The sequence below is a fragment of the Sebastes umbrosus genome, chromosome 2, assembly GCF_015220745.1.
Source record: "Sebastes umbrosus isolate fSebUmb1 chromosome 2, fSebUmb1.pri, whole genome shotgun sequence".
Classification (NCBI taxonomy): Eukaryota; Metazoa; Chordata; class Actinopteri; order Perciformes; family Sebastidae; genus Sebastes; species Sebastes umbrosus.
In genome coordinates, this window is record NC_051270.1 from 3875641 (window position 1) to 3946085 (window position 70445).

Here is a 70445-nt window from a genome sequence, read left to right on the forward strand (position 1 = left end):
GAAGAAAATTAGGTGTTCATGTGCACAGTGGACAGATGTCAGGAGAGGAGGGCATAATTAAGAAGCTCATTAGTGGCCCTGTTGATATTAAATAGGACAATATCTTAGGGGTTGACCACTTGGCATGTTGTTCGGTTTGCATGCATTGAAAGTCAATTACACAGTAATGTCTCATATCAGGGCTGAACCAAAAATCAATATCACAAATAAACCTTCAGTAGGCAAAAAATGTTTAGCATCATTGGGCAATAATTCCATAATAACCTTTTAGTATATTGTGATTCAAGTGTTCTGAGAGAAAACTAGACTTCTGCACCTCCTCATGGCTCTGTTTTCAGGCTTTAAAAAATCAGTTAAAAAATAGGTTTAGGAAAAAGATTGACTTGGTTAGGCTTAGGTAACAAACTACTTTGTTAGATTTAGGAAAAGATCATGGTTTGGCTTAAAATCACTCCTGAAGTGTCGTAACTTAAGTAAGGTAGCTACGTGATAAATAAATCAACTTTGTCTTCTGGTCTCACACGGGACACAAACACGAACTCCTGGATTAAAAGTCCTGTGTTTTTTGACCCACTCATCCACCCCGACCTCCTCCCTACGCGGCATTTGCTGCTCTCTATACTTCCCGGTTCACAATTACTTGGATTACATATGAATTGATTTTGTGCTGACCATCATTATAAAGGACATTAGAATCAATTACTATCAAGGAAATATGAAGCAAATAGTCTAACGGCGTGTCCACACCGCCCACATGAGCTAGCGCCTGACGGCTGCCTCGCTGAACTGCTGCGTGATTTACTCGTCGGTTGTTCACACCGGCTGCGTTTCTGCTGCTGTCAGCTCTTTCTTTCTACATAGAGTTTGCCTTTCATAATGGCCATTTCATTTAATTATAAATGTCATTTATATTTATTTTAGACAGAGAATTGTAATTTGTAAATAATAGTAATAATCCACAATTAATACCCCGTACTTTATTCATTCATGAAGCCGTTTACATCACTGCATGTTCTACAACACTGTCCTGCAAATATTTCAGAATAAAAGCCTCATGTTAATAAATGAAGGAATTATGTCCACAGAAAAAAAAACGCTTGAGGACTTTTATTTTGAAACGTAAACTGGAAGTGTTGATTTAAAAATACATCTTTACTTTTTTTCATGTCTGTGACATATTCTACAGATGTCTAGACCTTGAAACTGTAGTAATGTTGCTGATACGATGTCAATATACTGTCAATAGATCACTTTCACTGTCTGTTGTTGCTGCCACGCGCTCCTAACGTTACCTGTGTTGACACGCCGAAACACATCAGGTCAAAATTGTCTTTAACAAAATATAAAGTGAATATCCTAAAGAAACAACATATATGGTAAAGAATGATCAAAATACCAAATAAGCATAAATATCAATCTAGCAAGGCTTATCATGGCTCATATTATGAATTTGATGCTTCGCGGGGGTCCATGACTGAAACATAGCATCTCCAATAACCTCAGTGCTAACAGTGGGATTTAATTTTCCCACACACTTGTCTACAAGGTGTGCATTAGACAACACTTAATTTGACCCGTGACATAAGCACACACTGACTGACAGGGATTAGTAGTTTGTATTTGAGATTATACCTGAAATTCATAATGTCAGTTTTGGTTTTTATCTGTTTTTTTTAACCAGTCCTATTTCATAGTAGATCTGACAAAAGCCAGAGCGGTAAAAAATAGACTATTCATAAGTGCAGCGGGATTCAGGAGAGGGCTTCATTTTCTAAATAGATTCAGTCATCTGTCACTGTTAGATCACATAATCAAATCTCCAAACAGCACCGAGCATGTACAGCAGAAAATAAAGAAACGGGGGATATTAGATGATAATTAGCCACAGTTTTGTTCTCTCGGCAGATGCGGTTGAGTTTACTACAGGGGGTTACATGCTGGAGCCGGGTGGGGAGGGGTGGCAGGGTGGCATACCAAGTCCAGTCATTAATCCTGTCGGCTTCTTGAAATCTCACATCACAGCCAGGGCCGCGGCCGTCAGCCAATCCCCTCCGCTGCTGCAATTGGTGACATTACACTGAAATATTAAACACTTGTGCGCATCGTGCTTTTTTAAATGCGCCGAAGCATATTTTGTGTAGTGCTTAGGAATATTAAAGCATAATTTATATTTCAGGAGTTTGACACCTTGACATTTTGGCACCTCTGTTTTGAATTTCAGCATGCGGTTTGACATGTTTGTATTAATAACATTGTGATCTCGGAGGGCCATGGCCTCGGGCTACTTGAACAAGACTACTAAAGAAAGGGATTTCAAAAGGAATCGTAGAGCAGCCTAGGGACTCGTCAAAATCAGCCCTGATACTGTTGCCCTGATAAAAATCCATTACCCACAAACGTGAGGGGGGATGGTGGTGGTGGTGGTGTGTGTGTGTGTGTGTGTGTGAGAGAGAGAGAGAGAGAGAGAGAGAGAGAGAGAGAGAGAGAGAGAGAGAGAGAGATACTGAGAGAGATACTGAGGCCTGTGAGTTTTCTCAGGCAGTGCAGTACATTAGAACGTCGTTCAGTGTTTCATTGGGCGTTATTGGACCGTTTGTGGCGAACACGGCCCGGTGTGATCTCCTCACTGCGTCACGATCAAACCTGATCTCCTAAAACAAATATCTATTTTTCAGTCCAAGCTCAGTTTGCGTTGGTTCACTGAATCCTCTAGAAATGCATATTATATTTATTATAATAACGTAGAACTAATAATTTATTGTAATGATGAATAATATCGACCTTGTTGTGTCTTCGTATTGACAGAATAAGAAACCGAGAAGATAAGAAAATAGATTTGTGGTCTTTTTATTTACTTATAGCCTAATAACATCGGACACTCTCTGTCCACACACCGTTAAATATGCACTTCTTTTATGCCATGTACCCAAACCACGTATCTATCAGCTGTGCGCTCAAGTTTAGAGACTAGAGACGTAACCACTTTAAAGATGGGTGAGTAGTACTTGCTGTCATCCAACGTTTGTGTTTTTATACCCCCGCGACAACGTAGTCGGGGGTATATAGCGCTCTGCGTGTCCGTCCTTCTGTCTGTCCTCGTTTCTGGAGCAGAACTCGGAACTATTTATCTTAGGAACTTCAAATTTGGTGTGATGGTTGACAGTGTGGTGTAGTTGTGCCTTTTGGGGGTTAGAAGTCCAGGGTGCCCAACATTTTTGAAATTCTGGCCAAAAAATTACATTTTTTCAACTTAAAGTTCTTCTCCGGAGTACAACTCAGAAACTTTTGGGGGTTAGAAGTCCAGGGTGCTCTAAATTTTTGGTAATAGCAAGCTAGATTGTGCTCAATAGATGCTCACTTTTGCCTTGTTTAAACAGAAAACACAAGTTTTATAATGCGATATTTACTGGAAATGACATACAATACAGCCAACAGTAGCCTCCCTCCAGTCTGCTGTCACCTTATTTAGGTGTGTGTAGTGAAACGAGAAGGTGTCGTATCAGATAACTCCTCATTTCAACTTCACCAATCAGCCTCAGTTCCTCATCCGTTAGAATAAAGAATAAATAGAAACGAGGCGTCTAAAAAGTTCAGCTCAAACACGCAGCGCTTCATCACTCGCGGTCAGTTAGTTCATTCCAATAGAAAACAATTCTGTTTGAAGGGTGTAATATGTAAACTACATGCATCCCAATACATTATACCTTTCTGTGTTGTACACATTATAGTCTCTCTAGATTTTTTTAAAGCCTGAAAACAGAGCCATGAGGAGGTGCAGAAGTCTAGCTGTTGTGGTTAGCCCCGCCCCATGACAAACATACAGTATGTAACGTTAGCAAGTGCATATCAGCTACCAGCTTAAGCAGAATATATTGTCCTTTATTTGGTTGTTGAGGTAGTTGATGCAGTGTTTGTCAAACAATATTGGTTGTTGAGAAACCAAATTGATGAAATGTTCCCCCATTTTGCAAGCTATAGCTATGACCTGGAGGTATGACATCAGTTGGAACAAAGGGTGTCATTGTTAAGAACTGGGTTAACACGTGGACTCAAATGCAGCAAACAACAAGAAGGTAAATAAAGAACAAAGGAATTTATTATAAAATAATGTTCCTTTAAAGGGGGCTGGCGTTTGGGGTGTCCGGCTTGACAGGGCTTGTGTCTACGAGAGGATGTGGGGGGCCGAAGGGGCACGAGGAAGGGGCTCCGGAAATCCTCCCGAGGGTAAGGTGAATTGAATTGTGATCCGGGGAGGGGGAATGGCGTCGGAGAGTGAGCAGGCAGGTAAGTAGTAGGGAGCATGGAGCGGAGGCAGCTGGCAGGTAGGCAGACCTGAACAGAGGAGAGCAGTGTTACACAGGATCCAGAAAACTGGCAAAGTCAAAGAAAAAAAGGTACACAAGGTAATTTGGCCTGAAAACGTCTACAACCACTGAGGGCAACGGAACGATCTGGCGACGTCTGGGAGGAAAACCAGAGTTTATATACTGCAGGTAGGTGTCTTGATAGGATGATTGAGGTCAGGTGTGCCAGCAGCAAGGAGGAGGAGGAGGAGGAGGAGGAGGAGGGAAACACAAAATCAAAATACATTGAAGTACAACTCAGTAAAGACATATCACTGGCCTAATACTTTCTACATGTGCAGGTAAGTAAACAATCGTGTTGCTCTTTGGTTCCACTTATTAAAGTTTTTCTGCCTCCAGAGCAGCTCCGCCTCAGACTAAAAACCTCAGTCTTCATTCTGTTATTAACCCAGACATCCTTTTACTTTACCATCATCTGCTCATTATTATCCGTTTACTGGCAGTGGCTGTGTAGGCAGCACAGGTCCTGTAAAAAAGGACTTGATCTGAAAGATGAAACATTAGAATTAATATGCAGTTAGTACGAGACAGAATGTAACACAACACACAGGAGCAGAGGGGAGCGCCAGTCAAACGTTATTGGGTTATCGCCCTGCAGTTGTGGAGACGTGCACTCTATACGTCAATTAAATATTATCAAATATTGCTCTGCCAGACACCTCTGGGGTGACATTTATCACCCAGACATGTGATACTTCCTCAGTCCAGTGTTCATATTGGACTGAGGAATGCATATTGGTATGATTTTTGGATTACCTGAAACTCATTCACCTTATAGTTACGAGTGAAACAGGTCTTCAGTATTAGGTTTTAATCTGTATATTACTCATCATAATCGTTTTATTCACAGTTAATCGGTGTGCAATACGATCGCGGGCGGTTCCGACTGACTTTACTGTCTTTCAGAGGCTCTAGTAGGTTCAGTTTTATTGCTAGAGTGAAGCTACAGATATCATATGAAACTAGAAAACCTAAAATATCCATGTTGGGAAGCAAGCTAAATAACGCTCCAAATTTGGGCTAAATGTTATCGAGGAAAAACTGGGGTCCCTTGACCTCTCACCTCAAGATATGTGAATGTAAATGGGTTCTATGGGTACCCACGAGTCTCCCCTTTACAGACATGCCCACTTTATGATAATCACATGCAGTTTTGGGCAAAACATTTTTTTTACTTTTTTACTTTTTTTTTTGTTTTCGCCTATTCTAAAATGATGTATCTGAAATATTTCTGCATACTGGGGTCCCTAACTAGTTTTGAATTACATAAATTGGGTCTCACTGTAAAGCTGAGACTCTTGTGGATCCAATGAGTCCAGCTGTATTCATGTGTGATCATGTTAGTCCCCATAGGAGACATTTCATTGTAGTGAGACCATTTTTTTTAAACATGACCTCACTGTATAAAATGACCTGTGGTGACCTCTAGGATAATCACAGCCTCCTGAAACTTTACAGACACAAACTAGAGACCTAGGGCATTCAGAGGATGGATGGCTTTCTTAGCTAGATTGACAATAAGGGGGTTTCTGAGTAGTTTACACAACAGAAGTGCTCGCCATCTAATCGCCCCCAAAAAATGCAATTCTTGCAGAAATCTCAAAATGTCAAAAGTTTTTGATCCCAAATCACAGCATGGCTTTTTCTATGGTGTTCCTCAAGGTCTTGGTGTCTTAATGTGGTATTTTGGAGGGATTATTGATCATTTTGATCAATGCTCGAGTGGTAAGAAAAAGGTTAAATTTAGCACCAAATCTGTGTAACAAATGGTATCAACCCAAAAAAAGTGCTGCAACAACTTATGAGACATAATAGAGCATGGGAATGACCATCATATACTTCTATCATAATGTTCTAAACCCTTATGCACAATGAATTTTAAATAATTAAATAAATAATACATGTTTATACAAATGTATGACTAGAACAACTTGACACACAGTGCCGAGCAGCATCTTAAATTAATCTTCAGCTTTCAGATGATGTACACCACTTCTATGTGACATCTACTGTTGACCTGCTATCTCCCCTTAAAGACCCCCTGTACCCACCTAAAAAAGAGACAAAAAAGGGTCACTCACATGCCCATAATGTACATGAAAAGTGTCCACGCTGATGGCAAAGAGTCCTTTTCTAAAGTGATTTTAATGTAATGGGTGACAGAATCCAATCCTCATTCTGTGCAAAAATGTACTTTAAAGTTCAGCTGAAGTTAATATGCTGCTGTTTGTGTTAGCCAAATCAAGTGGATGTCTTCCAAAGTTAGTGTTTTCAGTGCAGAATTCCCTCTTTGTGTTTCCTCTGATGGTGTGACCTTGATGAGCAGCAGAGGCAGAGTAACAGAAAGCGGGACTTTTGTCCTCAACAGACTGGAGAGCAGAATGAAGGCCCTGAAGAATAATAAGAAGTGTACGCCAGCGCACACTGCTGTCAGTTAGCACGACAGATAAGAGAGCTAAGTTTCTCGTTGTAACGAGAACATTTTTTACAGAGATCCTTTTCATGACATACCAAAGTCATTTCCATGTTATAATGACATTTTTCTTATTACTGCATTATGCAGCTGCACAGCAATCACGCTAAAAATGTCTTCACTACCGCTCACAGTAGTGTCCAACATGCATTCAAATACAGAATAAAGAGAGACTTTTTAACTAAATGTGTAAGGAAAAGTTAATGGGTTTTAAAAGGTGACACATGGAGCAACTACGGTCTTCCTGTTCAACCTGTCTTACAAAGTAAAACAAAATTAGGGCCGTCACAAAGTCGTTTTAACGCCACTAATTTCATTAACACATTAACTTGTGATATCGATCTTTCGGAGGCTCAGTTTTAAAGCCAGAGTGAAGATTAGCGCGGTCTGGCGCTGTGCCCGGAAGCCGACTTCAGACTATCCTGTGTTTATCTTTTTAGTGGTTTAATAGTTCTGAAATTGTCGAGAGGATTTCGGTTTCTTTTCGTATTTGGGTTTTCTGTGATATTTCTTGTTGTCTTTGTTTAGTGTTTCCTGAGGCCTGGACAAGGAAGCAGGATTTAAGAGTTAGCGAGGTAACTTCAGGGTTAACCCTTCAGGGTTTTCCGTCCTACGACGGTGGTTCATTTCTTACCGGGGTAGATCACCATGGTAACTGATGCTGAACAGTTCCAGATAAGAGATCAACTCGTATAAAAGCACCGCCTACCGACCAATCAGAGCTCGGTGCGGTGATTGTATGATTATATAATTTGTGATTAATCGCGATCAACTATGAACAATCATGCGATTGATCACTTTTAAATATTTTAATGGATTGACAGCCCCAGTTTAAATAAAGTCTAAGGTTAATATAGGACTGCAATCTGAGTTAAGAGTTAGGGTTAGATCAAAAATACCTTCACGTTCTAGTTTTTCTCTCACTACTTCAAGTGTCTAAAAAATCTCACTCACCTATAACACGAACATGATTATATTTTTTAAAATCACATTGCATTGATGTTCTTGTCGTCCTGTTGATCATGTGCGCTGCGGTCCTTCCTGCTGACTGGCTGCCCTCTGAATGTGAAACCACAGGGGTCTCAGACAGTCATGACCATCTGCACTGTTCTCCATCGCTGCACAGAGCGGCCCGCTCCACCTGATTGTCTCGTGGTTATCTCGGTCTCAGCGCTGCACTGAATTGTTAATGATTTACAAATCTCCCACATGAGACAGTAAATGGTTGGACTGTGTCGAACATATATCTACTGACCGCACTGTCCGCCCACACGGTGAGTCACAGCGCTGGCCCTTAGGTCACCGCTGTTTGAAGTGCTGAGCGAGATGATAATGTGTTCTAACGAAGCTTTACTTCTGACTCAAAATAACACACTCCCAACAAAAAAAAAAAAGTTTTTCCTCTGCAAAAGATTTCCTCTCTTCTTGAGGCAGCACCTTTTACCCAGTCAGGCTGCTCCAAGAATCCAGCCTTACAGCCAGGACACAGGCTCTGGATATTGAAAACATAGATTGGTTTAATTGAATTTCCAGTGTCCTCCGGTCCGAGTCACCAGAGTAGAGATAATTCCCTTATCCACATCAATGCAGGCCCTCTGCTGGGCTCAGTGAAAGGGGCTGTGGACCTGCTGTTTGCTGGCAGGATCTGCCACAATCACTTACACAAGCCTTGTTAAATACCCCCGCGATTTCCTGACTCCGCTCAACCCACACTGATGGTGAACTAAGTTAAAGGAACCAAACAACCGCCGCTGAGACAAATAACCCCGGATCATTGTAGTGCAATTTGGTGTCTTAAAATGGCATTAAGCTGGCTGAAGTAATGCCACGAGATGCTGGACTTGATGTGGGCTGTGCTGCAGCGAGCCGGGGGTCTGATGAGGAGGGCTGAGCATGGTCCCCCCACCACAGTAAACACCATATAACCAGCTGGCTCCTTCTTTCATCCTGCGCACTCACCCAAGTGTCCATTCTGGACCCAGGCTGACGCCAACACACACACACACACACACACACACACAAAAATAGAGGCCGACTTGTGAAAGATGTTGTTGGAATACAGATTTATGATTTTATTTATTGTCTTTTACGTACAGTAAACTCTACAGTAAACACACAAACTACCTTTTTACCACTCTGAACTCAGCAAATAAAACAAAACACATAGGCTGTATCCGAAACCTCGTGCTATACTAGTATTATTACACGGCTGTGATGAATACTCAATTCTGATTGGTAAATCACAGCGTTCTGCGTTCTGTAATGTCTCTATAACAGACCGTTGCTATGTATAGCGGACTGTTGCTATGTATAACAGACCGTTGCTATGTATAGCAGACTGTTGCTATGTATAACAGACCGTTGCTATGTATAGCAGACCGTTGCTATGTATAGCAGACCGTTGCTATGTATAGCAGACCGTTGCTATGTATAACAGACCGTTACTATGGGCGCAGCTCTGATATCGGACTCTGGAGGACCGTTTTTGTGTCAAATTATTGATTTCCTAAGTAAGTAGCCGTGTAATAAGCAGGATAATGTACAGCTAGCGGGTCATTGTTCGTCATTTGTTTGTCATTGAATCAGCAGCATCGCCCTGTCGGGGATTCTTTCACAACAATGACCCGCTCGCTGTATATTATCCCTTACTGATTTGGCCAAAATGTAGCATGCAGTATGCGAACAAAAGCAAAACCTACAGTATGACAAAAATACCCGGATGTCATACTAATTTGGAAAAAATCTCTAGTATGCATCGGACCAGTCTACCTCGCCTACTGTATCCCACAATGCAAAGCGCTGGAACGGAACAGGCTACGGTTACAACAACAACAGCAGACAAAAACAGCTTGTTTTTTACATTTTTCGTAGCTTTTTCATCACTAAATTCACTTCTGAGAATGTTTGAGGAGAGAAATTAACTGTGTAGAACTTGAATATTGGCAGTTTTACGATATTAGATGGCAAATCAAACATTTTCGGAGTTTAGAAGCTCCACAAACTGCTGTGACAGCTAGCTAGCGCCTGCCGGGGTCGCTACCTCTCCAGCCGGGCGGTCACGCTCACAGACCGCTATGAGCTGGCTGGAGCTCTCTAGAGACCGGTCTGTAGACGAGAGGCTTTTATTTCCTTGTTGACGGAGGGTTTGTTTAAATATCACAACACAAATGTCCATTATAAATTAACGGGAACCTGTGAAGGCGTCCGTTAGCTAGCCAGTGAAACACGCGCGGCCGTCCCCGCCTATGTCAACAAAGAAAGGAGAAGCTCGGATTTGTTTGGTTATCACTTACAGCTCTTTTTCATTTTCAGTTTAATGGCGCTCTACGGGCTCAGAGGAATCAAACAATACTTGTTAGTCGGATCAGTTTGTTGGTTTAATAAAAAGTAACACCGCTTATCTTTTAAGCCACAACGTATTCTTCAATCATATCTGTTTAAATATATTAATAAATATATAAACAATTAAAATCACTCATCTTCAACCGCTTATCCGGGGTCGGGTCGCGGGGGCAGCAGCTCCAGCAGGAGAACCCGGGAACTTCCCTTTCTCAGGCCACATTCACCAGCTCTGCCTGGGGGACCCCGAGGCGTTCCCAGGCCAGTGTGGAGATATAATCTCTCCAACTAGTCCTGGGTCTTCCTCGTGGCCTCCTCCCAGCTGGTCGTGCCTGGAACACCTCCCAAGGGAGGCGCCCAGGGGGGCATCCTTACTAGATGCCCGAACCACCTCAGCCGGCTCCTTTCAACGCAAAGGAGCAGCAGCTCTACTCCGAGTCCCTCACGGATGACTGAGCTTCTCACCCTATCTCTAAGGGAGACGCCAGCCACCCTCCTGAAAAAAAACATTTCGGCCGCTTGTACCCGCGATCTACTTCTTTCAGTCATGACCCAGCCCTCATGACCATAGGTGAGAGTAGGAACAAAGATTGACCGGTAGATGGAGAGCTTTGCCTTCCGGCTCAGCTCTCTTTTCGTCACAACGGTGCGGTAAAGCGAATGCAATACCGCCCCCGCTGCTCCGATTCTCAGGCCAATTTCACGTTCCATCGTCCCCTCACTCGCGAACAAGACCCCGAGGTACTTGACCTCCTTCACTTGGGACTCATTCCCTACCCGGAGTAACAATTCATATATTTTAGATAAATATCCACCGTCATATATTCATATGACGGTGGATATTGATGGTAGACATATATGTATATTCAGAGTGTCTACAATAACTTGATTGAAAATGCATTTTCTTTTCTTTGACTAGTAGGAAGAGATAACATTTAAATTCCTTCGGTATTCAGTTTGTGGTTTTCCACGCTTTGATTCAAGCCATCTTTGATGTGAACTTGTCCATAAATAGACCTTTCAGAGTAAAACCTACCTAAGAAAAAAGAAATGTCAGTAATTGAATTCTTTGAGCGGCGTCTGTTTGAAATTAAATGAAAGTTTTAGAAGTTTTCTAAGAGTTCACTGTTGAAAGCCGACTGTTCTGTGGTTATTTACTGTATGTCACAGTTCTTTCAAGCAAGACCAATCGAGGCTCTTTGTGTGTCCAACGTTTTTAAAAAGTGTCATGTCTCACAAAGTTTCTATGAAGCGGCGCCTCTCATTGGATATGCCATCGTCTCTGATGTGTACGATGATTTCTCTCTTTTGTTGGCTGCTGTATAGAGACAGGTTTAAGTGCCTTGGCGGAACTCCTATTCACTCCTATGTTCAGCACTCTCCCATGGCCTCTTCTCCATTTCCAGTGCCCAGAAAAAAAGATGTCATTGTGAACCCTGACCCCACCCTGATCCGCATCCACTCTCCATCAGGAAGCCAAACACATGCCTGAACAATTAACTCCTGCACTGCCATCAATTTAGCCCAGAGGGAAGAAAAGATTGAGTCACCCAGGTTCAGGCAAAAAAAGAGATGGGTAAAAACACGAGGATAAAAGGGTTTTCTTCAGAAAGAGAGAGAAAAAAAACATGTTTTTTAGTCCCTGAAAAGTAACTGTCACTGGAGTGACAAGGAGACACTATTAAGAGCCTCCGTTCATTCAGCCGGTTTGTCTGAACTGTTCAACAGACAATTACGGGGAGTCATGAGGGTTATGTTTATCTTGAGACCAGGCCGGTGAGGAGCTGCCTTAAAAGCCATGGTGAATTTAAGAGGCAAGTACATCTGCTTCATAAACTTGTGATGTTGTGTCTCAGTATTGATTCCTGTCCAACACAGCCGCTGATGGTCAGCAGGAGGCTGATGGCAACGTGACCCGCTGTCTGCTCAGGTCACACTGAAGCAGCTCCTGCTCTCTACTGGGGATTGGATGCATTCAGCTCATATTGGCCTTGTATTGAAAACAAGACGTCGCCAGGTATAACCATACATCTGATGCGAAAGATGTAAATAATGCAGGTTCATTATTATTGTGGGACTGATGCACATATTTGCCAACCCTCCCGATTTTCCAAGGAGACTCTCGTTTTTCATCGCCCCCTCCCGGGTTTCCTCCCGAGGTCACAATTCTCCCGTATTTCTCCCGGTTTATGGCAACGCTTTTTTTTCCTTTTCGTTATCTCAGCGTGTTTCTGGAACTGAACAGTGTGTATAATCCCTACTGTTTCCACCCGGAAGACAATAGAGCTACACCAACTGTCGTTTCCCGGCGGGAGTGAGCGGTCTATGCTCGCGACGCAGCGCAGTTTGAGCTTAATGTTTAAGTTGCGCTCGCCACAGCGTGCAGCGCCCGAAGTTGGGCTTAACTCGATGCAGCGAAAAGCCGTCGTTTCAGAGCGCAGTGGTGTCGATGTCGCGTTGTGTCTGAAAGGACCTTCAGTGAGTGAGAGACGGAGAGAGAAATGGAGAGAACTAAGAGAAAGAAACACTCAAGCAGGAGCAAAAATAAATAAAAACGGATGAATATTAGTTTAATTCATTTAAATAATTTCACTCGTTTAGACATGCTGCAGTATTTCCTTATCCTCACATGCATTTGTTTTTGTTGTTTTTTCTTGAATACAACAAACTTAGGTCAGGCTAGCTTTGGCTGATGAGAGCTGGAGGCGGGAGGCCGGGGACGGAGGTGTTTGCAGGTGTAGCTTGATTGAAACATTTCTCAACAATTCATTGCGAGCAGATACTGCTGTTGGTCCACATTTCACCGCCCTTGCCAAAATGGACGCACCGTTGCTGTAGATTCTGCGTTTTTTCACATTAAACTCTGTGAAATTACAGTTGAGTTCGACCAAAGCACACTGGGTGATTGTTGGAAAGAGTAACGACAGCGGTTTAGGTGACTTTTACTTTGTTTCTGTCCAGTTTGAATGAAGTGTTTTATGATGCTCCGCTACGTACAGCTGATCTCAATATAAACAAAAATACACGTGGATGATGGCGCAAACTGAACGGAGAGGGGGGGCATTCGTACTCGGGAACCTTGGCGGAGGTCTGCGCTCTCCGAGTGCCATTCTAGTTTATCAAGCATTCAACAATTTTTAACTTTTATTTTTGTAAAGAAAGCTAATAATGATGCTCACCACATTGGTCCGTCTGATACCTACAGCCCACAGCTTCTCCAGCTCCTCCGTCTGTCTCTCTTTCATTTGCTTTCTCTGTTTCTTCTCATATTCCCCTCCAACCCTCCACCCCCAACCCTCTGTTCCCCCTTGACCCCCATCGCCCCCCAACCTGCCAATTAATGCCAATCAGGCCAGCGGTGGGCTGATGTGGTAGGAGGGTTTGGGACTGGGACCACCTGGCTATCGCTCACAGCTGGCCTCTCCTCCCTACCTGTCAGGCCTCTCACAACACCCTGTGTTGTACACCACAGAGGAGCGAGAAGGCTGCACCGCCAAACCTGTGTCCGCTATGGTTTATTAATGCTGGGACACACTCTTTCACTCTCTGTTTGTGTGTGTGTGTAGACATTTTTGAGAAGATCTTCAGGGCCAGTCAACTTTTCACAGGTGGTGAATGTAGGTTAGGACTTGAATGTTAAAGTCAGGTTACAACTGGATTAGTTGAAATTAGGGCTGTCAGAGTTTGTTTAAACTAATTTGTTTAACGCATTAAAGCTTCAGTAGGCAACAATTGTTTGGCATCATTGGGCAAAAATTCCATAATAACCTTTCAGCATATTGTAATTCAAGTGTTCTGAGAGAAAACTAGACTTCTGCACCTCCTCAAAATACTCCTGCTGGTTCACAAAGCATTAAATGGTTAAGGGCCAAAATATATTTCTGATCTTCTGCTATGTTATGAACCATCCAGACCTCTCAGGTCATCTGGATCAGGTCTGCTTAGTGTCCCCAGAGTCACAACTAAACATGCAGAAGAAGCAGCGTTCAGTTTTTATGCACCAAATATTTGGAACAAGCTCCCAGAAACCTGCAGGACCAACTCCAACTCTGAGTTCTTTTAAATCAAAGCTTAAAACTTTCCTGTTTGCTGCTGCCTTTAATTAGAGCTTTTACTCTTTTGTGTTTTATTCTATTTTAGCTTCTATCCTAGCTTTTATTTTTAGTTTGCTTTTATTTTCTAATCTTTAATGTTTTTATAACTGTTTTAATTATGTCTTAATGTTCTTTTGCACTTTGTCGCAATGTTCTTGAATGTTTATGTAAAGCACTTAGAATTGCCCTGTTGCTGAAATGTGCTCTACAAATAAAGCTGCCTTGCCTCCTCATGGCTCTGTTTTCAGGCTTTAGAAAATCTATTTTTTGACTGTGGCAAATCACAGGTCATTTCATTGAGAGAGAGCGTTCCTATTGACTGTGCCAATATTTCCTCAACTTGATCTCCACATGGCTGCCGGGTCACAAATTTTCTAATTTTACAGATAAACAGTACACTACAAGATGTTTCTGAAAACATTTAAGTAGAGAAATAGGCATTACAGTAACATAATATGACCCGGCAGCCACGTTGAGATCTGCTGAGGAAATACCAAGCACCGCTCACCAGCTGGAGAACACTTGAATTACAATATGCTGAAAGATTATTATGGAATTTTTGCCCAATGATGCCAAAAATATACTGCCTACTGAAGCTTTAAGTGACTTTACAAATCTCCACTTAGTTTACACGCTAATAATTAGTTCAAGTACAAAATTATGATCAGTTCAACCCGGCTCCAGGACCCCACACAGACAAGTAAGACAGCATCGGCATTTCCTTATGCTAACTGATAAGGATGACAATCTGAACAATTTATTTGATGCTATTCTGTAATGAAACAGTAGACCCATGGGTTATATTTTGGGTTTTTAATGCAGGGAGATACGCTCTATAATATGTACAATAATCAGTAATCTTGTGGTGCCACTGCAGATGTGACTCCGCCACTTAAAGTCCGTGTCTGGGACGAGCTGAAACGGTGGTGGTGGGTGGCTACAATCCACTGCTGACAGATGTACACCCACAGGCTCTCATTCCACGGCCCAACCATAACCTCCTCACTGCTCTGTGCACTTTTTAGGACTGACGAAACAAACGGAGCGACACGTTGCTTATGAGGAAAGTGAGACATTTATTAATGATTGTAAATGTCAATCCGTTTAGTTCTAACTGTACCACTTCATTAGATTGACTGCAGCTGCGTCGTTGCAGCTGCTGTCCGACCTTTCACCACCAGTTCAGTGATGTCTGCCAGGGCTAAAGTGTGGTCTGCTTTTCTTCCCAGTTCATTTATAACACGTTTACCAAAATGTGACGCTCATCTGTAAATTTAACAACTTTACTTTTTCTTCTCCTGCCAGCTAAAATTATTTATGTCACGTTTGGCGAATTGTCCACACCGGCAGCGTTTCTGCTGAGAAGGAGCATGCGTATGGACAGTAGAGAAGTAGCCTTTTATTTAGACATTCAGTGTATGGAACTGCGTATAGGACTACAGTCAAAGAACATATATTGTCAAGAAGTGAAAGTCAATTGTTTGTGTCATTGCAACATCAGCGCCCAGCAGCAAAGCTACGCTTCCGCCATTTTGGACTGAAAGCGACAACCGAACGCCAGTAAAACGTCCGCCTAAAAAGTGCCGCGCAAAAGTAAAAACATATTATTATATTATTATTATTTCTATTCTTTTGTTATATTTAATGTCTCTACCAAAATGGCGTGTGTTGAACAATACAATATTATAAATATAATAAGCGCTTTCAGTCCAAAATGGAGAAAGCGGCTATTGTAAAAAAAAACATCGTAGTTTACCCAACTTTGGGATACGGCGAGCGCAGCTTAAACATGAGCTCAAACTGCGCTGTGTCGCGAGCATAGACTGCTCTCTTCCGTCGGGAAACGACAGTTTGTGTAGCTCTATTGTCGTCCGGGTGGAAACAGTAGGGATCATACACACTGTTCAGTTCCAGAAACAGGCTGAGATAACGAAAAGGAAAGAAAGTGTGAAAATTTGTCAGAAATCGGGAGAAAAACGGGAGAATTGTGACCTCGGGAGGAAACCAGGAGAGGGCAATGAAAAACAGGAAAACCGGGAGGGTTGGTAAGTATGCAAAAAAATAACTTGAACCCATAAAACAACCTAAACAAGCTTGTGTCATTTATACACACTACATGACATGCAAATAAACTGAAACATTGGACTGAAGTCAATAATTAAGCAGTTAATTAAACACTGTTCATTTTGGGGAACAGAGCCAAGTGAAAAGGGAGAAAGGCAACCTTTTCACAGACAGACTAACACATTGTTGGTTTTAGTCTTTACATTCTAAAGATATATAATGCAAAACTTTATATCAGCAATAGAGCATGTTTTTTTCAAATGCCAAAATGGACTAATAACATGCAGTATCACAGTGTACCATGTGGTATGTATGCGTGTGTGCATGTGTGAGGGAGAAAGAGAGAAACTGAAGCCTGTCACAGCGCCTCACAGCCGCCTCACCATCACCCAGGAGTCTCGGCTGCAACCGTCCGTTTCAGAACTCAAGATCCTTCTAGAAATTGCGCCTGATCTCTGTGTTAAATAATGCATCAACAAATTTTTTTTTGTAATGTAAAAAAAAGCTGGCTTTTAGCAGCGTTAGTGGGACAGTAATGCCACCTGACAATCACTCCCCGAAGTCTTGGCTGTGGCCTGCAGGAAAAGAGTCAGACTCCTTGTGATTGACAAGGACAAAAAGAGGAGTCCCACTTCTGTTTTTGAATTGTCAACCACAGCCATGGGATTTGAGAGTGGAGGATGAAACCGTGACTTTGACTACAAGAAGCAAAGGACTTAAGCATGACAAGTGTGATTACAATATCCAGGAAAGTCATTTAGGGCGCCAAGGTAAGAGACAGTCTCAACAGGACATTCAATTATTTATAACACTGGGGAGAGTGGGTACTTTCAAGGCCAAACAGCTTACAAGGTGTATTCTCAGATACTTCAGCAACAACTCCCACTATTTACAGTTACAATAAAACTATTTCATATAAATGTTATATGCCAGTCACTTTATCAAAAGCCCCGCTATTTGAAGTCGGCCCGTCGTGACACCGATGGACCGCCGTGATGATGAAGCTTCTGTCGTAGAGGTAACGAATCAATAAAACCGACGCTGTGATGCAGACCTAATAGGAAACCTGTGAACTCCGATCGATAGCGGGGAGATGTATTTTCTTTTACACGGTGTATTAGCTTTGAAATCCACCACATTTTCAACATGTGGGTTTAATTTGATAGCTGCTGGGGAGGTGAATACATACCCTGCTGCTTTCCATTCTTAGCTCTATGATTAAGTCCCATGATTATTATGCCTCACTTAACTAGTCAGAAAAAAAAACAATCAGCAGCAGCTTGGGTGGAAGGTTCAGTATGAAAATGCGGACCAGTATTGTATTCGTTCTTGGAGCAATAAATAACTCAAAAGTGCACCCACACACATGTACATACTGTAAGTACCAAGAGGTTGTTGTTATTATTAAATGGCATTATAAAGACTTATATACAAGCATGCATACTTTAGTGCAGTCATTCCCAAAGACGGGGTCGCCCAACATGTTCTTATCCCAACTCGTCACATACCGCTGCTTGTGGCATCACTTTAGGATTGGGCATCAAAACCACTATAGTTAGGTTTAGGAAAGAAATACATCTAATGACACTGAACGTTAGGGGTGGGAAAAAAAACAGATTTACCTTTGTATTGTGTTTTTTTTTACTATTTTGAAATTGATTTTTTAATGCCAGAATCAATATATTTGCTTCATTTGAGTGTATGCAGAGGAAGAAGGAAGTTACCGCTTTTATCGTTATAGTCTGAGTAACGTGACGTCATATCTGTTCTGTATCCGTCAACCAAAACAAACCACAGCGAGCCAAAACGACAAAGCAGAAAATGACGGAGGGTCAGCGTAGATACAACCTGCACCCTCACATTTTAAATCCAACGTGGTAAACACTACACATCCAGTAAAGTATGGAAACACTTTGGGTTTCACACATTGAGAGGAAAAGCAGAGCTAGACATCACGGCTAAAGCTGCATGCTAACTCTGTCATGGACAGGAAACGTTATCGTATCACGGTAACGTGCGGTCGAGCCAGCCGTCACTCTCATATCCGTGGTGAAATGGGCCGACACTTCAACTGTAGAGCACCCATATACTGACATTTATGTTAAATGCATTCAAACGGCCCCGATGGAGCTGACCATGGATGTATAAAGAGAATGGCACTGACGGTAAGAGCTAATGAACGGACTTGGCGAAGATAGCGGAAGTGTAGCTCTATTGTCGTCCGGGTGGAAACAGTAGGGATTATAAACACTGTTCAGCTCCAGAAACAGGCTAAGATAACGAAAAGGAAAAAAAAATGTGAAAATTTGAAAATAAATTAGGAGACATACGGGAGAATTGTGACACCGGGAGGAATCTGGGAGAGGGCGATGAAAAACGGGAGTCTCCCTGGAAAATCGGGAGGGTTGGCAAGTATGCTCCCGGTGCACTTTCTCTGAGCGTTTACTGTTGCCGCGGATGGGTTTACATTATAGTTAATGCAAAGCCCGGTGCGTCTCATACTGGTGCTAAAGGGTGCCTTCTGCGACGGTACCGAACGCTGACAGCCTCGACAAAGCCTCGGTATACATGGTCTGTTATGAATTATTATCCCAGTCCGGCCCTGGTCACATGACTCTTCTGTCCCTCGCACACACATGAACATACAGCCACACCGTAGCCATGCTCAGTGGGCTGCAAATGCAGTGTGAGCAGATGTGAAAAGTATCACTGGCGTAGTCACACACTTTTACAGCGCACAGCAATCGCGGACAGACATCCATACCAGATGCCGTGTGTGCCCTGGGCTCAGAGGCATCACTGCGAGGGGAAAAGCCAGTGCGGGGAAATAAGCACCTGTCATGTGCCAACTGAAGTGTTAAGTGCACAAATTGTGGAGGCGAGGGTGATGTTTCCGCAGGGGTGACAGCTCTGGGTCTGGGTGCCATGTCAGGCCCTGGCATATCATGCAGAGCCCCCCCCTCCCCCCTCCAGCCCACCCCCGGTCCCGCCGCTTGCCGAGGGGCACAATGGCAACTATTATTTACTGGATGTCTGCCTCATTTCCTCATATTCATCCTGGCTGGCCATCGCAGGGCCACAGGGGGCGTGCTGCCCCCCCTCCCCTCCCCCTTGTGTCATCGCTGAGGGGCGGCAGTGGCAAAACAATCTCTGGCGAGCATTTAGATCATTTATTCAGAGCGCCGGGTGTCAGCCGCAAACCAAATTGCCCACATTTGTGTGCCGGGGTCCTCTTCTCGCGCCTCTCCCTTCAGGTTGGACGTGAATGCGAGCCGTGGAAGGTGCATCAGGCCGGGTGTCAAAGGGCCTCTCCACAAACTAACACTAATGCCACACGAAGGTCTTTCTGTGAACAGTGTGAAAGTGCGAAATGTATGATAAATTGAGCGTGCCAGGGGGGCTTTATGGCTGTGAAGTGCTGTGGCTGGTCGCAGGCATTGTTATGACTATGGCTATTTAGGATCATGGGAGTTGACAGTGCACTACTGGCAGCCATAGAAGCCAGATTTATCAGGGTTTTGTGCACCAATGAGCAGCAGTCACAGTGTCAGAGAAAAAAACACTAAGTTTTAGAACATTTCTGAATTTAACAGAACTTCAAGGACGCGATAAACACCAGCGGCTAATGCTATCAGCTAAAAAGCCTCTTCCAACGAGGTGACAGCACCTCAGAAATACCTTTCTTTTCATCTGACCACCTGTTGTCAAGGTGTTAGCAGCTGAGAGGTGTGAACAAAAGAATAAGTGGATGCATTCAGAGACGAATAACTGGAGAGATAGATAGAAGGCAGGTAATCGTTTGGGGCTAATGGTTTCCTGATGTTGAAATAGCGGTACATGACACCGGCTCAGCAGTCCACAAACATCTGCAGGAGACAGATGAGAAGCATGTGAGCCAGGGCAGGACAAACAGTCTAGTCTCTCTCATCCTGGCCTTTGCTGACACCCACAGTACAAACCGCTCCAGAGCACACACACAACCTGGTGGCAAATGTGATCCTGTCGCTTTGCTATAAAGATATCTGAGGTCAGTTTCCACCCCCCCCCCCCCCCCCAGAATAATTATTAGAACACACGACAGACATTTCCTAGTATGTAGTGCTTCTTCACACATATCACTTAAAGTACACATTGCTCACACACCAGACATCTTTCTTCTGACTTCACATGAGGTCGATGGTTGTCTCCTGCTGCCATCTGCTGGAAGATTTTATGAAACACGGTCCTCACACATCTAAAAAAAACAACAAAAAGTATCAACTGGCTTCCCAGTTTTGACCCTTTCCTGCCTCTTGAGCCCCTCGTTGAGGTTTCACCTACATGTATGAAAATTGGTAGGCAGATATAACATGTAGAGATGTACAAAAAAGCCTCTTGGAGGTATACCCTAAACCCAACAGGAAGTCAGCCATTCTTAATTAACTGCGCAATATTATGGCAATTTTTGCCATTTTCAGTGCCTGTAGATTTAACCCGATCGACTTCATTTGTTCAGAACAATCTTTGAACCTATGTGATGAAAAGTTGTTAAAAGAATACAAATGTATTGAACGATGTCGCCGTGGTGTGGCGGCAAAGAAGCAACTTTCGCCAGAAAAGAGTATGTTTTTCCAATCTGCTCCAAATGTCTCACGTTTCATAAGAGTCCCAGCTCGAGGACATCCATATGCTAATTTGTACTCATTGTCATAGCGCCACCTACTGACAACAGTAAATGACGTTTTGCACTTTGATGTAATCTTCCGCGTAAATTAATCTGATCCACCTCGAGCTCAGCTCAGAAAAGCCTTAAGTCATTGAAAATGTTGTAACTCGACTCCAGATGCTCAGATCTTTTCAAGATTCCACACTTTTGATGGGAGTCACGGCCTGAAGACATCTACAGGCCAATTTTGAATCACCATCATAGCGCCACCTACTGGCAACAGCAAGTTACAGTTGCTCTACTTTGGCGTACTACTCTTTGCAAGTTAACCAAATTTGGTCAGGAAAATGTTTTCTTGAAACGCCGTTACTGTGGCAACGCATTATTCAACATGAAACAGGAAGTTGTTTTTGAGGGGCTAGAGTTGCGTGCAAACGCACTAAACTTGGGTTTAACGCGGTACATTTCACTTACATGTATTCACATGTCAACTTCAAAAAAAGGATCTTGGGGCCATGCTCTAAACCCAACAGGAAGTTGGCCATTTGGAATTATTGTGCGATTTTCCGTATATTTTTGGCCATTTCCAGGCTCTGTACTTTAACAAACTCCTCCTATAGATTTAACTCGATTGACTTCAAATTTGGTCAGAACAATCTAAAGACATTTGTGATGAAAAGTTATTAAAAGTTTGTACTTTCATGTAACTTGACTGTACTCTTTCAAATCTGCCCCAAACTTGACCTACTTCATAGCAGTCCAGGCCTGAGGACATCTACATGCCAATATTGATATAATGAAGCTTTGTGTTTTCTATTGATGTCATGGCATTAGGACTGGTGGATCAGTGGCTATATCTATCATACTGCTGAATACAAACAGAAAAGAAACAAGAACCATGAACATGTTTGCTGATGCTGAACGTTTATTGCAGTAAATGCAAAGGTTTGCATCGGTTACAGTTGAAGCAGACGGGTCCAACTGGAGCTCTTCATGTTTTCTCTGAACTACCCGACTCTCACTGCACACACATAGGCCTTCCTCTGCAAGCAATCCTCATCGTTCCAGAGTCCCCATTCTGGAAAACACAAAACAGGAAAGACTTGATTCATTGTCGTTGATTTCAGGGTTAATGGTAATGATGCCTCACAGGTGAAATTATCATGTTTTCTTTACATAGTGCCAACTTGCTATGAATTGTTCGTCTACGCTCACTGCTTTGTACTATAACACTACTCTAAAGCTTGTATCATCCCTTTTAAAAAAAGCTCTACAGCTCCGCTTTAAAGCCTCTGCCTCGAGCGGAGCGTCACAGGGTCAATAAAGAATAGTGGTACATAATGTGTAACAGACATTGGGATCAGAATCAGTTCAGTGAAAGATTACAAATTTGCTTTAAATGTTGCACTTTTAGGGATTGACATACATGACCACTGAGAGTTTGTTGGTCCTCATACTACGGGTTAAATGTGCACAAACTCTCAAACACAAAAAGAAAAGGATGAATCTGATTCTATGAGTAGAAATGAGCGTAAGCACATTAAATAAATATGCTATGTTCTTCCTTCATACTCCTTTGGCCTGTTTTTTTGTGCTGCTTTAATAATCATCCTCGGTAACGTCTTCTCTTCTCTGTGGCTCAAAAGTCTACATTCATGTCTAGTAAGTTATTAACTCTCCTTTTGAGCCTTTTACTTACCCCCGTAGTTCATCTCAATACAGTTCTCTTCCCCACCAAGGTTGTCCGGCTGGCCACCAGCCCAGCGAAAATAATGGGACTTAGTAGCATCCGTCCAGGCCAAATTAGAATCAGCATCATCATCATCCTGAAAAGAAGAACAAAGGATTACCTGAGGGTAGTTTGCTGACATTCGTAAAGTGCATTTTGTTCATCCAACCATCCATTTATCATCAGATGAACTATCCACTCAGTCAGATGGTTTATGATAGCCCCAGTTTATGCCTCTCATGTCTTTGCATTCAAGTAGGCTGCTTCCTGCCTTCTTGGATACTTGGTGATTTAATTGTAAATACATTAGATGCACAAACTGAACAGAAACAGACCTTCATTGGCTTTGTCCTTTTGAGTCCGATCCAGTAATGAGCTTTTCCGATCTGTTCGTTGTACATGGCACATTCCACTTGACACAGCTCGTCCAGACTGTGGATTGACACCAGATGACCCACGTAGATGCCACTTGTGTGCTGGTTACAGGCTTCCTGAAATCAACAGAAATAAAGAGAATTAGTCCTCACTGACACTTCACCATGGGTGCGTCCCAATTCCCTAATTTGATATTTCCAGCCCGCCATCACGAAGGCCATTGTCATTTCTTTACCTCTGCTCTGAACAGCGAGAATACACAAGAGCACCCTTAAAAAAATGTTCAATGTCAAATGGAGAAGAGCAAATGCAAAAGGGAGGGAGGAAAATGAAACAAAAGATTACTTTAAATCTTAATGATTAATTTTCTCTTTCAAATTTTCTTTTTTGTCTTAAAGGGAAATTTCGCCACAGACATGCCTACTGTCCATTTTCCTTTTAATTTTAATTCTGTTAAATGACCCTCCATAGCTGTGCCTCCGTCATCAGAATATACTTCAGACTACACGTGAGAGTAAAGGACGTCTTGTTTCCTTGAATCCTCTTTCCTCGCATCTTTTGCTGTACTTGTGAGAGGCAAGTGACAGTCTGAACAGGATGAGGTCACATCTACTGTCTGTGGTCTGATGTGTGTGTGTTTGTTTTTATCACCTCTGCATCATCAAAGCTCAAAAAAGCCGTATGGTGGAACGCCTTCACACAGCGGTTATCCATCTGGAACCAGTTGTCACCAGCAATGTCTTTGTTGCACGGTGTTTTATATTTGGTCTTGCACATTTTTTCAGGAGTCCCTGTATCACAGAAAAAAAGAAATGCTTTCAGTTTTGTGTTCATGTTTTCTGTGTAGAACATTATTTTTGTTTGGCTCTTACAGGCTGCAGAGGCCGACATGGACATCAGCACCACCAGAAGGAGGATGGCAGTTACCACAACAGGACGCATGGCTCAGGACTCACTGACTCTCACAGCACTCTACAACTGGAATATCACCTGATGAAACAGGGACCAATCAGATATAGTTTTTAATTCTTTGACTCAGAGTTTTAAAGAATAACTATACGCTCAAATTCTACTAGTTCTTACACAATATGTGTATTTCTTGAAAAAAAAAAAAGCTGCAATACAGAGAGATTAATGCACAGTTAAGATGTTGTACACTTAATGTACATCAGAATATGATCTCAGATTTGGCTAATCTAATATTGGTTTAACTACTGACTTGGGCTTGACTTGTTCAAAGTGCAGTTTGTTTTTAGCTTTTATGCCTGATGATGAAGTGTTGAGACCTTTAAACAGAAATCTAAAACCTCTGAAGATCCTTTCTGTCGCCCTGAAACACAAAGAGAACTCACCTCAGGTGTGTTGGTCTTGTTCTCCGGTCCTCGTCCGACTGGATGTCAGGTCTGATCTTCGCCACAGTTAAATACTCAGAGCTCATGACCTGAATTGATCTGATATTATTTTAACATTTTAATGATCAAACAGTAGCTTCACCCCCAGGTCTGAACAGAACTCCACCCTCTGCATCATTTTGAAAACACGGATGTGGGCAGGAGTTGCTCTGTAACATCTCCTGGCTTCTGATTAGATGGCGTCAACTTTTTTTTTTTTCATATAGACAGAATTTTAACCAGTAGATTGTGTGTTAACACCAGCATTGATGTGTTTCATCAAAGAACATCATTTAGTTTACAGTCCAACAAACACAAGGCTTTCATCCAGGAGACCGCTGTTTGTGTCCCGTGTTCACAACGTCAAGTCACATTTTCACTTTACAAACATAGTAGTTTTAAGCCCAACCATGTTGTTTTATTCCTAAACCTGAGAGGTTTTGTAGCCTAAACCTAAGCAAGTGTTTTTTCTTTAATTCACAACATTAAGCACGTTTTTACTGCGACCGAAAAGCGACGCCGAGGGGTCTGACAAAGCGTCAGTATGTGAAGAGTCAGGATGAGAAAGTGTTGGTTCACACCTACTTGTGATGTTTTTCTTCTCACATGCCTGTAGTAGTCAAGCCCCCAAGAAGAACACCGGTCATTGATCCCAATTTCCGCAGGCCATTGGATGGCGAGCACTTCTGTTGTGTAAACTGCTCAGAAACCCCCTTACTGTTAATCTAGCTAGGAAAGCCATCCATCCTCTGAATGCTCTAGGTCTCTAGTTTGTGGCTGTAAAGTTTCATGAGGCTGTGATTATCCTAGAGGTCACCACAGGTCATTTTATACAGTGAGGTCAAGTTTTGAAGATATGGTCTCACTACAATGAAATGGCTACTATGGGGACTAACATCATCACACATGAATACAGTTGGGCTCTTTGGATCCACAAGAGTCCCAGTTTTACAGTGATACCCAAAATATATGTAATTCCAAGACTGTTTAGGGACCCCAGTATGCAGAAATATTCAAACACATCATTTTTAGAATAGGCAAAAATAACACATGTATACTGCATTTGATTCTCATAAAGTGGGTGTAAAGCATGTCTGTAAAGGGGAGATTCGTGGGTTCCCAACTTTGGAGCGTTATTTAGCCTTCTTCCCAACATGTTAGCATCACATTGGTTGGTACCAATGGATTCCTTAGGTTTTTAGTTCCATATGATATCTGTAGCTTCACTCTAGCCCTAAAACTGAACCTGCTAGAGTCTAGACAGTAAAGTCAGTTGGGATCGTGCCCAGCCCCGCGGGTCTCTTACTACTATTACTACTCTTAATACTACATCACTTGCTCAAACAACGCCGCGGGTGGGTCTACATTGGAGTTAGACGAAAGCCCGGTTCGTCACATACTGTTGCTAAAGAGTGCCTTCGGGTGTCGATTTCCAATGCCAAGGGGCACGTACCAAACGGCAGCATTTTACGAGTTGGGAGTGAGAACGAGTTATCCAAATCATTGTTGGCAGTTGAACAGTAAAACACACAGACACAGAGCCATAAATCACGTAATGAAACACAGCAGCACCTCGTTTCCCAAGAGTTATTAGAATAGACTAATAATCTTTGTGTTGCTTCTCATCATAACATGAGTTTTCTGCAGGTGTCCTCCCCACCCTGAAGTCCTTTCACAGCAACAACATGTTTAACTTGTATTTGTCTTCAGCAGCTCTGAATTATCCTTCCAAGAAGAAATAAATAAAATGCCCGTTCAACAGTTTGTAACAGTAACAGCTCCTCTAAAGTTAACTTAAAGGGAATGTATGTAAGTTTTTACACATATAAATGTTTTTTAATCGTTTTTTATTGCCAATGTGTGAACAGGTTGTAACCTAACCTAAAAAATGAGACCTTCCGCGACTTTCTGGGTTTCCTCTATCAGCATGTATGCTGCTTTTAATGTGAAGAATGCGGGATGCTTTTGCTGGGAAAATCCAACAGATGCGACGTCATGCCTTTACTCTCTTCAGCTCCGCTACAGGGCTAACAGTGTACAACCATAGCTAACGTTCGGTTAGAACTGGAGTCCGCTAATACCAACAAACAACCAGCCGCCACCACAACTCAGACTCCAGCACAAACTAATATTTATTTGTTTTGTTCTTTTCATTAACACACGAATATCTTTTATCCAAAAAGTGTGTGATAAATTACAGGGATGGTCTCTACAGATGTTATACAGAACTCTCACGTAATTGACCCTCTTCTCTCTCACACCCTCACTATGGGCTGTTTCTTTATGTCGGCAGGTGAGAAGCACTATGTGGCTACTCCTTTCAACACACCTGACACTTCCACCTGATCCCTTGCACTCCTCTAGGAAGGCTGCAGCCGAGTAGTTGTACTTCTGTTTTCACCCAGTAGAGTGTACCATAGGACCAGTAGCCTATTTCATCCAGACGAGTCCAGATTCAGATTCAGATTCAGACAACTTCGGGCCAGATACATAGAAAGGATGAAAGAGGGCTACTGTAGCTTATTTGAATAAGATTATTTCACAGTTATTAAGCTCTATGAGCTAGCTCTCAAAAGACACAAAGGTACACAATCCTTTTTGTTATTTCTCCAGGCAATTCCGATTAAGATAATGTATTGTATTTTTTTTTATTATTTTTTGTGATGTTCTATTTAGTTGTGCAGCGTGAATTAAAAGCCTAATTAATTATATGTGGAAATCGCCTTTGTGGTCCTTTCCAGCAGAGGTCCCCACATCACCGTCTCAGAGTAGCGTTTCTCCTCCTCCTATCTCCCGTGCCTGTAGCCTGCACAACCTATGGAATTCATCAGTCCTGTCACATTATACAGTCAACAAATCAATCTGCCAACGTGGGCAGATCATACTGAGGGGCCATCAGCTTTTCAATTTAGTTTTGAGGGAGATTCGGTATCAGTGAAGTCAGTGTATTTTATGAGTAGGCCTTCTGTGACGTTACCCACCACAGGGGTCAGAGGTCATTACTCCTCAATCCACAAAGATTTTTTTTTTTTTTTTTCAAAAAGTTCAGCAGTCAAATTCTCAATTTTGATGCATTTATGGATAAATAGTCAAATCAATGTCCATTAGGCATCAATCATAGCAGGTGATGTCCAGCTGTCTTCTCCTTACCTGTATTTCTCCCTCAGTGCTGTATTTGGGGGCCTGCTCAGTGCAGGCACACTGATGGCACATGCACAGCGCATGATCGGGCACGCTACTCTGAGACGGTGACTCATCAATTCGGTTGTTGATTTGTTCATGGGAAAAGGATCCCGGACGAGCCCCCATTTGTTACGTCCACAATGTGGAACAATAACTTAACAACAACCAAATTTAAAACAGAGTCAAAGTGAAGTTCAGAATTTAACAGTTTATTAAAGGACAATTGGAGGTTCACAAATGTGGTGGAGGTAGGGACAATATAGTTGTGCCAAATAATCAAAATTAACAAACCAAAACTAGGCCTAACTAAATCTGTCTTCTTTAAACACAACAAACAAAAGGCTGACTAAGTTATCTAAAAACAGCAGGTTACAAAACATACAGGGGTAGGCAACAACCACTAAACCTAGTGTTTCTAGACATGAAAAGAACCTACGTGCAAAATGTACAGGGTACCCCAGACTTACCTATGCCCTCTACCTCCTTACCACAAACCTTAACTTTAATTTCCCACTGGAAACAAGTGTCTGCACAATTCAAATACTTCATTTACAAATGAGTCAGAGAGAGAGAGACAGCCCAGAGTGTGTCTCTTTTATGTGCAGCCCACGACAGCGATTGGCTGGATATAATGAGTGTGAGCCACTCAGCAGCTGGCAAACTCTGCACAGGTGGACTCCAATCACCTCCATTAACTCTGGATCCTGGAAGCCTCTGCAAGACAAGGAGGAGGGGCAGAACAACACAGGAGAAAAGCTCTGCAGGCCTGTCTGGCCCTGCAGGCACGTAACAGTCAATTACGTGAGAGTTCTGTATAACATCTGTAGAGACCATCCCTGTAATTTATCACACACTTTTTGGATAAAAGATATTCGTGTGTTAATGAAAAGAACAAAACAAATAAATATTAGTTTGTGTTGGAGTCTGAGTTGTGGTGGCGGCTGGTCGTTTGTTGGTATTAGCGGACTCCATTTCTAACCGAACGTTAGCTATGGTTGCACACTGTTAGCCCTGTAGCAGAGCTGAAGAGAGTAAAGGCATGACGTCGCATCTGTTGGATTTTCCCAGCAAATGCGTCCCGCATTCTTCACATTAAAAGCAGCATACAGGCTGATAGAGGAAACCCAGAAAGTCGCGGAAGGTCTCATTTTTTAGGTTAGGTTACAACCTGTTCACACATTGGCAATAAAAAACTACACCTGCAGAAAACTCATGCTATGATGAGAAGCAACAGAAAGATTATTAGTCTATTCTAATAACTCTTGGGAAACGAGGTGCTGCTGTGTTTCATTACGTGATTTATGGCTCTGTGTCTGTGTGTTTTACTGTGCAACTGCCAACAATGATTTGGATAACTCGTTCTCACTCCCAACTCGTCAAATACCGCCGTTTGGTACGTGCCCCTTGGCATTGGAAATCGACACCCGAAGGCACGCTTTAGCAACAGTATGTGACGAACCGGGCTTTCATCCAACTCCAATGTAAACCCACCTGCGGCGTTGTTTGAGCAAGTGATGTAGTATTAAGAGTAGTAATAGTAGTAAGAGACCCGCGGGGCTGGGCAGGACCCAGACTGACTTTACTGTCTAGACTCTAGCAGGTTCAGTTTTAGGGCTAGAGTGAAGCTACAGATATCATATGGAACTAAAAACCTAAGGAATCCATTGATACCAACCAATGTGATGCTAACATGTTGGGAAGAAGGCTGAATAACGCTCCAAAGTTGGGTACCCACGAATCTCCCCTTTACAGACATGCTTTACACCCACTTTATGAGAATCAAATGCAGTATACATGTGTTATTTTTGCCTATTCTAAAAATGATGTGTTTGAATATTTCTGCATACTGGGGTCCCTAAACAGTCTTGGAATTACATATATTTTGGGTATCACTGTAAAGCTGAGACTCTTGTAGACCCAACTGTATTCATGTGTGATGATGTTAGTCCCCATAGGAACCATTTCATTGTAGTTGAGACCATTTTTTAAAACTTGACCTCACTGTATAAAATGGCCTGTGGTGACCTCTAGGATAATCACAGCCTCATGAAACTTTACAGCCACAAACTAGAGACCTAGAGCATTCAGAGGATGGATGGCTTTCCCAGCTAGATTGACAATAAGGGGGTTTCTGAGTAGTTTACACAACAGAAGTGCTTGCCATCCAATTGCCGAAAAATCTAACGTAGCGTTAGTTCAGGCAGGCCACGAAGTCAAGCTCTGCTGATAATAGCTGATTCCCCTCTATGCATTCACTGGCAAATCTCATACAGGGCGCCTTATTTAAGCTGCTTCTGCCTGCCTACCTTTGCTGCTTCCTGTACAAGTCGCTCGCGACCCACCTCCACCCCACCACCTCCTTTTAATACTGTGTTCGACCTAATCAATGTAATTTCTGTTGTCATTGATGCCGGCTCTGTTCTGCACCCAGGGGGGTCTTTGCTGCTGCTTTCCCTGCCTTTGGCTTTCCATGTATGCACATGGAAGGGTAAGGAGGTGTGCTGTCCTTGCCTTATGCTTCCACGTGGGCGCGTGGATGGTCAGGGGGATCCCAGAACAGAGCCATACCATCAAATACTGCAAATGGAAATAAAGTTCTTCTTTGACAAAAGTGTACGATGTCCAGACGTCCCGGTTTGCTATATCCCACTTAAGACCACCTTGTACCCCCCTAAAAAAGACAAAAACGTGTCTATTGTGGGTCTCAGAGCGTTAATAGCAAGAGAGTCCGTTCAGGGCGGGCAGGAGGGGAGGCGGATGGGTCAAACAAACACAAGACTTTCAACCAGGAGATTTAAATGGACTAAAAGGACTATTAGAGTGTTCATACTGGGAAGTTGATTTACCACAAAAAAAAAGATCCGCTGAGTTACAGATGTCCACAGACGTCTCTTTCCCAATGTAAGTCTATGGGAAAAAGTTTTTTTGGGCCCAATGGCATCACGTGATGGACATGGAAGTTGCAGTACCGCTGTTTGGCCACTACAAAAATGGGGATCAATGACCGGCGTTCTTCTTGGGGGCTTGACTACTACAGGCATGTGAGAAGAAAAATATCACAAGTAGGTGTGAACCAACACTTTCTCATCCTGACTCTTCACATACTGACGCTTTGTCAGACCCCTCGGCGTCGCTTTTCGGTCGCAGTAAAAACGTTCTTAATGTTGTGAATTAAAGAAAAAACACTTGCTTAGGTTTAGGCTACAAAACCTCCCAGGTTTAGGAAAAAAACAACATGGTTGGGCTTAAAACTACTGTTTTTGTAAAGTGAAAATGTGACTTGACGTTGTGAACACGGGACACAAACAGCGGTCTCCTGGATGAAAGCCTTGTGTTTGTTGGACTGTAAACTAAATGATGTTCTTTGATGAAACACATCAATGCTGGTGTTAACACGCAATCTACTGGTTAAAATTCTGTCTATATGAAAAAAAAAAAGTTGACGCCATCTAATCAGAAGCTAGGAGATGTTACAGAGCAACTCCTGCCAACATCCGTGTTTTCAAAATGATGCAGAGGGTGGAGTTCTGTTCAGACCTGGGGGTGAAGCTACTGTTTGATCATTAAAATGTAAATATAATGTAGGATAAATTCAGTCATGAGTATTTAACTGTGGCAAAGATCAGACCTGACATCCAGACGGACGAGGACCGGAGAACAAGACCAACACACCTGAGGTGAGTTCTCTTTGTGTTTCAGGGTGACAGAAAGGATCTTTAGAGGTTTTCGATTTCAGTTTAAAGGTCTCAACACTTCATCATCAGGCATAAAAGCTAAAAACAAACTGCACTTTGAACACTAACATTGTTATTTGATAAATGAAGCAAGATTAGCCAAATCTGAGATCATATTCTGATGTGCATTAAGTGTGCAATATCTTAACTGTGCATTAATCTCTCTGTATTGCAGCTTTTATTTTTTTTTCAACAAGTAGAATTTGAGCATGTAGTTATTCTTTAAAACTCTGAGTCAAAGAATTAAAAGCTATATCTGATTGGTCCCTGTTTCATCAGGTGATATTCCAGTTGTAAAGTGCTGTGAGAGTCAGTGAGCCCTGAGCCATGCGTCCTGTTGTGGTAACTGCCATCCTTCTTCTGGTGGTGCTGATGTCCATGTCGGCCTCTGCATACTGTAAGAGCCAAACAAAAACAATGTTCTACACAGAAAACATGAACACAAAACTGAAAGCATTTCTTTTTTCTGTGATACAGGGTATCCTAATGAAATGTGCAAGACCAAATATAAAACACCGTGCAACAAAGACATTGGTGGTGACAACTGGTTCCAGATGGATAACCGCTGTGTGAAGGCGTTCCACGATAACGCTCATTTGAGCTTTGATGATGCAGAGGTGATAAAAACAAACACACACACATCAGACTACAGACAGTAGATGTGACCTCATCCTGTTCAGACTGTCACTTGCCTCTCACAAGTACAGCAAAAGATACGAGGAAAGAGGAAACAAGACGTCCTTTACTCTCACGTGTAATCTGAAGTATATTCTGATGATGGAGGCACAGCTATGGAGGGTCATTTAACAGAATTAAAATTAAAAGGAAAATGGACAGTAGGCATGTCTTTGGCGAAATTTCCCTTTAAGACAAAAAAGAAAATTTGAAAGAGAAAATGAATCATCAAGATTTAAAGTAATCGTTTGTTTCATTTTCCTCCCTCCCTTTTGCATTTGCTCTTCTCCATTTGACATTGAACATTTTTTTAAGGGTGCTCTTGTGTATTCTCGCTGTTCAGAGCAGAGGTAAAGAAATGACAATGGCCTTTGTGATGGCGGGCCGGATCAACTTCCGGGTCGAGCAAGGAAATGTCAAATTAGGGAATTGGGATGCACCCATGGTGAAGTGTCAGTGAGGACTAATTCTCTTTATTTCTGTTGATTTCAGAAAGCCTGTAACCAGCACACAAGTGGAAACTCCGTGGGTCATCTGGTGTCAATCCACAGTGTGGTGGAGCTGTGTCAAGTGGAATGTGCCATGTTAAAGGTCCAGCCCGGAAAAGCTCATTACTGGATCGGACTCCAAAGGAAATGGGTGATCGTGGTATGTTTCTGTTCATTTTGTGCATCTAATGTATTTACAATTAAATCACCAAGTATCCAAGAAGGCAGGAAGCAGCCTACTTGAATGCAAAGACATGAGAGGCATAAACTGGGGCTATCGTAAACCATCTGACTGAGTGGATAGTTCATCTGATGATAAATGGATGGTTGGATGAACAAAATACACTTTACGAATGTCAGCAAACTACCCTCAGGTAATCCTTTGTTCTTCTTTTCAGGATGATGATGATGCTTATGATATTATGGTCTGGACGGATGGTACTAAGTCCGATTATTCTCACTGGGCTGGTTGGCAGCCGGACAACCTTCATGGGGAAGAGATGTGTGTTGAGATGAACTACTGGGGTAAGTAAAAGGCTCAAAAGGAGAGTTTATAATTTACTAGACATGAAAGTAGACTTTTGTACCACAGAGAAGAGAAGACAGGATGAACACTTTCATGATTCCTGGAGGATGAGGTAACACTTCATTTTACTGGTCCGCAAATTTCATGGTAATTAGGTGCTTCTCCAACAGTATCTACCAAAGCTGAAGTATCAGAGAGGTGTACACTGGATGTGCTTCTCAATCTGTCACAGACTATAAAAACAGAGCTGTAGAGCATTTTAAAAGGGATGATACAAGCTTTAGAGTAGCATAGTGTTATAGTACAAAGCAGTGAGTGTAGACGAACAATTCCTAGCAAGTTGGCACTGTGTACAGAAAACATGATCATTTCACCTGAGAGGCATCATTACCATTAACCTTGAAATCAACGACACTGAATCAAGTCTTTCCTGTTTTGTGTTTTCCAGAATGGGGACTCTGGAACGATGAGAAATGCTGGCAGAGGAAGGCCTATGTGTGTGCAGTGAGAGTCTCGTAGTTCAGAGTAAACATGAAGAGCTCCAGTTGGACCCGTCTGCTTCAAACTGTAACCGATGCAAACTTTTGCATTTACTGCAATAAACGTTCAGCATCAGCAAACATGTTCATGGTTCTTGTTTCTTTTCTGTTTGTATTCAGCAGTATGATAGATATAGCCACTGATCCACCGGTCCTAATGCCATGTTATTAGTAGAAAACACAAAGCTTCATCATATCAGTAGGTCATGTAGATGTCCTCAGGCCTGGACTGCTATGAAGTCGGTCAAGTTTGCTTGGGTGTGGCCCCCTGGCCAAACAAATCGCGGGCGACCCAGACTGACTTTACCGTCCTTCATAGTCTCTAGTTGGTTCAGTTTTAGGGTTAGAGTGAAGCTACAGATATCATATGAAACTAGAAAAACCTAATCAAAAACTGGCATGGGCATTTTGAAAGGGGTCCCTTGACCTCTGACCTCAGTCTTGAATCACATAAATTGGGTATCACTGTAAAGCTGAGACTCTTGTGGATCCAATGAGCCCAACTGTATTCATGTGTGATGATGTTAGTCCCCATAGTAGTGCTCTGTCTTTTATCTCTCATCTTTTGTGTCAGTCCCCCTGAAGTTGTTGTATTTTATCTTCTTTAATTTATTTCTAATATTATTAATAATAAAGTAGATGAAGTAAGTCTGTATCAACTACAACTTGTGTGTGGCAAGGCTCAGCTTGTTAACATCACTGTTGGGAGATGCTTCCACCAAGTGGCCGCCAACTGTCATTAAACAGTGGGATGCCCAATAACATGGAGACGTTTGAGCTGCAGTTACATGTGTCTGATTGGTCTGTGCAGTCGCTGAAAGATGGGTTATTTGACCATTGTCATATGTGTCGTATCACTTTTTTAAAATCGTGTGATAAAGTGATTACAAAACAGATGAAGACAAGTGCAGGGACATGTAAAAAAAACAATATTTATATAAAATACATAAATAAATATATTAAATGAGCATTATATATATATATATATATATATATATATATATATATATATACACTTATACACTTATTATTGTTAGTATTGTTGTTATTGGTATTATTATCATAATGTCATCATCACTATTATTATTATTATTATTAATATTCATTATTATTTATATACGTGTGTATATGTATTAATTTATACAAAATATCTGTATATTTATATATTTATTTAAAATAAAAATTTAATATATGTTTTTCAAATAAATAAATAATAAATATATATAAATAAATAATAACAAAATAATATATATATATATATGTATATAGTTTTTACTTATTATTGTTAGTATTGTTGTTATTGGTATCATTATCATAACGTCATCATCATCATCATCATTATTATTATTATTATTATTATTATTATTAATAATATTAATATTAATATTCATTATTATTAATATATATGTGTGTACATTTATTTATTTATACAAAATATATCAATAAATATATTAAACATATATATATTTATATATATGTATATAAACATTATTTATTTAAAATAATATATATATATATAAATACAAATAAATATTTATTTATATATTTAATATATAAATTAATATATATTTAATATATTTATTCATATATTTTGTATAAATACATATGTATTTGTATTTATTTATTTAAAATTATATATATATAGGCAACTTTCACCATGTGTTTTTAATTGTATGCTCATATGTTATGTTTAGTGGAGTAGAGGCAGCACTTGTTCATCTTTTCATTCATTCTTGGATTAAAACACGTTCACGAGACTGTATTTTTAAGAGAATAAGAGCAAAAACAAATCTTTAACAACACATAAGTGCGTCATTGCTTTTATTTCGATGACCGGAAGTTTGCCGTGTCCTCTCCTGACTCTCTGTGCGTTGTCTTCTTCCAGGTACCAACTTAGTGCTGAGGCCATTCTCGGTCACAGTTACTCTCAGAGTCGTGCGTAAGAGGATACCCTCTCCCAGGCCCAGGTTTTACGCGTCTATTTTAATTATTTATTTCCGTGTAAAACTGCAGTCTTGATATAAAAACATTGATGGTCGATAATTTCGCCCTGCGTTGAGGGCCCCGGGGAGAACTGCAGAAGAAGGATTATAAAGTCACATCCGTGTTTGTGTTTATATCCAGAGACATGGCTCGACCACGGCCGCGGGAGTACAAGGCAGGAGATCTGGTTTTCGCTAAGATGAAGGGATACCCGCACTGGCCGGCGAGGGTGAGTCTGGGATGCGGCCGGGCTGGGAGCGCAGGGAGGCGGGGTGGCTTCACACAACACAGCCGCTGATCGGTGCTCTTCTCTGGGTAAACACAGGAGAGGATGCTGCACAGCTCGGCTGGCTGGCTGGAGCTCATCTCTCCATCATCTCCACAGACACAGTCTGCTCTGCGTAATTGTCTCACTGAAGACCTGAGACGTCCATTAAAAAAAAACATTTTGTTCAACGCAACATTTTCAAAAATGATGATAACATTTGATTTGGGGCTCCATTTTCTCAACACGTTTTTCCTGCTCCATGCAGCTTTGCTTTAAACATGCACTAAAGGTAGATAGTGCATGTTTAAATGTAGATAGTGCATGTTTAAAGGCATGTTTAAAGGTAGATAGTGCATGTTTAAAGGCATGTTTAAAGGTAGATAGTGCATGTTTAAAGGTATGTTTAAAGGCAGATAGTGCATGTTTAAAGGCATGTTTAAAGGTAGATAGTGCATGTTTAAAGGTAGATAGTGCATGTTTAAAGGCATGTTTAAAGGCAGATAGTGCATGTTTAAAGGTATGTTTAAAGGCAGATAGTGCATGTTTAAAGGCATGTTTAAAGGTAGATAGTGCATGTTTAAAGGCATGTTTAAAGGCAGATAGTGCATGTTTAAAGGTATGTTTAAAGGCAGATAGTGCATGTTTAAAGGCATGTTTAAAGGTAGATAGTGCATGTTTAAAGGTAGATAGTGCATGTTTAAAGGCATGTTTAAAGGCAGATAGTGCATGTTTAAAGGTATGTTTAAAGGTAGATAGTGCATGTTTAAAGGCATGTTTAAAGGTAGATAGTGCATGTTTAAAGGTAGATAGTGCATGTTTAAAGGCATGTTTAAAGGCAGATAGTGCATGTTTAAAGGTATGTTTAAAGGTAGATAGTGCATGTTTAAAGGTAGATAGTGCATGTTTAAAGGCATGTTTAAAGGTAGATAGTGTATGTTTAAATGTAGATAGTGCATGTTTAAAGGCATGTTTAAAGGTAGATAGTGCATGTTTAAAGCTATGTTTAAAGGTAGATAGTGCATGTTTAAAGGCATGTTTAAAGGCAGATAATGCATGTTTAAAGGCATGTTCAAAGGTAGATAGTGCATGTTTAAAGGTAGATAGTGCATGTTTAAAGGTAGATAGTGCATGTTTAAAGCTATGTTTAAAGGTAGATAGTTTATGTTTAAAGGTAGATAGTGCATGTTTAAAGCTATGTTTAAAGGTAGATAGTGCATGTTTAAAGGTAGATAGTGCATGTTTAAAGGTAGATAGTGCATGTTTAAAGGCATGTTTAAAGTAAGATAGTGCATGTTTAAAGGTAGATAGTGCATGTTTAAAGGTATGTTTAAAGGTAGATAGTGTATGTTTAAAGGTATGTTTAAAGGTAGATAGTGTATGTTTAAAGGTAGATAGTGCATGTTTAAAGGTATGTTTAAAGGTAGATAGTGTATGTTTAAAGGTAGATAGTGCATGTTTAAAGGTAGATAGTGCATGTTTAAAGGCATGTTTAAAGGTAGATAGTGCATGTTTAAAGGTATGTTTAAAGGTAGATAGTTTATGTTTAAAGGCAGATAGTGCATGTTTAAAGGTATGTTTAAAGGTAGATAGTGTATGTTTAAAGGTAGATAGTGCATGTTTAAAGGTATGTTTAAAGGTAGATAGTGTATGTTTAAAGGTAGATAGTGCATGTTTAAAGGTATGTTTAAAGGTAGATAGTGTATGTTTAAAGGTAGATAATGCATATGTAAAGGTATGCATGTTAGGTAGATCGTGCATGTTTAAAGGTAGATAGTGCATGTTTATCTACCTTTAAACATGCACTATCTACCTTTAAACATGCACTGTCTACCTTTAAACATACACCATCTACCTTTAAACATGCACTATCTACCTTTTAAATATGCACTATCTACCTTTAAACATACCTTTAAACATGCACTATCTACCTTTAAACATGCACTATCTGCCTTTTAAATATGCACTATCTACCTTTAAACATACCTTTAAACATGCACTATCTACCTTTAAACATGCACTATCTGCAACCATCTTGGACTCTAACCACTGGCGCACTTTACACTTACTTTACACTATACATTCTATATACCACTTTATAGACTGCACATATGCACATATTATATTTATTTATTGTACATACTACATTTATTTATTGACGGACTGCACACACTATGTTCACCCATTCACTCTGTATCTTTTATATCTCTATTATTGTTTTTTTATAATTTTTGTATACCTTTACCTCTCCTGTGTTTCACTCTGTTTGCTGATGTTGCTGCTTTGACACCTGAATTCCCCTCTGGGGATTGATAATGGTTCATCTTATCTTATCTTATCTTATCTTATCTTATAAGGTTGTAACGCATTTGTTTTTTGCATGTTAATGATTTCATCCATTAATTACTCCAACATGTGCTTTTTCATTGTAATGTTTGCATTCAGCTGTCACACAGGGAATAAATGAGCCAGTAGTTGACCTCAGGTAACCCGCAGCGTCTCTGATTCAACACTACTATCAATACACTCCTCTCATTTACAATATATAATGTCATGTATTATTATTATTATTATTATTATTATTATTATACACTATAGCCACATAATAGCAGACAGAGTATGGCCTCAAATTCAATGGCGCACAAGTGCTGTCATGTTGGTTAGGAGTTACTGTCAGCTTCCATTTGTAACCTCTAACAACAAATTACTTGGAGCATCTCTTTACTATTGTATATATAGTACATATACTTTATTGTATATGTATGACAAGACAAATAAGCCCATGTCTGTGTATATATATTTAATAACACTTCATTTTACAGGTAGATAAATATTGAGGTAAATATTGGGGTAATTTGGCAGTAATTCCAAAGAAATTTCGAATAGGTTACTTGCTAATTATCAACTAATTACCATGAAATTTGCGGACCTGTAAAATTAAGTGTTCACATATATTTAAGGTTATATGGTAGACATTAAAGCTGCAGTAGGCAGTATATATTTTTGGCATCATTGGGCCAAAATTCCATAATAACCTTTCAGCATATTGTAATTCAAGTGTTCTGAGAGAAAACTAGACTTCTGCACCTCCTCATGGCTCTGTTTTCAGGCCTTAGAAAATCTAGCCTGTGACGGGAGACTTTGACCAATCACAGGTCATTTCAGAGAGAGAGAGTGTTCCTATTGGCTGTTCTCCGGCTGGTGGGCGGTGCTTGGTATTTCCTCAACTTGATCTCAACATGGCTGCCGGGTCACAAACTTTCTCATTTTACAGCTAAGCCGTGCACTACAAGATGATTCTGAAAACATTTGAGGAGAGGAATAGGCATTAACGTAACATAATATTGATTCATATTTGATCAGCGCTGCCTAGTTTGACCATTTGATCGGAGTTCGCGACTGATTGACAGCTGCTCAGAGATGGCAGACTCCAGATCAGCTCTGATTGGTTGTTTTCCTCCGGTATGTGAAATCCTGTAGATGTCATTAGGAGCACCGGAGAACACAGAGGAACATGATTTTTTTCAGATTACCTGTCTCATGCACTACTGTCAGGATATAGTGACCGTTTTATAAAAAAAAAAATTTCAATCATATTTGCTCCATTAATGCCTACTGCTGCTTTAACAGATTACTGGTCATCTACAGAAAAATATAATACATATTGAGTAACAGTTTCTCTCTCCCTGTCCTTCAGATTGATGAGCTTCCAGAAGGAGCTGTCAAACCGCCCGCCAACAAGTACCCCATCTTCTTCTTTGGGACCCATGAAACGTAGGCACCGTATTTTAGACTCTAATAGATTTTGACATTGCTGCTACATGAAGTTTCTTGTGTATAAATAGGACTCTGTATTTTAATATAAACATTTTGATATCCCTCCCAAGGGAATTCTTTTGTCAATACCTTAGTTTAGGCTATATCAACATGTTAAGAGTGAAAGTGAAAGTGAACTTCTTGACCTTGGAAATAAGAGTTGTATAACCTTGTTTGTATAAGCAAACACTTTTTAAAATAAATGGGGTCAGCTATGGTTTTACTTCTAGATAGATAGATAGATAGATAGATAGATAGATAGTTAGTTAGATAGATAGATTGATGTACTTTATTGATCCCAAATTGGGAAATGATTGTGTTACAGCAGCAGGTTATCCAAGCAATGCACAGGAACAGAACATCAAATGTCCATGTCAACACTAAAGAAATATATCCATAGAATACAAAATATAAAGAATATTGGAATACACTAAAAATTAACCTGACTACTACAACTATCCATCCATCCATCTTCAACCGCTTATCCGGGATCGGGTCGCGGGGGGCAACAGCTCCAGCAGGGGACCCCAAACTTCCCTTTCCCGGGCCACATTAACCAGCTCTGACTGGGGGATACCGAGGCGACTACTACAACTAGCATAAAAAAAATCGAAATTGTAAACATAGAATAACCCACTATATACATTAGCAAGTGTGCAAGATACTATATGCATTAGCAAGTATGCAATAACATAGATTAGCAAGTGTGCGAGATACTATATACATTAGCAAGTGTGCAAGATACTATATACATTAGCAAGTATGCAAGATACTATATACTTTAGCAAGTGTGCAAGATACTATATGCATTAGCAAGTATGCAATAACATATAGATTAGCAAGTGTGCGAGATACTATATACATTAGCAAGTGTGCAAGATACTATATACATTAGCAAGTATGCAAGATACTATATACTTTAGCAAGTGTGCAAGATACTATATACATTAGCAAGTATGCAATAACATACTATATACATTAGCAAGTGTGCAAGATACTATATACATTAGCAAGTGTGCAAGATACTATATACATTAGCAAGTATGCAATAACATACTATATACATTAGCAAAGTGTGCAAGTTACAATGTTTTGTTTGTAATAAAAAATTAACTATAGAGCTGAGAGTTCTCTGTTAGACATCATTTGTTTTTCCAGACTGTTTTAGTACTGGTAGTAGTAGTAGTAGTAGTAGTAGTAGTAGTAGTATTAATAGTAGTAGTAGTGGTAGTAGTAGTAGTGGTAATAGTAATAGTAATAGTAGTAGTAGTAGTAGTAATAGTAGTAGTAGTGGTAGTAGTAGTGGTAATAGTAGTAGTAGTAGTAGTAGTAGTAGTAGTAGTAGTAGTGGTAGTAGTAGTAGTAGTGGTAATAGTAATAGTAATAGTAGTAGTAGTAGTAATAGTAGTAGCAGTAGTAGTAGTGGTAGTAGTAGTGGTAGTAGTAGTGGTAATAGTAATAGTAGTAGTAGTATTAGTAAGTGTCTCTCTCCCTTCTTTAGTGCATTCTTGGGCCCAAAGGATCTTCTGCCCTACAAGGAGTACAAAGACAAATTTGGCAAGTCCAACAAGAGGAAAGGCTTCAACGAGGGCCTGTGGGAGATTGAGAACAACCCCGGAGTCAAGTTCACAGGCTATCAGGTCAGTCGGCAGTCTTTTGTATCTGTGGTCCAGAGAGGAGACATGAGGGAGACAACAGGAGAGATGCCAGACAGACTTGATGCTCAACAAAGCCACATTGTTGCCTCACCAAAAGTGGAAGACGCAACTGAAAGGGCTGTTAGTGTTTGCTGTAAGAAAGATACATTTGTATCCACCTTATTCCTAGCGATTGTATTAAAAAAATCTATTAAAACATGTGTGAACACCACCTATTACACCTCAAACAGGATAATGTGATCATAGCTCTGCCTTTTACTACGGAGGGATGGGAGGACGGCCTGAAGAAGTGGCCTCAGATAACCTACACTAGCATATTTAACTACGTTATTGACTCTACAGACGGTGAAGCGATGAACAATCTGAAAAGGTTTTGTTTTTTTCTACACACAGATAACCGTACTTAAACTAGTTTTAGTCTAACGCTGCCCTGCAGTCCATACCATAATCTGCCTTACATTTTAAACTGTACAGAAAACAGTGAAAGTAATTGACTGTCATTAAACCAACGCTACAACGCTGTGTCCTCCCTACACATGAAATCATACCTGATGATCTCCTGGCGCTGCTGTCTGTCCTTTTTAAGGAGCCGACGTCTCTTCTCCACTGCTCTTTCGTAGCCTAACCACAAAGTAGGATACGGGTTTTCCTCCGTTGGCTTTTTGTCGACTAAATGAAATGAGTATACGTAACGTTAAAGGGTTTATGGTGGTCTCTTCAAGTTTAGGTTTCTCAGCCACATTCTTCTGGATTCCTCATCTGTAGGTCGGCGATGGAAACAATCCCTTTTTGTTTTGGGTGCATCTGTTCAAAAATAAAGCAGGATTTGCTAAATTGAAGGTGAATTACTGTTGCTATGGTTAGCCTATTGGACTAACTAGATTACTGCTACTACCGCTACCTCACCGGAAGTTACCCCCATAATGGTTGCTACAGTAACACCCCCGAGAATAAGGTGGATAAACTCTCAGTCTCACATTTATAAATTTGAAGTATCAGTTTCTGTGGTTAGTTTTGCAAAAAAAAAAAAGGTGGACATCTTTCGTACACAGGCCATCCAGCAACAGAGTTCATCAGAAACAGAAGAGGGAGTAAACGCTGCTGACGGCAGCAGCGAGGGTGAGGAGGGCGACTCCGTTGAGGAGGAAGATGACAAGGAAAAGCTGAAGGCAGACAAGACCGCATCCAAACGGAAAAAGACGGCCACCGCTAAGGTACCTCACTTCAGCTGGTGAACATACTAACTCAGGAGGGGGGGGGGCGGATGACAACTCAGGTCTAATAGGAGCACTGAAGGTGATGTGCAGCCAGTCTAGAAATTATATGATCAGTTCAGAGGCTAGATTTTATGAATTTAGAAGCAATCTTTCATGTCATGTTTTCTTATTGGATACTTAGCATGAACAGTGCTTTGGAGTAAAGGTTGGGAAACGATGATGTACAAACAGGTTGATACTGGACTCTCTAAAGGGCTCACTCAGTATACTTCAAACAAACCAGTTCATACACTACACCTCTAAAGGTAAATGTGTTCATGTCTGTTCCAAATGACCACACATGCATGAGTGCATGATTAAAAACCTGCCCTCCCCATTGCACTGGGTGACATGTTCCGTCATAACCATGAACACACACACTGTAGTTTATTTTGCAGCAAATGTGGATTAATCTGCCACTGAATATGATCCCCAGCAAATGCTCTATTTCCTCCTGTTTGAGCAACATACTGTGTATCTGATGCATATTTTTAGAGGGACGTATAAAACCTATGAGCAGTTCTTCAGTGTATTGGGATACTCAGCTGTTCATGGACACAATATTTACTGTTCCAGTTAAGGATTTGTTGAAAACAGCAACATGGCTGATTCCTTTAGTGTTTTTTTTTTCTGCTGAAATTTAGACTATAGCTTCACTGTATGACATTTTCATTCCAACATGCTCTTTAACAGCCTCTGTTCCCGATGATTTTACCGTATTCATCATTACGGCGTTCTCTTCTGTTTGACCTTGCCTTTATTTTGAAAAAAAAAAAATCTCTGAGGTTTGAAGGGATGGAGTGCTGCAGAGCACTGCCACACTGTGTTACTGTATTAGTGCGTAAGCCATTGCTGCTGTAAATGGAAGCAGGTTGAAAAAGACACATGCATCCTGCCCCTCGCTTAGCAACCACTGTTGCCTAGCAACTGGGCTCCATTACGCACAGCACATGTGGTGCATCCGAAGGAATGTGGCGCTGTTGTGGAGAGGTACGCTGATGTGTGTGTACAAGAGGTACAGCTGAGAAAAGATTAAATGTGATCTCTGTATTTATGGGGTGGTGAGAGGTGGGAACAATCATTTGGTTGTTTTCAACGGCAACCTCTCACACACACACACACACACACACACACACACACACACACACACACACACTGACCAAAGGGAAAATTATTTAAAATGGAGCTCTTAAAGCATTTAGCATTGGGATGGGATAGGTTGTGCCACTGCTACTACTGATGCATTTTTGCATTTGCTACCATGTAGATGGTGACCATATACATTTAGGTATCTTCACATATGAAAAATGACAGCAGACTTTACAGATGAAATATAATTAATAATGAATTAATGTCAAGAAATATATATTTGAATCGGAATTTTGTGTGAAGACCAAATCTTTACTCCACTTCAGAGCAATTGGCCTGAGAGAAAAATTTATAGTGATGATAATTGCATCATATGAGACTAAAAACCCTCATGTCATACTAACTTGTCAGGAAGGAGGCTAAATAACGCTCTAAGCTTATGCCAAATTTTGGCGAGGAAAAAACTGTCATGGCCATTTTCAAAGGGGTCCCTTGACCTCTGACCTCCAGATATGTGAATGTAAATGGGTTCTATGGGTACCCACGAGTCTCCCCTTTACAGACATGCCCACTTTATGATAATCACATGCAGTTTGGGGCAAGTCATAGTCAAGTCAGCACACTGACACACTGACAGCTGTTGTTGCCTGTTGGGCTGCAGTTTGCCATGTTCTGATTGCAGCATATTTTGTGTGCTAAATGCAGTACCTGTGAGGGTTTCTGGACAATATCTGTCATTGTTTTGTGTTGTTAATTGATTTACAAGGATAAATATATACATACATTTGCATAAAGCAGCAGATGTGTCCACTCCCATGTTGATAAGAGTATTAAATACTTGACAAATCTCCCTTTAAGGTACATTTCAATCAGGTAAAAACTGTGTGATTAATTTGCGATTAATCGTGGTTAACTATGGACATTAGTCTATAAATGAACTACACCACGGTGGCATGGGCGTGAGTATACACAACGAGGCTGTAAAGGAGGACGAGTCGGCTAGTAGTCTCATTTAGCTTCTTGTTAGCAACCACCTTTTCAAAGACACACCTTGTGTTAACCACAGACCTTATTTCAGGCATCTAACTAAAAACCCATTGACTTCCTGACGACGGAACCGGAAATGCTAAAATGCTAACTCATTTCCGGGTTTTCGGACTCATTCCTGCAGCACTCTGTATATTATAGCAAGCGACGGAGAGCCCAGCATGTCGTTCGGCGGTGTAACAGTTAATAGGGGCTCATTACACTACACAGAGACTCCTTATAGATGTGTTGTCACAGGGGCACTGTGTGCAGAGGAGTCATCTAAGCGTCCTTTAGAGTCTAAATGCTTATTGTCCTAATCTAACTGTGTTGGTCTATCCCCTGCAAAGCATGACGTGCTGCTACTCACATTTTTAGAAAATTCTGACACTCAGCAAGTGTTCCCGCATCCTGATCTGTGTGTCTGTAGCAGAAATCCTCCAAGCTGTCGAGGATCTCGTCTGGAGAGGATGGCCTGGAAAAGGACGGGAAAGATGACGACCAGAAGAGCGGCTCAGAGGGAGGAGACGCCGACAATGACATCATCCAAAATACCACCGGCAGTAAGGTGGGATTCATAAACGCCGACATATTTAGCACTCCAATGGTTCATTAGGTGGGGAGGAACAGGCCGCAGTTTAAAGGTTAATGTTCCATAATCGCTTTGCTTCAAATCTCACAGTTTTCTGACCTGAAGGGATTTTGATGTTCTGCACCTTTTTATGCCTCTGTGCTGTTTTTTGGGTTGTCTGTCCATCCGTCTGACCCTTTTTCGTGAACGGGATATCTCAGGAACACCTGGACTGAATTTCTTTAAATTTGGCACAAATGTCCACTTGGACTCCAGGATGAACTGGTTGGACTTTGGTGGTCAAAGGTCAAGATCACTGTGACCTCACGTCCTTCCGCAAGGACAATCACACGATTGTCCGTAGTTAATCATGATTAATCGAAAATGAATCGCTCATTTTTTATCTGTTCAAAATGTACCTTAAAGGGAGATTTGTCAAGTATTTAATACTCTTATCAACATGGAAGTGGGCAAATATGCTGCTTTATGCAAATGTATGTATATATTTATTATTGGAAATCAATTAACAACACAAATCACTGACAAATATTGTCCAGAAACCCTAACAGGTACTGCATTTAGCACACAAAATATGCTCAAATCATAACATGGCAAATTGCAGCCCAACAGGCAACAACAGCTGTCAGTGTGTCAGTGTGCTGACTTGACTATGACTTGCCCCAAACTGCATGTGATTATCATAAAGTGGGCATGTCTGTAAAGGGGAGACTCGTGGGTACCCATAGAACCCATTTACATTCACATACCTGGAGGTCAGAGGTCAAGGGACCCCTTTGAAAATGGTCATGCCAGTTTTTCCTCGCCAAAATTTAGCATAAGTTTGGAGCGTTATTAAGCCTCCTTCACGACAAGCTAGTATGACATTAGGTTCTTTAGGTTTTCTAGTTTCATATGATACCAGTATTTTCGCTCTAGCTTTAAAAAACTGAGCCCGCTACAACATAAAAATCACAAGTTGCGTTAAAACAAACTTGCGTTCACGTGTTATTAACGCGTTAACTTTGACAGCCCTAATTCACACTTCAAAAATCAGAAAAGTGCCGTTCATTTGTGGAGATTATCTTACCGAATCCAAAACCAAAAGGAACAATCCCATCGGCTTTTTGTCGAGGGAACCAGGGCGTTGCTAACTTCCTGGTTGGCCTACAAAAATACGCCATGCCTGCAGCACTCTGTTGGTTTTTGTTGTTTTAATTAACTTGATTAATAATGTTTCTTTATTATTGTGTCCCCCCAGAACCAGCTGCTCATAGAAGAACATTAAAGGGAAGAAAGCATTAAAGGGAAATCATTCTTTGTAGCTGTGATGTTGGAAAGGTGAATCTACAACATGATTTCTCATCAGCACCATCTACTGGCTGCCATCGTCACCTCCACTCCTCTGTTGGACCTCCAGTATGTGTTTGATGTACCCGTACCGATATACTGGTATCACGTGGATGCCAGGGTACAACTGGGCATTATGTCACACTGTTTTTTTCAGCGGTTAAACTGAACGCCAAGGGGCCGCGTCGGTAATCAAAGCCTTCGTCATCTTGAACTCTCTAAAATAGACAGATTAAGATTTTTAATCACCAGTGACTCTGAATGCTTGTGAGTATATATTGATAAATAAACGTGAAGTATAGGATATTTAAAGGGGCATTAAGTACTTGACTTGATTATTATGGTGTTCTATCGGCAACAATTAGGCATTGTGATCATATTAGCTGTGTTTATATGGAGCCTTTTCTCTGCTAGGCTCAGACTATAATAGCCCAATCAGAATACAAATGTTTGAAATTGTAAGGTTTCATAACCTGTAATAAGTGACATTTATTTGTTAAGCAATTGGTGGGTGGTGTGGGTGGCTCCCTTTGACCCTTTTAATAACTACAAGAGTAGAACTGAATCACTGGATAACACAGCAGTAATGTCCATCTCTTTCAAAGGTTTTGTTGTTCACGTCAGAACTATTATTTCTGATTATCCTGCAGCACATAAATTATACTCTACCGAAACAATAATTTAAAGCCTTGTCAAAAAAACTCACCACTAGATGCCGCCAAATCCTACACACACTGGCCCTTTAAGTTTACATAATAACTAGATGACTTTGTGACAAACCCACTACAGTTAAATTTCTAAGATAATAATGAACCGATAACTTTATTAGGGCTAATAAAAGCTCCAAAATTGACAAATAGGATGTGAAATGGTTGGCTATATCTCTCAGAGTGAAATGCGAAACTGTTTTCGGGCATGTTAATCCTCTGAGACCCACAATGGACCCGTTTTTTTCTTTTTTTAGGAGGGTCCAGGGGGTCTTTATGGGGAGATAGCAGGTCAACCGTAGATGTCACATAGAAGTAGTGTACATCATCTGAAAGCTGGGAACCTGAAAATTAATTTGAATTTAAAATGAATTGGGAAAGTGTATAAGGGTTTAAAACATTATGATCAAAGTATATGGTGGCCATCCCCATGCTCTATTATGTCTCATAAGTTGTTGCAGCAATTTTTGGGTTGATACCATTTGTTACACAGGTTTGGTGCTAAATTTAACCATTTTTTTCACTCGAGAATTGATCAAAATTATCAATATTCCCTCCTAAATACCACATTAAGACACCAAGACCTTGAGGAACACCTTAGAAAAAGACATGCAGTGATTTGGTATCAAAAACTTTTGAGATTTCTGCAAGAATTGCATTTTTTGGAGATTGGATGGCGAGCACTTCTGTTGTGTAAACTGCTCAGAAACCCCCTTATTGTCAATCTAGCTAGGAAAGCCATCCATCCTCTGAATGCTCTAGGTCTCTTGATTGTGGCTGTAAAGTTTCATGAGGCTGTGATTATCCTAGAGGTCACCACAGGTCATTTTATACAGTGAGGTCACATTTCAAAGAAATGGTCTCACTACAATTAAATGGTTACTATGGGGACTAACATCATCACACATGAATACAGTTGGGCTCATTGGATCCACAAGAGTCTCAGCTTTACAGTGATACCCAATTTATGTAATTCAAAACTGTTTAGGGACCCCAGTATGCAGAAATATTCCAACACACCACTTTTAGAATAAGTGAAAATAAGACATCTATACTACATTCAAAACAATGCATGGTTTTTGCCCCGAACTGCATGTGATTATCATAAAGTGGGCATGTCTGTAAAGGGGAGACTCGTGGGTACCCAGAGAACCCATTTTCATTCACATATCTTGAGGTCAGAGGTCAAGGGCCCCCTTTGAAAATGGCCATGCCAGTTTTTCCTTCCCAAAATGTAGTAGTATTCAGTAGTAGTATGTCAAACTCTCAAGTACATCACAGTAGATTACTTACTGCCTCTTTAATTAATGTTGAAAAGTGACTTGTTATATGTCCTCAGAAAGTCAATATTACAGTAGTTTATAAATTCTGTTACAGTAAAAATACAGTATTTCTTCTCTGTACAGTTTGTGACATGATATAATACAGTCGTGGCACATGTAGATGACGGTGGGTTGGAGTGGCTCGTGTTCTTCCCAGTACTTCATAATCACACATAGTATAGATAGCCATCAATCAGTATTTACACTGGCCCATGCATACCTATCTGTATCGTACCACTCATGATCACCTGTCACTGTGTACAAATACATTTGATAAGACTTCCATATATATACTCTCCTACCATCTATGATATATGTTGGGTATTGCAGTGTACTGATCACTCTAGTTGTAGCTTGGAATTGCTTTTTTTTTTTACCAGGATAATTATGGGACGGGGTGTTATGGGATATTCAGTCATTAACTGTCATAAACATTATCCATCACCATATATGTTACTCTTTTATGTAACCAGAAAAAGACAAAATGGAAATACATAGATAAATGTATGAAGTGTTGTGCACAACTGGGTTACACATTGTAACTCAAAATTAACTATCTCTCTGTATATTTGACTTTTGTTGTAGAATATAGGACCACTATTCTACTCGGAACTGCTCTCTCTAGGTAAAAACAGCTCCATCTTTTTATGGAAAAACGTGATACATCTGTTCTTCTGTGTATCTGTGAAATAGATCACTGTATATTTCAAAGCTTTTTATAGTGGCATGCTCTACTGTTGTACTCCAGATCATTCTTATATGAAAGTATCCATTGGTTCTTAGTTTAAAAATCAGATATTTGTTAGTTTGTGTGATGGACTTGGAGGAAAAAAATCCACTTTTTTTTTTTTTCTGTTGCCTCGTCTCAATGTCTAAACCTGACGGTAAACTGAACCACATCAGGAAGAGCTGTGATAATGGTTTTCATCTGAAATGTTGTGAATACAGAGTTTACTTAGATTGATTAAAGATGACACCAGACTCTTTCTCTCTCTGTGCCGGTTGCCTTTACTTTGCTTCCGCTAATTGTTGTCATGAGATTATAGACCTACCGTATATTTATTTTTTGATGATAGCTGATTAAGACACTTTCTGTATGTAAACTCATGCTTTTTTAATTTTATTTCCTTCAAATCTTTGTTATGCTCGTATTTGGAACATGTTTTGCATTTTCAAGGTTTGTAATTTACTGTAAACTGTTTTTTGCTGTTTATGGACGAGACTTTTACAAAATAAACTCATTGGAATGCAAAGTGAGGCCGTAGTGCTCATTACACGACACAAAAACAAAATTGTTAACTTAATTAAATCAGCTGTACTTGTAAGCCTCAGATGCACTTTAGCTCATCTGTGATTTGAGCTAATACTAAACATTACCATGATAACTATGGAGGACCACAAGAGTCACGTAAATAGTAATAGAACATTTAATTGATTAATAACTAGTACAATAAAAATAGTCATTAATAAATATGTTTACAAATTAATGTATTAATCTATGAATAAATGGACGAAAATTACAAAGTATTTAATTATTTGACATTTTAATGGGCAATAAAAAAAATTATGAAAAGAATTTACAAATGAAATATTAATCCATAAATAAGTAGTTCAAATTAAAAAGGGATTCACAAAAAAAAAAACACCTTAAAACAGTCAATAAGTACATCATTTAAAAAAACATTAATGAATTCATAAATAAATAATGGAATTTAAAATTGAAAATGCAGTTTCAAAAGAGAAATAAATAACTGGCTTCACAAATTTAATTAAGAATACCGGTTTTAATCAGGCATTTATTGTCCATCAGTTCTGAAAATATACATTTACCCGTAAACTGTGGCAAGATATTTGTAGATTTATCTTGGAAAATATTATCTGTGACTTTGAACTTCTGCTGTAAAATGTATTTTTTGATTTTTTTAAGATTCAACACAATATATATCAGAGAGAATATTTTCTTATCAATCTCATTATCATTGTCACAAAGTTTTACATTCATAAATGCAAATTTGCGAGAGTTAAACCTCACTTTTATGTTTTCAAGAAAGAAATGGAACGATATATTAAGACAATATCTTCTGCAAAAAATAGAAAAGGCTAGTAAAACAGTGAGTTTGTGCTCCCATTTTAATGTTTTTACTTAAGTTACTATTATTTATTTATTTATATTAACCCCTAGCATGTTTTGTGTTTTATGTTACTTTTTTTTATTTTTTTTATTTCATTTTTTTTTTTGTTTTTTTTGTTTTAATGTATCCCTTAATTTCCTTTATATGTATTGATTTAATTGTTCTTTGTACTGTTTACAAATTTAAAATAAAGTCTATTGAAAAAAAAATATATATATATATTAATGTATTTATTTATTTATATTAACCCCTGGCATGTTTTGTGTTTTATGTTACTTTTTTTTTATTGATTTCATTTTTATTTGTTTGATATTGTTTTATTTAATGTATCCCTTTATTTCCTTTATATGTATTGATTTAATTGTTCTTTGTATTGTTTACGAATTTAAAATAAAGTCTATTTAAAAAAAAAAAAATAATAATAATATATATATATATATATATATATATATATATATATATATATATTTATATTAACCCCTGGCATGTTTTGTATTTTATGTTTATTTTTTATTTTTTTAATTTCATTTTTATTTGTTTTATTTTGTTTTTTTAATTTATCCCTTTATTTCCTTTATATGCATTGATTTAATTGTTCTTTGTATTGTTTACGAATTTAAAATAAAGTCTATTGAAAAAAAATAAAAATAATATATATATATATATATATATATATATATATATATATATATATATATATATATATTAACCCCTGGCATGTTTTGTATTTTATGTTTATTTTTTTTTTTTTAATTTCATTTTTATTTGTTTTATTTTGTTTTTTTTTAATGAATCCCTTTATTTCCTTCATATGTAAGGCATATGTTAAAATAAAGTCTATTGAACAAAAAAAAAATATATATATATATATATAGTACACACACGAGTTCACGAGCTTCACTTAAACGCACCACAAGTTGTCTGCGCAGCTCCCTACTATGCGCAGTCCGCAGTATTGACCCTTGTTGGTATGCTCGTACTGACGCATGCGCAGTACGCATGGAGTAATTGGGCGCTGAAAAGGAAGCGTCTCTTCAGTAGAGGAGTCTACGAGCAGCTACAACAGCAGTACTCACTATAAACAACCTACTACTCTGCCTTAGAGCATCGTGACAGAGCGCAGAGTCTGGAATATGGCTGATAAAGAGGGTAGGTTATAACCACAGCTATATATATGTCTAATATTAAAGCAGTGGCCTGTTTATCCTCGTGTAACCGCTTTGTGCTGTTAGCATGGCATGCTAACATGCTAGCTCAGTGAAGTCCTCTCAGGAGGCGTGTTGGGTTTTAGTTTAACAGTCTGTGTGCTGCTCTCTGCTGTTATAAAGACGTTTTATGTCAAACAATATACTCTTTTAAGTTCACCAAACATCAACAACACTACCAGCTATGATTATGATTCTTTATTTATGATTTAGTGTCGTTATTGTAACGTTGAAGTAAGCTAGCAGGCTCTACCTGTAGTTTATAATGGAGTTACATGTGTCTGTTGAACCTCCAGCTGCTTCAGCAACACCAGACTGCTTCTGTTTCTATCTGGTTATAACGTCACTTAATGTGTAACTAGTTGTCCATGATTAATTGTAATTAATCACACATTTTTTTTAACTGTTGAAAATGTACCTTAAAGGGAGATTTGTCAAGTATTTAATACTCTTATCAACATGGATATTATGCAAATGTATGCATATTTTTATTATTGCAATCAAATAACAACACAAAACAATGACAAATACTGTCCAGAAACCCTCACAGGTAAGGCAGCTTTATTTGTAGAGCACATTACATAAACATTCAAGAACATTGAGACAAAGTGCAAAAGAATAATAAGACATAATTAAAACAGTTATAAAAACATTAAAGATTGGAAAATAAAAACAAGCTAAAAATAAAAGCTAGGATAGAATATAACACACAAGAATAAAAGCACTAGTGCAGTATAAGATCATAAGTTTAAGAGAAAAAGAAGTGATATTATGATAATAAAGTCATAAGGCAAGGCAGCTTTATTTGTAGAGCACATTTCAGCAACCATTAAAATAATAAGTTATATTACAATTATAAAAGGAAATACTTTGTACAAGGCATATTAAGAACATATACAGTATAAGATACATTTTTGTGTGAGAAGGTGTCGTATGAATTATCTATTTAAAAGTCTGATGGCCCGGGGGAAAACAAATATTCCTCAGTCTGCTGGTGAGAGTCCTGGGGGTCCTGTATCTTCTACCAAGGGTTAGAAGATACTGATACATCCAGCATCATAGCACATGTAGTGCTATGATGCTGGATGTTACAGGGACTGTGATAAATGCAGATGTTCTGATTGCATTAAAAGAAAAGTAGGGCTGTCAATCAATTAAAATATGTAATCGTGATTAATCGCATGATTGTCCATGATTAATTGTAATTAATCACACTCTTTTTATCTGTTCAAAATGTACCTTAAATTTTTTAATTTAATTTGTCAAGTATTTAATACTCTTATCAACATGGGAGTGGGCAAATATGCTGCTTTATACAAATGCATGTATATATTTATTATTGTAAATCAATTAACAACACAAAACAATGACAGATATTGTCCAGAAACCCTCACAGGTACTGCATTTAGCATAAAACAATATGCTCCAATCATAACATGGCAAACTGCAGCCCAACAGGCAACAACAGCTGTCAGTGTGTCAGTGTGCTGACTTGACTATGACTTGCCTCAAACTGCATGTGATTATCATAAAGTGGGCATGTCTGTAAAGGGGAGACTCGTGGGTACCCATAGAACCCATTTACATTCACACATCTGGAGGTCAGAGGTCAAGGGACCCCTTTGAAAATGACCATGACAGTTTTTCCTCACCAAATTTAGTGTCAGTTTGGAGCGTTATTTAACCTCCTTCACGACAATCTAGTGGGGCATTGTTGGTACCAATGGATTTGTTGTAGTTTCATATGATACCAGTACTCGTTACTCTAGCTTTAAAACTGAGCCTGCTACAACCCCCTAAAGATTGATTGCGTTAGTGCGTTAAAGAAGTTTGTGGTGTTAAAAGGAATTTGCATTAACGCGTTAACTTTGACAGCCCCCAAAAAAGTTATTTTACTCAGATTTCATGCATATGGTGGTGTGTTCTTTATACTATGACAGTTTTCCTAGAATTAGATATAAAAAATCGCAATATATCACCTTGCTTACAGTATTGCAATTTAATCCTAACCTCTGTATCATGATACGTATCGTATCGCCAGATTCTTGCCAATACACAGCCCTATGTGTAACCGGAACTATGTGTGCTTAATCAACTTTTCTCGAGTAAATATGTAAATGTAATCTTAGAAAAATACACTAGGTGCTACTATATGCTGTTATACCTGTAATTTATACCATGTTGTTTTGCTATAGTGTATGATGATGCGGTGGAAGAAAGGGTCATCAATGAAGAGTACAAGATCTGGAAGAAAAACACACCTTTCCTGTATGACCTGGTGATGACTCACGCGCTGGAGTGGCCCAGCCTCACTGTCCAGTGGCTTCCAGATGTCAACAGGTATTTACATGGTCTCTATCTTAGTGCCCATAAAATGTGGTTTAAATCCCAACAGCAGTTTGTGTCTGACAAGCTACTTATTACGGACAATGTCTGTAATAAATACATTATTATGGACAATAATGTGTGCCACTGTCCAACACCTGCATGACGGGACAGTCACCCATCTCTTTGTGCGTCTCTTTTTGCTGGTGTTTTCCTGCAACATCTATTTCTCTTGGTCCTCTCTTGGGTTTGTTAATAACCAAACTGCAAGTCAAAGCCAACATCTGGTCAGAAGTGGGACAGACAGCCCAGTGATCAGTGTGTCAGCCAATTAAACGTCTGTCCAATCTCCTCCCGCTCTCTGTGATAACTTAAAGGCAAAGCTATATTTGCTACAGAATAAAGGCTAGATTAATATCATGTCCATTTTGTGGAACTCTGCAGGCCAGAGGGGAAGGACTATGCCGTTCACAGGCTGGTTCTGGGGACCCATACATCAGATGAGCAGAACCACCTTGTGATTGCCAGCGTCCAGGTACCAAATGATGATGCCCAGTTTGACGCCTCGCACTACGACAGCGAGAAAGGAGGTAAATACACCAGGAGTCATCCTGTGGACAATGTCATATTTTTATTTAATATATATATATATATACATATGTGTGTTTTTGTCAGAAACTGGATTAGCTCAGATATTTTATATGGTGAGAGAATTCTTTATGCTGAAACTGTGTTCTTCTGTCTTCCAGCAGGTATGTTGATGGGTGCCCAGCTGTGTGTAGGTCTGCTGAAGGTAGTGTTAGTATGTTAGCATGGCCACTGAACAACTTTAAGGTACAGTCCAAGTCTAAAGCTTAATACAAATGAAAGCAATCAATACATATCAAACTAAAGGGGTAAAGTAATAGTTTAACTACATATTGGTTTGTGAGTTATCTACTTTTTAATTTTGTGTTTATCAGCCAATAAAATATCAGCGACCAATATTGTGCAGTAAAAAAGACTGACCAAGCCAGGTTTAACCTGCAGGTGTCCGCTGTCCATACTAAAGTCTCATTGTATTCTCTTGTCAGAGTTTGGTGGATTTGGCTCAGTAAGTGGGAAAATCGAGATCGAGATCAAGATCAACCACGAGGGAGAGGTCAACCGAGCCCGCTACATGCCCCAGAATCACTGCATCATCGCCACCAAGACTCCCACCTCTGACGTGCTGGTCTTCGACTACAACAAGCACCCGTCTAAGCCAGGTTGGATCCCTGCTGTGCTGATCTACTCGTGACTACACGCATCAGAATGCACAATAACGCCAGTGAATCACCAGATCATGAAGTGTGAATGCAGTGTTTATTTGTGTGTTTCAGATCCCAGTGGGGAGTGTAGTCCTGACTTGAGGCTGAAAGGCCACCAGAAAGAAGGCTACGGCCTTTCCTGGAATCCTAACCTCAGCGGCAACCTACTCAGTGCTTCCGATGACCATGTAAGTGACCAGAACTAAAAGCCAACAGGGCCTTCGTTTACTGGTTATACAGTGCACATGAGAGTGTGCCTGAAAGAAGGGTCCACAGGTTTGTTCAGACTGAAAGCGGAGTGACTTTTCAAGACAGTTTGATTACATACACAGTCAATGGAATGACGCTAGAGGATGTGATAAACACAGAATCCCTTTAGACAGTACAAAATAAGGCAAAGGCATGTTGCTGGAGTTAAAAATGTTTAAACCTTGAGTTGAGCTTAAAAATTGATTGTGCTCCCCCTCTGATTTTTCTCCAGACCATCTGTCTATGGGACATCGGTGCCGGCCCAAAGGAAGGGAAGATTGTGGATGCAAAGACCATCTTCACCGGCCACACAGCAGTGGTGGAAGATGTCTCCTGGCATTTGCTCCATGAATCCCTGTTTGGCTCAGTGGCCGACGACCAGAAGCTCATGATGTAAGTGGTCGATAGAAATTGGCGCTCGGTTGTCTGGTTTTGTGAATGGGGACAAGAGATTGATCAAGTTACAAGTGCTCCGTTTCATTGTTTTATTTCTAACCAAATAAATGATGTCCCTGCTGCCTCTGACTCTCCACCAGATGGGACACTCGGTCCAACACCACATCCAAAGCCAGCCACGCAGTAGATGCTCACACTGCTGAGGTCAACTGTCTGAGCTTCAACCCCTACAGCGAGTTCATTCTCGCCACTGGTTCTGCTGATAAGGTAGAGAGAAGAAGAAAATACACTCTGAAGTAAAATGGAATAAATTGGAATAACTATTTAATGCAACGGTTGTTTTGTTTCTCTCAGACTGTTGCACTGTGGGATCTAAGGAACCTCAAACTGAAGCTCCACTCCTTTGAGTCCCACAAAGATGAGATTTTCCAGGTAAGAACTTAAATTGCTTCCAAATGTTTATTTGCAGTTAAACCTAAAGACCCCCTGTACCCCCCCTAAAAAAGACAAACAGGTCTATTGTGGGATATGAGCCGAACCTGTTTTTTTTGAGGTGCTGCCTACCAAGCTTAGGTAGAGTTTTTACAAAAAGTCCATGCTGCTATATGAGCACTACATTGACCTGCCACTGACCAACTGTCCAATTCATTAGGTACAATGGTCTCCTCACAATGAGACGATCCTGGCCTCCAGCGGCACCGACCGACGCCTCAACGTCTGGGATCTCAGGTAATTACTGTCCAACATATCTCATAATCCATATCTTAAATGTTTTGGTAAGGAGTTTTTAGCAAAATCTCAGGATCCTGATCAGATGCCTGAACCATCTCAACTGATTTAGTTTAATAACTAAAGGAAATTACAATTTAAATACGGTGCATTAGGGCATCATAATAACTAATATCAATACAATATATCATCTCCTCACCGTCCAATACTACTTGTATTACCAGAGGGCTATAAGTATCAGTGTAGACCAAGCTTCGGCTGTTTGAAAGGGTTACCACATTGGTTTCAACAGTACACCTATACTGAGAAGAAGAAGTGAGTAGAGGCTGACCAATACTGGATTTTTCAGACCAATTGCTCACACAATGTGGTAAATATTTGTGATTCTAAAATGGAAATACTGAAGAGGAACTAACTAACCAATTTATTTTCTTTTTCTAGTAAAATCGGTGAGGAGCAGTCAGCAGAAGATGCTGAGGATGGCCCACCAGAGCTGCTGGTAAGTGATATCCTATGATCAAGATTACTGAATTCAGTCACTCTTAAATCATCCTGAGATCTTTACTGTTGTCAGTAGCCAATAAACCTTCCTACACTTGAGCACAACAAGCAGTGGGTATAATGTGATTGGACAGCCGTTCAATACACAATTCAGACACGGAGTTACTAGTGAATTTCAAAGCCCTGATCTTTCACTTTTGTAGGGTTTGTCCATGTTTCTAAAGTCCTGCTTGCCTGTTTACCTCTGGCTGTTGTTATGTCTAATTTCCACCTTTTTTCCCGTCAGTTCATCCACGGCGGCCACACAGCCAAGATCTCCGACTTCTCCTGGAACCCCAATGAACCCTGGGTCATCTGCTCAGTGTCCGAGGACAACATCATGCAAGTGTGGCAGATGGTGAGTACAGCTGCCGTCCATCACCCACACAGCTTTTCTTTTTTGGGGATTATGATGGCTCCAGTCTCTCCCCATGAACCCAGTAGAACATCAGACCCAAAGTTAACTGACTGAGGTCATTGGCAGATGTTGATGTCGGCACTGTATGATATACCAACACCTCAAAAGCATTCTTTATCATTGTGTAATTAAATGTTTTAAACTTTCCAAAGAGAATTATGCATAAAGAAGTTTATGCAGGCTTAACGTACAATGCAAGCACATAATCTATCCCACTGCATGTGTCCAAATCCATGGCTAATCTCCTGACAACCGACCGCCCGCCCGCTCTCCTCCCCGGCTCTCTGGAGCTCTGTACCCCGCTGTTGTCTGGCAAAGGCAGCGGTAACCTCATATTTTGATGTTAATAAACCAGAATTCAGGGATATGTAGGATATTACTACTGACATTCATGTATTAATATCATGTCACAACGTCTGCTGTATTAGCCGTGTGTTTACTACGTGTTTATTTGAATATAGAGCGGGGAAGTGAGATCAGATCACAAGTGGTCACTCAAGACGCATGTGGAGATGCATGTTAATACCAGGTCTGAACAGGGCCTTGGTCAACCCAGCGTCAAATGAGAGCTGAGGTAGAAACATACAAATCTACAAGCTAGAGAAGCACCTGCTGCCTTTCTACAGTGTGTTCATGAATGTCTTCCTCCTCCCTTCTTCTTCTCCAGGCAGAGAATATCTACAATGACGAGGAGCCAGACAACACCCCTGCATCAGAGCTGGAGGCTCAGGGATCCTAACCCAGCTCTGCATGAGGCTCTCTCCAGGCACCCTCCCATCCCCACCCCCACCCAACCCAGCCTGTCATTTCCCTCTCTGGCTCATCAAGTGCAAAATGAAAAGTGTCTTCTCTCCACATGACGGAACGGTGTGGAGAGTCAGAGACAGCATGGACTCCACCCTTGCAAACAGACATTGGATTCAGGCTCATCTGGCTTACACTTCACCGCGGCCCAGGTACCCAAAAGCACTTCAGAACTTGGTAGGATAGGAGCTGACATGTTGGACCTGCTCAGGTGTAGTATCTCCAGTGTTTGGGGATAGGTTTGTTGTGGTGAAGGAACCAGAAAGTCACTGTAAGCTATTAAGACCAGTTAACTTCAAAGTGCTCACGCAAGGAAAACATGAGAAGTGTCATTTTACATTTTGACTCATGAGTAGCCAGAAACCCACTAGCTAGTAGGCTTCCCTCAAGACACCGATATGTAATGAAACGCGGACAGTAGAAGACGATCCGAGCACTGAAATGCTTTTGGAAAACCTGATCTACATCTGTCCAAGTGGCTGTTATTTTTTGTTACATAACATCATACTTAGCTGACACCTGACGGCTGTCCTTTGAAGAAACATTCCCTGCTGTGTTTGCTTCCCGTTCATAAGGTACATAAAACTCTTCAGTATTTGGTTGAGTGAAAGGTCTGGGACTAAATTAGTGCACTTGAGGGTAACGCACATCTTTCTCATCTCCTCTTTCTGTTGTTGCATAATGTGAAATTTCCATGTTTTGTTTCCTGCACCACAAATTGCAATAAAACTTTTATAACTTTTCAAAGATACGTTTCTCATTTATGTTAGAGGTCCAGTGTGTAGGATCCCTACCCTTATCTTAGCTACATTTTAAAGTTAAATGCATCAATCTGGTGCACTTTGAGAGCAAAAATAACAACATTAAGAGGCTAGATAAACAATGTTATGCCCTCAATATAATCATAAACACATTGGTTGTATAGATAATATCTATCCCCAAAAGTGAAGCCAAAACATCACATTCAAATAAGTTACTTGCTAATTATCACGTAATTACCATGAAATTTGCCGACTTGTAAAATGAAGTGTTACCGTTCTTAACTATACTGTGCAAAAGCATCTATTATCCAGCTGTACCAGTAAACAGTATAACAGGCCGTCACTGCATTAATGCCAAACCAAACTCATACAGGGAGCAACTATTTACTTAGTAAAAAAAACAAAAATACATCAAATATAATCCCTCTGGTGCTCAATTTCCACAGACTAAGGGACAGTTTTAACTTCTCAAATTCTCTAAAAGGTTGTTCATTTTACTGTTACCAGAATGATGCCTCGTGAGTATTTCTGGTGTACACAGTAAGTCAAGTAAATAGGTGAAGACAAGCACAATTTAACCAAGTAAATGTTTTGGACCACTAGAGAACTTGTACTTCACATTATAAGGCAAGATCCACCATCTGGTGTAGGGATCTACCTGGTAAACTCTGATACTTTAAATTCCCTGTCAAATTATTATTATGACCTTTTTGGTTTTGCTTTCTAAAACGCGTTCCTAATTCTCCACACACTCCTCAAACTGTAGGCTATTTAAATGTTCATTTCCATTTGGTTCATACCAGGGAATGGGAATTAGTAGTCACCTCACAATCACTTCCAACATTACAGTTTACTCTCCTTTAGGAGGCAACCTTAATGACATTTTTTCAACATAAAAAGCTGCAGTTATACCAAAGAAGAAGAAGATGATGACTTTAATTGGCTGAGATGGTTTAGACACAGTAAGTAGTTTCTGTAGTTGTTGATGGGATTGGGTATCAAGTGGCTGTTGTTTTCCTCCCTCTCTCTGAGCTCAGAGGTTTTTTGCTTTTGGTTTTGACTTTAGCTGTATCAAGTTAGTCAGATTACTACCGGATGTGTAAGGGTATACCTCCACATTAAAAGCCTAACAAATGTCAAGCGCAAAAGAGGTTACAATTAGCCTCCATATGATGGGTATGGTGCAGTTTGTGTGTATATTTGCTGTGAAGTTAATTAATATTATACTTAATACTTATTTTCAGATTAATTAAATGAGATATAGTTACATTTCATTTTATAGGTCCGCATATTTCATGGTAATTAGGTGATAATTAGCAAGTAACCTATTTGAAATTTCTTTGGAATTACTGCCAAATTACCCAAATATGTGCCTCAAAATTTATCAAAAATGACTTTATTATAAACATTATTTAATAATTATATTTCACCATTTCTCAATAGCTGATAATGTATTCAATACATTTAATAATATAATACATTTAATTTATGAGCAAATAACTTCTGTGAAATTTCTGTGAAAAACTCCCTGAATCATCACATTAGCTACCAGGTTACATTTGTGTCGAAAATAAGTCACACAATGGTGAGATTTGTTTCTGATCAGAAGTGTGTTCTACTAGTTTTCCACCTCCGATGAAGAGCAGCCGCTTCTCAAGCCTAAAGGCCCTATTTTAACAATGAGCTGTACTGAGCTGGAGATTAGCCATGGATTAGGACACATGCAGTGGGTTTGGATAGATTGTATGCTTGCTTTGTACGTTAAGCCTGCATAAACTTCTTTCTGCATAATTCTTTGTAAAGTTTAAAACACTTTATTTTACAGGTCCGCAAATGTCATGGTAATTAGGTGATAATAAACAAGTAACTTATTTGAAATTTCTTTGGAATTACTGCCAAATTATCCCAATATTTACCTCAAAATCTATCGAAAATTACTTTATTATAACCATTATGTAATAAGTGTATGCTAAAATAGTATGTAATCGTCAAAACAGGCCAGATAAACAATTGTATGCCCTCAATATAATCATAAACACATTGGTTGTATAGATAATATCTATCCCCAAAAGTGAAGCCAAAACATCTCGAACGCCGGCTGGTGGCTGGATGTTAGTTTAGGAAGCGCTTGATTTGATGTGCAGCAGAAATAGTAATAAAATAATTAGAATTACTGCCAAATTACCCAAATATTTACCTCAAAATTTGTCAAAAATTACTTTATTATAAACATTATGTAATAAGTATATGCTAAAATAGCATGTAATCGTTAAAACAGAAATAGGTTACTTGTTAATTAAAAATAATTAAAAACTGGTGAAAAATCAATGACAAAGAAAGGAAATCTGTGATTTAAAAACAAAAGAAAAAAAAACAAAAGAAAAAAAAATGTATCTCTTTAGTTAATAATAATAATAATAATAATAATAATATATAATAATAATAATAGTTGCCTGCTAAACAGGAAAACAAACGTATATTTTACAAGTGTTTTATGAATTATGGAGGAACATGGTTCTATTGGTAGAATCTGATCTTTATACATCCCTGCTCGACCACTGCTTTATTTTGAAAACCTTTAACCGGATGTTCTAGATGTCACAGACAGCAGCAGCTAGCTTGATCACCTCGTCCTGCTTCATCCAGTGTAGAAACACAGGCAGGTAAACCTCTCTAGCTTCTTCACCAACCTATCTGATTTTACACAACTTCAATACGGTATGTAACCTGTCACTGTCAGCCGGAGCGTCTAGCTTTTACATTCAATATCACACATTTGGTAAAAGTTGACATCTCGTGTTAGCACAGCGAGGCTAGCTAGCTGTTAGCCTGTTAGCACATGATTAGCATTAGCACCATTAGCTAACAGCAGCACTGACTTGTCAGGTTATATTAGAAATGTGCTTCACACTTCTCCTGTTAACTTGTGTCAATAAGCCATCTACTCACACTGTCAGTGTTAACGGCGGTGATAAATACAGTGCTTCCTGTGCTGTAGAGCTAAGTAGCGTTAGCTTAGCATAACTAACACGACCAGGAACCGCCGTTCTGTCCTGAGTGGATGGAACGTCACACCAGACTCCCTCTGAAATCTGGAGGTTTTAAGATTAAAACGTTGATATGTCAGAAGACACTGCTGATATTGCATCCCTTATGATATATATTGAATGTACATATAGTGTCTTTCAATTCGGCTTAAATATTATACTTCAATTGGTGCGCATTCCTGTATTTTGTGTTACTTTTTGAAGTTACAACCAGGGATCTACAGCTACAGGAACCACCGTCAAGTATGCAAGGTTATGCACATGAAGTAGGCTAATGTTACACGCAGGTTGTGTAGATTTAAAAACAATTTTAAAAACAATCCTTAAAAAAAAAGAAAAGTTAGAAAAATGTCCGGAGAATTGCTGATAAAAATAAAAAGCTAAAAAAATCCCCAAAAATGTCTGAAAAATATGTGAAGATATGTCAAAAAATTCCAAAAAAATGTTTAAAAATTTTCTGAAAATATTTGCCCGAAAAATGTCAGAAAAAAAGTTAGAAAAACATCCGTAAAAATATCAAAACGTCACACCAGGCTCCCTTTGAAATCTCGAGGGTTTACGATTAAAACGTTGATATGTCAGAAGACACTGCTGATACAATATCCCTTAAGATGTTTTTTTAATGCAGATAAAGTGTCTTTCAATTCGGCTTGAATATTATACTTCAAATGGTGCACATTCCTTTATTTTTTGTTCTTTTTGAAGTTCAACCAGGGATCTATAGCTACAGAAACCTCCATCAAGTATGCAAGATTATGCACATGAAGTAGGCTAACATTATGCACATGTTGTGTAGTTTTGAAGGGATGTAGGTAGAAGATAAGATAAAATAGAACTTTATTAATCCCGAAGGAAATTCTTGTGCCAGATTGCTCAAAAATACAACAAGTTCAAGTGTATAAAATAAAAAAGTACTATTTCTAGCACCAGTGCCTTTTAGAATAACAATTAAGTAAGATGCATTTAGTAAAATGAGTAAATAAGATACGATAAGTAAAATAAAAAAGGTAAAGTAAGCTAACAAGCAGAAAAATAAGTAATATTGCACATGTTGGATATTAATATTGCACACCATGAACAGAAGTTTGCATCATATTGAGTGCGTATAGGAGCTAACAAGGCCAGCACTGTAGCAGCTAGCAGGCTGCATGTTTTGCAGGAAACTGCAGAGGTTGGCTCTGATATCACACGACCTGATGGAGATAGTGTCTCTTCTCCAAAAGGTCCATAATGCATAATAAGGTGACCATTCTCAACAACAACAACACTGGCTATATAGTTATATAGCTGTATAGTTAAGGTTGAAAGATGGATCAGTAAACGTTGTTTTTGTGTAGGCCAGAGACACTGACAAGGTAAAAGTGGTGGTCTGGATATACTTGATTTATATTCTGTCTAGTTTGGAGAGCTAACTTTATGTCTGTCTTAAAATCAGAGGGTAACTCGTTGGTTTTTTCTGCATGCTGAGTGACATTAGTCAGTTCCAGGCAGCCTGCTGCTCACTGCTGCTGCTGTACACACGTGGTTGACTTTTGCTGTCTGCTGTTGAAAAGGCTAAGTCTCTTATTGCATTGCTAAGATGGTATTAACGTGACAAGCTTGTTTCTCAATCAGGGTTTGTCACATGGCAACAGCCACTATTACTGTGAAAACTAAGCACATTTATTTAATTTTTTTTCAGAGAAGTTGTATTTTTGACATTGTATTGTTGACCGTTATCTGTATCTGTTAGCCTGAACACCATATGTGCTAATGAAAAGATAATACAATAAAAAAGAGATAGAAGATAATACAATATAAAAAAGATTATTGCACAAAGTGTCCGTCACATAATTATATAATTATTACACTAAGGATGTCACCATACCAGAAATTTAGTAGTCTATCCCAATACCAGTGCAATTCCACGATTCTCTACCAATTCGACACCACAGCAAAAAACAAAAGTAAATCAATACACACACACTTTTTGCCCTCCTTACTTGTGAAATGAATTCGGGGCAGTGTTCAGGATTAGGTATTTTACAAGGGAGACAGGTGGTGGAGCGGTTACCTCTGCTGAGGATGTCTGTCTGGGCTGGGCCGCACAAGGCCAGGAACAGGTGTAACAGGCACTGTTTTTCTCTACGAAAAAATAATCAATAGTTCCCTTCATTTTGAGTTATTGGTTGGTTTTATGGTTGTGATTTTTCTCAAGGAAAGAGTCCAGGGCGCGGTTTGACACACAGAGACAGATAAACTGCTAAATGTCAGGCGCACCGATGCGGCCGATGAAAATATTTAGTTGTACTCAACAGATTTTTGGTTGCATATGCATATGCGATAACATTTATTTGGCCAGCCCTGAAGGAAATAGTGCATAGTTTGCATTGGGAAGGTATGTAAGCCCATTTCTGCCAAGCAAAAAAAAAAAAATAGATAGAAAGTTGAAAAAGAGTTTCTCTCACTCTGACAATCTGGTATACACCTATATCAATACACCTATGCAATTCAAAGGTGTTTTATTCAGCTTTGATTACGATTTCTTATTTTTACATTTTTAATTGTAAAAGTGTAAATAAATTTGGTAACACTTCATTTTACAGGTCTGCAAATTTGATGGTAATTAGGTGATAATTAGCAAGTACGGTAACCTGTTTGAAATTTCTTTGGAATTACTGCCAAATTACCCCAATATTTACCTCAGAATTTATCAAAAATTAATGTATTATAAATATTATTTAATAATTATATTCCACTATTTCCCAATAGCTGGTAATTTAGATTTGAAAACAACCAAGGTTGTATAACCCTGTCTCATAATATCTCATGGTGCAGTGTTTTGGTGTCTGGTAAGCTTTATGAATGTGTTATTCAAACTGAATTTCTGGCTCATATGTTGTCGCCTTGCTTTATACTTGAAGCAGCACACCCTCACCATCGCCAGCAAGCCCCTTGTTCTTTTTTTATCATCTCAAGATTATATTCAGTGCGACTCCCACTACTCATCACTAGATACAAGTATTTGGTCATGCAGTAATCTCATTTATATTTTCTAACTAGTCTGGTTTACTGTGCATTTCTAGCTTGTGATCAGCACTAATGGAGACAACAGGAGTTTGTGAGATTGATGTGGCGACCAGAAGAATCGTGGGAGGTAGTGACTCTCCACCCGACCTGGACAGCCCATGTCAGGTAAACACTAAACTCAACTTGTGTTATTTGTGTGTGGTGTGTTGTGGATGTTCTCTTTTTTGTTTGTTTTGAAAGTTCAATAAGTACTAATGGATTATCTGCAACTGTTTCTCTAAAAGTAGCTATTCATTTTTTAGCAGTAGTGCTCTTTCAATACATGCGTTTTGATACCAATACCTAAACCAGTGAGCAACATTTTCCTCCAGCAGCGGGCGCTTTGAGGTGGCATTAAGCCATTAAGCACTGAACCCACAGCTTCTTTAGTGGAGCTGCTCAGTGAAAACTGACTAATTGAAATAGTCTCTTCAGTGAGACGTTCTAGCTGCTTTGTCGTCATCTGGATGTGTGTGTGTGTGTGTGTTATCAGGAGGAGGTTGCAGGCTTTGGTTTGGGGTTGTGCTGTGCTGAGGAGGTGAGGGGAGAAACTCCAGGCAGAGAGGACAGTCCCAGCGACCTGGGGGAGGCAGAGCTCGACCCCGGAGGAGACCTCAAGGCAGAGGACCAGGCTTTTGGTAGGAACACTACAATGTGTCTCACAAGCACTTACAGAGATATGCTCTTCATTACATCCTTGTACATTCATTGTGGTTTATGTTCCAGGGAAGGAGGTTGCTCTTTTGATGCACGCCCTGAACTCCCTGGCTACTCCTGAGGAGAAACTAGCGGCTTTGTGCAAGAAATATGCCGACCTGGTAAGTTGAATATCTGCATTTGATAAATAAAAAAACAACCAAGTTTAAGCATAATGTGATCCTTTTGACGTTGGCTGTGTGTTTTGTGTTCAGTTGGAGGAGAGCCGCTGCATGCAGAAGCGGCTGAAAGCACTGCAGAAGAAACAGTCTCAGATAGTGAAGGAGAAGATCCACCTGCAGGGGGAGCACAGCAAGGCCATCCTGGCCCGCAGCAAGCTGGAGAGCCTCTGTAGGGAGCTGCAGAGACACAACAAGACACTGAAGGTACAGTACACCCATTCTGCTTCTGTCTTTCATCTTCTGTTTGTCTTGACAGTAACGAGCAGCACCACCACCTCGCACTGTCATAAGGCAAACAACCACTTCTCAAATAAAGCTGGACATACACTGTACGATTTTAGCCCGTTTCTGGCCCGAATTTTGAGCCGTGCGACTCATTTTAGAGTCCGACCGAATTTAAGCTTCGTCGGCCGTCGTTTGCCGTGCAGTGTACAGGGGGGACCGAGGACAGTTTAACTCCTCCCGACCGAGCAAATTCCCCAACGTCAGTGCCTTTTTTCTATTGTTTTTACAATAATCAGAGCGTAGCTATCAAGAGAACTAAATTGTTATCTTGGCTACAATAGATATAGCTAGTAAAACTTAGCTAGCTTACCTCCAATTCTCTCTGCAAAACGGACAAGCCATACTGTCCACGTCTTCCTCACCACCTGTGAGTCCATATAACGTTACGCCGCTGCCTTTTTTTTTTAATGTTCCAGCAGACAGGATGGCACAAACTCTACCTGCCTCGGAGCTTTCAAACCAATCTTTATTGACACTGTCAACAGCCAGAACCGTCCGCAGGAGCCGGCTGTGTTTTTTTTTTCAACTTTACACGTACAGTGTGAACACTCAGGTCGTGGCTGACGATCGGACCGCACAGTGTGAGCACATAAATCATGAGCTTTGGCTTTAAATCGCAAACGATCGACTCATGCAGCAGGAGTAGGAAGTACACAACAACATTTCTAAAATCGTACAGTGTGTGCCCAGCTTTAAACTCCTTGTTGACCTCCTCTCATTCCCGCTCCCGTCACCTCAGGACGAAAACGCCCAGCGGTCCAGGGAGTACGAGGAGCAGCGGAAGGAGGCCATGCTTCACTTCCAGATGACCTTGACCGACATCGAGGTGCAGATGGAACAGCATAGCTCCCACAACACCAAGCTGAGGCAGGAGAACATGGAGCTGGCCGAGAAGCTCAAAAAGCTCATCGAGCAGTACGAGCTCCGAGAGGAGGTAAGGGTCCAAAACCTGCGTTTTAAAGCAGCAGTATCTTTGTGTGTCAGCCCCTTTGTAGCCTCCACTGCAAACACAGAAATCAGGGTTGTCCAGAAACTGGGATTTCATTGAAACTCTGCCGTCTCTGTTAACTGGTATTTGTTTAAATCCTCTTTACATCTTTACAGCGATCAATAAATCAAATGCTCTGAAAAAAAAAGAGAAAAAGATCTGGTATCTGTTGCTGTCGCAGGACTAAGAAACCCGTCCAAACATTTCATTAGGGCCTGTCTACTCGTTGTCTTGCTTTCCTCACTTCCTTTCTCTTCCCGTGCACCGATTAGTTTGAGATGAACAGTCAATCAGAGTGACTTCTCTCACCGACGGGCGCCGCCACCGATTCAACATGCTGAATCGGCTGGAAAAGCCTCCGACACGGGCGGACTAGAGCCGCCGGTGCGGGACACACCGCAAAAACTAGGTTGACAGACGCTCACTGATGTCGGCCGGGCGACGACTTGGTGTGTCAGGGTCTTAATAGATATGTGATGTGTCCCCTCTTGCAGCACATAGACAAGGTGTTCAAGCACAAGGAGCTGCAGCAGCAGCTGATGGACGCCAAGCTGCAGAGAATCACCGAGATGATGAGAGAGGTGGAGGAGAAGCAGCAAAGAGAGAGAGACTTTGTGAGTACATCTTTTTTCTGAGGGCATTTTCTAGTGTTCACTTCACCATCAAATACCAACCAACCAATCAGTGGTATTAAACAGTATTCAGGATCATGAAACTGACTGTACTGTGATGCTTTAGCTGCTGAAGGACGCCACGGAGTCCAGACGCAAGTGTGAGCTGATGAAGGAGCAAGAAACACAGCTCAAACAACAGGTAAGTTCACATTTTGAATTGATAGTTCACATGCAAAGATTAACTCAGTCAGTACTTTATTTTTCTCACTATTTTGAAGAAGAAAATGAGACATTTGATGACGTCATCTTGGGCTTTTTCCACAATTTTCTGACATTTTTTAGACCAAACGACAAATCGATTAATCGAGAAAATAATCAACAGATTAATAGACGATGAAAATAATCATTAGTTGCATCCCTGGTTGGATGTTACGGGGACTGTGATTAATGCAAATGCAGATCCCACCGTTCTGATTGCATAAAAGAAGTAAACTTTTTATACTTCGATTTTATGCATATGGTGGTGTTTTCTTTATACTACAACAGTTTTCCTAAAATTTGATTTTAAAAAGTCACAATATATTGAATCGTAACACCTGCTCTCATCTGATCTCCCTCAGCTCTCGCTGTACATGGACAAGTTTGAGGAGTTTCAGAGCACTCTGGCTAAAAGCAACGAAGTCTTCACCACCTTCAGACAGGAGATGGAGAAGGTAACTGCTGGACTTCTTCTTGTTGGCTAGTGTTTGTTTGTGTCTCACTGTTTTCCCTGCTGGCTGTTAACTGTGTGGATTTACCTCCCAGATGACGAAGAAGATCAAGAAGCTGGAGAAGGAGACGACACAGTGGAGGACCAAATGGGAGAGCAACAACCAGGCCCTGCTGCAGATGGCCGAGGAGGTGACTCTTATGATCCACACACTTCTCTTTGCTCTGGGTTGCTCACCGATTTCAACACATTATCATTATCAACATTATTGGGGGAAAAAATAGGGTGCGTTCTCCTGGACGCAGGGCTTTCAGTTAAGGGAGATGTGATTGAAAGCTCTGACAGGATAATCTCGTTTTAAGGCCCATCTACTACTTTTTTTCCAAACTGCTAATTCCAAGGTAGGGATGTGACAGTGGGTGAAATTTTCCCACCGGTTAATAAACTCGTGACAACACCGGTGTTACAGATTACACCGGACATGTTACAAGAAAAGATGACGGTCAATATATGTAGCGTGCTGACTGTGATCTTTACCATCTGGTGACTGTGTGTCTGGCCTCTCCGGTAGAGCTTTTGCTGCGGGGTCGCAGGTTTCCACCTGGCGCTGCTTCGCCGTGCTGAGGACGGAGCGGTCACAGCCGGTGTGCACGGCGATGGCCTCATTAACATTATGGTTCCCTTATAGCATTGGGTTTAAATCTGAAATATTGCCAAATAGGCGCTTTTGCTTTTCGCTTTGCATTGTCTTGTCTGTCAACTCTCCTTTGATGCTCATGAAACGTTGTGTTGTGTTGTAGAAAACTCTGCGTGACGGCCACTTCAAGGCCCTGCAGGGGAAGCTGGAGCTGCTGGAGAGGCTGTGCAGAGCCCTTCAGAAGGAGAGGAACGACCTCAACAACCAGCTCAGCCTCCTCCAGGAGCAGGAGCAGGTAGACAAAGACAAAGACAAAGGGACCACAGCACCTCCTGAAGACCAGCCACGGGAGCCCTCCCCCGGGGAGGAAGACGGCGGCGATGATGACGTGGCGGAGAAGGATGAGGAGGAGGAGGCAGAAGAGGAAGATGAGGAGGGCTTGGCTCAGGGTGACGTGCTGGAGACGGAGGGCATCCACCAAGCCTCCAGACCTCCTGAACTGGACCCCACACCGGCTGCTACTGACACAACCACTACTGCTACGACGACGCCCAGCCAGCCTGCAGAGACACCGACCTCACAGCAGGACTGAACGAGCCTCTGCCGCCTCTCTCTGTGTGTGTAGGTGTGAAGGGTGTCATCACACACCTCCAGCCGAGTTCCATAACTAGCCAGAAAAACCATCTTGGATGGGGATAGAGATTTCTTTTCTTTTTTTTTTAATTCTAGACA

The 70445-nt window shown here is 40.3% G+C and overlaps 5 protein-coding genes and 1 long non-coding RNA gene across 15 annotated transcripts in view; 4 read left to right on the forward strand and 2 right to left on the reverse strand.

Moving 5' to 3' along the window:
* Nucleotides 1-21920: 21920 nt before the first annotated feature.
* LOC119478090 (C-type lectin LmsL-like) lies at nucleotides 21921-24491 on the reverse strand. 2 transcript variants are annotated; one of them, XM_037752523.1, is made up of 6 exons: nucleotides 24436-24491; nucleotides 23956-24073; nucleotides 23735-23874; nucleotides 23044-23199; nucleotides 22679-22805; nucleotides 21921-22057 (listed from the first exon to the last, which is right to left on the reverse strand). In XM_037752523.1, exons 2-6 carry the CDS (start codon nucleotides 24023-24025, stop codon nucleotides 21987-21989), a joined length of 564 nt encoding a protein of 187 aa, XP_037608451.1. In that variant the 5' UTR covers nucleotides 24026-24073; nucleotides 24436-24491; the 3' UTR covers nucleotides 21921-21986. The 2 variants fall into 2 exon arrangements, with proteins under 2 accessions (XP_037608451.1, XP_037608459.1); XM_037752531.1 differs by having other exon boundaries at nucleotides 23956-24076; nucleotides 24436-24486.
* A 3354-nt stretch (nucleotides 24492-27845) lies between these two features.
* On the reverse strand, nucleotides 27846-28448 carry LOC119478145. The gene is made up of 2 exons (XR_005204392.1): nucleotides 28320-28448; nucleotides 27846-27999 (listed from the first exon to the last, which is right to left on the reverse strand). It is a non-coding gene; the product is annotated as an uncharacterized LOC119478145 (long non-coding RNA).
* A 2825-nt stretch (nucleotides 28449-31273) lies between these two features.
* On the forward strand, nucleotides 31274-33706 carry LOC119478256 (C-type lectin LmsL-like). 2 transcript variants are annotated; one of them, XM_037752870.1, is made up of 6 exons: nucleotides 31274-31334; nucleotides 31671-31788; nucleotides 31869-32008; nucleotides 32559-32714; nucleotides 32953-33079; nucleotides 33529-33706. In XM_037752870.1, exons 2-6 carry the CDS (start codon nucleotides 31719-31721, stop codon nucleotides 33597-33599), a joined length of 564 nt encoding a protein of 187 aa, XP_037608798.1. In that variant the 5' UTR covers nucleotides 31274-31334; nucleotides 31671-31718; the 3' UTR covers nucleotides 33600-33706. The 2 variants fall into 2 exon arrangements, with proteins under 2 accessions (XP_037608798.1, XP_037608807.1); XM_037752879.1 differs by having other exon boundaries at nucleotides 31294-31334; nucleotides 31668-31788.
* A 1771-nt stretch (nucleotides 33707-35477) lies between these two features.
* On the forward strand, nucleotides 35478-47678 carry hdgfl3 (HDGF like 3). Of its 3 annotated transcripts, none has more exons than XM_037760322.1 (6): nucleotides 35478-35831; nucleotides 39565-39641; nucleotides 41185-41323; nucleotides 42394-42555; nucleotides 45143-45280; nucleotides 46542-47678. In XM_037760322.1, the coding sequence occupies exons 1-6, from the start codon at nucleotides 35748-35750 to the stop codon at nucleotides 46566-46568; spliced, it is 627 nt and encodes a 208-aa protein (XP_037616250.1). In that variant the 5' UTR covers nucleotides 35478-35747; the 3' UTR covers nucleotides 46569-47678. The 3 variants fall into 3 exon arrangements, with proteins under 3 accessions (XP_037616250.1, XP_037616258.1, XP_037616264.1); XM_037760330.1 differs by having other exon boundaries at nucleotides 45146-45280; XM_037760336.1 differs by having other exon boundaries at nucleotides 35819-35917.
* Nucleotides 47679-51787: 4109 nt separating this feature from the next.
* On the forward strand, nucleotides 51788-58833 carry LOC119500943 (histone-binding protein RBBP7). 2 transcript variants are annotated; one of them, XM_037790996.1, is made up of 13 exons: nucleotides 51788-51940; nucleotides 54192-54336; nucleotides 54766-54911; nucleotides 55392-55568; nucleotides 55683-55798; nucleotides 56092-56252; nucleotides 56396-56522; nucleotides 56610-56687; nucleotides 56908-56984; nucleotides 57426-57483; nucleotides 57772-57882; nucleotides 58404-58516; nucleotides 58610-58753. In XM_037790996.1, exons 1-12 carry the CDS (start codon nucleotides 51925-51927, stop codon nucleotides 58506-58508), a joined length of 1317 nt encoding a protein of 438 aa, XP_037646924.1. In that variant the 5' UTR covers nucleotides 51788-51924; the 3' UTR covers nucleotides 58509-58516; nucleotides 58610-58753. The 2 variants fall into 2 exon arrangements, with proteins under 2 accessions (XP_037646924.1, XP_037646925.1); XM_037790997.1 differs by lacking the exon at nucleotides 58404-58516 and having other exon boundaries at nucleotides 55395-55568; nucleotides 58610-58833.
* Nucleotides 58834-62073: 3240 nt separating this feature from the next.
* The window catches only part of txlng (taxilin gamma), a 22484-nt gene continuing 14112 nt past the window's right edge, over nucleotides 62074-70445 (forward strand). For 2 of the 5 annotated variants that reach the window (XM_037790980.1, XM_037790989.1), the window contains exons 1-11: nucleotides 62074-62170; nucleotides 65620-65728; nucleotides 66096-66240; nucleotides 66329-66420; nucleotides 66514-66684; nucleotides 67505-67699; nucleotides 68248-68367; nucleotides 68492-68566; nucleotides 68988-69080; nucleotides 69172-69267; nucleotides 69877-70128. In XM_037790980.1, coding sequence (XP_037646908.1) covers nucleotides 65636-65728; nucleotides 66096-66240; nucleotides 66329-66420; nucleotides 66514-66684; nucleotides 67505-67699; nucleotides 68248-68367; nucleotides 68492-68566; nucleotides 68988-69080; nucleotides 69172-69267; nucleotides 69877-70128 — 1332 coding nt within the window. In that variant the 5' untranslated portion in view covers nucleotides 62074-62170; nucleotides 65620-65635. Of the gene's footprint in view, nucleotides 62226-65619; nucleotides 65729-66095; nucleotides 66241-66328; nucleotides 66421-66513; nucleotides 66685-67504; nucleotides 67700-68247; nucleotides 68368-68491; nucleotides 68567-68987; nucleotides 69081-69171; nucleotides 69268-69876 lie in introns of all 5 variants that reach the window. The other 3 variants (XM_037790964.1, XM_037790954.1, XM_037790972.1) reach the window with 3 other exon arrangements.

Coding starts and splice junctions, on each gene's coding strand:
- LOC119478090 (XM_037752523.1), bottom strand. CDS start 24,025: ATGCGTCCTGTTGTGGTAACTGCCATCCTCCTTCTGGTGGTGCTGATG. Junction 23,875..23,955: donor CATGTCGGCCTCTGCAGCCT/GTAAGAGCCAAA, acceptor TCTGTGATACAG/GGACTCCTGAAAAAATGTGC. Junction 22,058..22,678: donor TATTGAGATGAACTACGGGG/GTAAGTAAAAGG, acceptor TGTGTTTTCCAG/AATGGGGACTCTGGAACGAT.
- LOC119478256 (XM_037752870.1), top strand. CDS start 31,719: ATGCGTCCTGTTGTGGTAACTGCCATCCTTCTTCTGGTGGTGCTGATG. Junction 32,009..32,558: donor TGAGCTTTGATGATGCAGAG/GTGATAAAAACA, acceptor TGTTGATTTCAG/AAAGCCTGTAACCAGCACAC. Junction 32,715..32,952: donor AAAGGAAATGGGTGATCGTG/GTATGTTTCTGT, acceptor TCTTCTTTTCAG/GATGATGATGATGCTTATGA.
- hdgfl3 (XM_037760322.1), top strand. CDS start 35,748: ATGGCTCGACCACGGCCGCGGGAGTACAAGGCAGGAGATCTGGTTTTC. Junction 35,832..39,564: donor ACCCGCACTGGCCGGCGAGG/GTGAGTCTGGGA, acceptor CCTGTCCTTCAG/ATTGATGAGCTTCCAGAAGG. Junction 39,642..41,184: donor TTCTTTGGGACCCATGAAAC/GTAGGCACCGTA, acceptor TCCCTTCTTTAG/TGCATTCTTGGGCCCAAAGG.
- LOC119500943 (XM_037790996.1), top strand. Junction 54,912..55,391: donor CTACGACAGCGAGAAAGGAG/GTAAATACACCA, acceptor GTATTCTCTTGT/CAGAGTTTGGTGGATTTGGC. Junction 56,253..56,395: donor GACGACCAGAAGCTCATGAT/GTAAGTGGTCGA, acceptor ACTCTCCACCAG/ATGGGACACTCGGTCCAACA.